A 52,431-nucleotide genomic window follows, 5' to 3' on the forward strand; every position below is an offset into this window, starting at 1 on the left:
ACTTTTCAAACCAATGAAGCAATCTATTCTTTCGAGATTGGAAGATTAGAACACCCTGCTTTTGAAACGATGGTGCATGTTCATCATATCCAAGGGGGGAATACGCCTTGGTACCATGACATCAAAAGGTACATTGAAAGCGGAGAATTCCCGGTTGAAATGCCTAAAAATGAACAAAAAGCAATACAACGTATGTCGGCGAGGTACTTTATCCTAGCAGGGGTATTATACAGGCGTGGATTTAGCACTAAATACTCTCGGTGCCTTGATGAAGATGAGGAAAAGGAAGTAATCGAAGAATCACATCGAAGAGATTGTGGGGGCCATATTGGTTACCAAACCCTTACCAAACAAATAATTCGAGCAGGGTATTATTGGCCTACCATGCAAAAAGATTGTCACCAATTTGTCAAAAGATGCAAAGAATACCAACTGCATGCTCCAGTGATACATGCCCCAGCCTCACTTGCATTCTGTGACATTTCCTTGGCCATTTTCAATGTGGGTCTTTGACGTAGTCGGACCGATATCCCCTGCAGCTTCTAACGGCCATAAGTATTTTCTTGCTGCAATGGATTATTTTACCAAGTGAGTAGAAGTCGTCACACTCAGAACAATGGAAGGACGTCATGTAGTGTCATTCATTCACAAAAATCTTCTTTGCAGATTTGAAGTCCCTCATGATATAGTATCTGACAACGGAACTCATTTCAAGAATGAAAAGATGAGGCAATTGTGCAGTAGGTACCACATCACGCACCATTTTTCAGCTCCTTATTAACCCAAGGCAATGGACAAGCAGAGGCTACAAACAAGGTCCTGATCTACATATTAGAACGAACAGTAGAAACTGGAAGAGATTGACATGAAAAGATGCATAACGCTCTATGGGCATATCGCACCACTATGAGAACTCCAACAAATGCCACTCCAACAGATCTAGTCTATGAAACAGAAGTGGTTCTACCATTACATGTGTTGAAACCTGCTTTGAAGTTCACTTCTCTCATAGAGCTCCTTCTTACTCAATATCAGCAGAAAAGGCTAATGCAACTCGATTTGCTAGATGAAAAGAGGCTAAAAGCGGCTGAACATGCTTAAGCTTATCGCCAAAGGGTAGCCAGACAATTTGCCAAGTCAGTTATCGAGAGACAGTTCAAAGTGAATGATTCGGTCCTACGATCTGCAGTGTATCTTAGAGGACGACCACGAGGCAAGTGGGCACCAAATTGGGAAGGCCCATATATCATTAAGGAAGCTTTGCCCCACAATTCATACCGACTAATTGATGCTGATGGGGTGGAACTTGCCGATCCTGTTAATGCCCTTCACATCAAGAAATTTTATGTCTAGTTCTCTTGTATTCATTTTCCAATCAATGTCAAATGATTGTGTTTCTACGTAGATTATTCTATCTTGATTCTTCCCAGTCGTAAAACATGACAATTTCACGGGAGCATTTTTTATTATTATTATTATTATCGCTCAGGGCTTGAGAGCAACCCGTGCAAGTAAAGGGTTAAACCTGCAATATGAGGGCAACCCATGCAGGCAAGAGGTTAAACCTGCAATGCTAGCCAAAGCAACCCATGCAGGCAAAAGGGTTAAACCTGTGCTACAAGCCAAAGCAATGCGCACAGTTAAAGAGTTCAACCTGTGATGCAAGTCAAGGCAACCCATTCAGGGGCGTTAAACCTGAATTTAAAATCGGCAAACCCATGCAGGTAAGGGGTTAAACATGTAATTTAAGCTCAAACAACCCATTCAGGTAAGGGGTAAAGCTTGAAACATCTCTATGAAAATGTCTTGTTTGAAAAATTTGTGGCGTTTATCTTTGTCACTAAGCACGGCTAACAACGGCTTATTAACAAAGAGGGGCATCTGTAATCACCCCAAATTTTGTTCTAAAAGATTATGATGTTTTATCCAAGCACGAAACTCACATTTAGATCCAAATTAAATCCAAAATACAACTTCCATATCCAAATTAGATCCAAAACCCAAGTTCATATCCAAATCGATCATTTAAGACTCATTTGCCCTTCCTTTTGACCAAAAAATCTTTTTTAGAGGGTAGTTTTAGTCTTTTTGGGTGGACAAGACCAATTTGTCTTTTCTTTTGACAAAAAAATCTCATTTTAGAGGGTGATTTTAGTCTTTTCGAGTGGACAAGACTCATTTGCCCCTCCTTTGACAAAAAAATCTCCTTTTAAAGGGTGATTTTAGTCTTTTTGGGTGGACAAGATCAATTTGCCCTTCTTTTTGATAAAAAATCTCCTTTTAGAGGGTGATTTTAGTCTTTTTGGGTGGACAAGACTCATTTGCCCTTCCTTTTGACCAAAAAATCTCCTTTTAGAGGGTGATTTTAGTCTTTTTGGGTGGACAAAACCAATTTGCCCTTCGTTTTGATAAAAAATCTCCTTTTAGAGGGTGATTTTAGTCTTTTTTGGGTGGACAAGACTCATTTGCCCTTTCTTTTGATAAAAAAACCTTCTTTTAGAGGGTAATTTTAGTCTTTTTGGGTAGACAAGACCCATTTGTCCTTCCTTTTGACCAAAAAACCTCTTTTTAGAGGGTAATTTTAGTCTTTTTGGGTGGACAAGACCCATTTGCTCTTCCTTCTGAGAAAAAAAATCTCCTTTTAGAGGGTGATTTTAGTCTTTTTAAGTCAAAAAATTCAAATTTAGGGTTTTGGCTCCAAAATCTTCTATAAATACCCCTCATTTTCCCCCCCTCTTAGGCAAGATTGGCCCTTGGGAGAAACTCTAGTGTATTCTCACTTGAAGACTTAGAGTTTCTCTTGAGCTCTCTCTCTCTCCCTCTTCCTCTCTCTATTTTCCTCTCCAACTTGGAGCAAGCTACAACCCTCTTGGAGCTTCACTCAAAAGGCATTTCAAGTGAAGGTGTTTATATCTTCCTTAAGTCATTTTTCATTAGAGGTATGTAATCATCATCCTTTTCATTTTTTTTTTTTTTTTTTTTCCATCTTCATCTCCCACATGGCCAAAGGAGATAGCACTCAACCTCTTTTTAGAGACAAGAGGCTATGCTCAAGTGCACCGAGAGCATGAGAAGATGAGATGATATTTTATTTTATGATTAAATCATGTTTTTTTAAGTATTCTTGTTGTTGTTATTTTTCATTAATATGTTGTTATTATTATGCTATTCCTTTTTCTTGAACATAGTCTAGTTGATTGTTTTCATTTTCTCTTCTCATCTTCATCTCCCCATGGCCAAAGGAGATAGCACTCAACATTTTTTTAGAGACAAGAGGCTATGCTCAAGTGCACTGGGAGCTTGAGAAGATGAGATGATATTTTATTTTATGATTAAATCATGCTCTTTCAAGTATTCTTGTTGTTGTTCTTTCCCTTCATGAATATATTCTTGTTGTTATTGTTATTTCCTTTCTTCAATATAGCATTGTTCTTGTTATTTTCTTTTCTCTCTTCCTCCTCTCCCCATGGCCAAATGAGATAGTACTCAGTCTCTTTTTAAAGACAAGAGACTATGCTCAAGTGCATTGAGAGCATGAAAGGATGAGATGATCTTTCATTTCATGATTGAATCATACTTTCTCTTTTATTAAATATGACATTATTTTTCTTTCTATATTTTCTCTTCATCTCCCTATGGCTAAAGGAGGTAGCACTCAATCTCTTTTTAGAGACGAGAGGCTATGCTCAAGTGCACCGCGGGCATGGAAAGATGAGATGATCTTTCATTTTAATCATGTTCTTTCTTTTCATTAATACATTCTTGTTGTTCTTTTGCTTCCTCTTATTTTTCTCTATTCCTTATTTCCCCATGGTCGAGATAACTCTCAATCTCTATTTTAGAGTCAAGAGGCTATACTCAAGTGCAACGGGAACAAGAGAAGATGATGTGACATATCATTTCATAGTTACATCATGTCCTCCCTCCTAATTAAACCTTGCACTTTCCGTCATCCTCTTTCTCTTTTTTCTTCTTTGAATGTTGTCTATATATTTTTCACGCATAGTTGCTTGGTTTTCTACTTATATGTGAATGTATGGTGGGAATGAGAGTGTGGTTTGGGGACTCTTTATTTTCATATTAATTTTTGAGATTGGGACTTGTCCAACCCGGGATAAACCCTCACGAAAATGTAAATGTTAATATGCATTTGCATGTCATTTTGTGCTAGTTTCCTTTTTTATCATCCCATTAGAAACCCTGACGAGTGTCTCGTTATGTTGCTTGTTTTCTTCCATACCCAACGGTGGAAAAAATATATCCCTTACAACAAACTAAATAATAACATTCTATGCTTATTTTCCAAAACATTTTCAAAAGGAACCTTCTAACATGGCCCTAGGGACTTAGCTTAGACTCTTGTATGAGTCCAAGCTAACATCCGGCCCACATTAAACTTGAAGTTGGTAATTTTAAGTTATTCCTTGATTTCTAATATTGTGAAGGTATGGACGTATACACATGTTATATACATTTATGCCAACATGATGACCCCGCATCTTTCTCTCTCTATGCTTTCACTTTCTATTTTATAAATTTTTATATGTGCATGAATACGTATGTACATGTGCTCCATTTCCTCTCTTTCAAATATTTATTTCTCTTTTCAAAACAAATATATTCTCTTATAAAATATATCAAACCCATATATACGTATGATATTTTTCTTTTTCTCTAAAATTTCTCTTTCTCTTCAAATCAATACATCTTTCTATCGTAAGCTTTCATATATGTGTATATGTGATGGTATGTACAAATGTACGCATGTCTTTCTCTATCTCTTTCTCTTTCTTTTCGTAAGAGTATTTTATCTCTTGTATTCTTTTTAACATTTTCCTCTCATGATATTTTTATCTACCAACTTCATTAAGACCACAAACCAAGTAATGTCTCAACATTGGAGTCATTCTTGATGGTCTACAATCTCAATCCCCTTTCAAAAATTTTCTCTTCTTATATACAACAAGAAAAACCTTAGATGTTTGTTGTGGTAGGAATGACTTTAGATGAATGTTGTGGTAGGAATGTTTTACATTCATATAGGATAAATGCATTCATGCATTCTCACCCTCTTTATTTCACTTATGATCACAAACATCTCTCCAAAAGAACTTAAGCAAGATGGGATGGAGCTCTAACTAGGTGGTAATCGAATTAGTGCAAAATCTCAAACCTACTTAAAGTTTTAAGAGAACACTAAAGTGATTTCAAGATGATTTCACAAGCTTTTCAAATGATACTTACTAATTCCACTTTTTCCTCAAAACATTTCACATTTTCAAGCAACCCTTCAAGAGTCTTTTCAAAAATTTGAAACATCAAACTTTCAATATTTTCTACACTTCATATAGAATCAAAAGGATGTTTAAGTTAAAATGAAATGCATCAATGATGAACATAGCCCTTGGATCGATTACCCCTGGTAAAGGCACCGGGAACGGTCAATCCTTGTACCGACGGGCGAGTCCGTTTTCTTTCTTATTTCAAAACAAAATTTAATTTTTTTGAAACACTCCAAAACCAATAAAATTTTGGGATGCAAATAGGCGGCGGCTAAATGCGTCGTCCGGTGGGCGGCGATATGGAAACCGAGCGTTCAGAGCTTGCGGGAGGAAGACGATCTCTCCCTCTGGTCCCGTTTTCTCTGGTTTTGGGTTGTTGAAGACGACGTAAGCTCCACCATCGGTCGAAACCAGAAGACGAGGAAGGAGCACCCGAGAAGAGAGAGAAAATCAGGCGAGGAAATGAGGAAAATCTTGGGCCGACCGATTTTATATCAGATTTGGAAATTTTAAAAAATAGTCCACCTTATTAGCAAAATTCTCAGAAAAGCTGTTATAATTTTTAGAAATCCATGCCACAACATTTTTGCTACAAACTTTTTCAGAAGAGGCTTGCGAAAGTTATTTTCAGTAAAAACCGGAGATTTCATACGAGATTTCGAAATAGTACCTCCTCAGTTTCTCAAATTGTCAAAAAGGGGGTTTTCATATAATTGTTTGCAATTTCAGTGGAAAAATGAAATGTTATGCATTATTGCTATGTGGTACCCTTGGTTTTATTTAACATTTCAAAAAAAGGGTTCTGAAATCTCTTTTTTCTATACGATGATTACAATATTATTATTTGACATTTCTGAACGTGATATGCTTTGGATTGTTGCATGTCTATTCGACTTTGTCTTGCTGCCATTAAATTATGTTAGAAAATGGCTTATTGCTTGTGTTTGGGAAATCCAGCCTGAGGGTGGTTTCTGTGAGAGGTAATAGACGATGTCTAGTGATGATAAACCATCACATTCGAATTTCGTAGATGAAACGTGAACTGTGCATTGGTATATACGAGTGCGAGCTTGTGTTTTGCCCAGTATTTGGTTTCGTTCCTGGAGGTAGTGGTGCGCGTGAGCTCACTGTTGTCGCACACTCCTCTATTTGCACTGGAGGGCCCACATGGTATTGGGCGGCACAAGGGCTCGGGACTTTGCTGTTTTTGTTGGAGAGCGAGGCGTCTCCTGGTCCCTCAACTCGGGTGCCTAGAGGGGCCTTGCTGCTGCAGCGGCGATCTATGATATCTCAGGACGCTTCACTGTAGATTACCCTCGATCTGTTGGATCACCTGGTGAAGATATGTTTTGTGTACTTGTGATTTGTGCCCACGGGGATTTCTGTTATTGCTTAGCACGATGACCATACCCATTGTAATGATAGGCTACGATTGGAAGTCTACGAATATTTTGAGGTTGTGCACACATCGTTTTTTATAATGAGACGTAATTATAATGTGTATTAAGATTTGTTGACTTATGGTTGTTGACCATAAAGTTTCCATATGAATTATGAATTTTTGTGACGAGGCCAATTAGTACTTTGTTGGGCCATGTCCATACACAACTGGATTTTTCCATACTCAGAGCAATTCTGACCCTTCTTTCTATCTCTACAAGTAGTTCTTGAGAGATTTTGGCTCATAGAGTGACATCCTCAGGCTTGTGATGGACGGGCAATGACAATCTGGACACTGCGTTGGTTTTGGGCATTGTGGTTATTTTAGTTGTTTGGGTCCAAATGTTTTATGGTTGACATAAATCAGAATATCTTTTAATAGAATGTATTTGATTTGGTTTTGGTCATGACTCAATGTCACTTCCGCTATTATACAAAAAAAAAATGTTGTCAAAAACTTGGGTCGTGACATGTTCCACCTACAACTATCGTAATGGCTGAGTATTGAAACAGCCTACAAATCTTTTCGTAAGATGCCTTTGAAATTAAAGTCTATTTTTGCCATTTACCTCCCTGCATTCCAGTGGCGGAATGTCAACATCCCTTGCAGGCTGGCTGGAAGAGAGACGAGTTGGAGACTACACAGGCTGGCTGAAAGGGGTGGTGCCGGAAATTTTGACTAAGCTAGTTATAAAATTTTAAATTTTTAGAGAATGAAAACATGTAAACGAGAAAAATTATTTTGAAGTATTAATATGAAAATAAACATTTTTTGTTGGTATGTACGAACAATTGCCCATGCAGAATCTACACCTGTCTCCACCCCTAATGGTTTGTCTAGTGAATGTTCCTATTCAACAAAAGATTGAAGCATCCCAACTACTCTGCACACTAGCGGATGGCAAAGACTACTTTGAAGTATCTCAATTGGAAAAAATTCATTCAGGAGACATCTATGCGTAGATGGAACATATCAAAATTTTCAGCATGTTGGTTTTGCATTTGTACAATGGAATACATACTCCAATATATATGTGTTTGTCTCTGTGTTCATTGAAAGGTACTTTCACTATCGAAAGTCACCCAGCTTATTCATAAGAGTCGTCAAACTTATCGTGATGGATTGTTGAGAAAAACAAAACAAAGAGAAGGTGTGAACTACAATTAGATAATAAAAATGTCTATCATCTTTTTCCTCTTGTTTTTCACTCAACTATCTCATCTATCAAAATGGATCCAAATGCAGGGAAAGGGGGTGCTTCAACTCTCGTTCTGGTGGTGGGATTAATCCTCCAGCTCATTCTTAAACCATCATAATTTCTCAATATCATATCGTTAGATCTACTAATGATCTTTTGTCTCCATCAATTGAGTTAGTTCCTTTGACGTTTCAAGATGATGTCCACCAATTCTTATGTCGAAATCATTGGTCTATCTATTTCAACTAGATACCAGAAGCTGTTTTAGGGGACTAATATAATTTATTCTTTGCATCATGCATTCATCTAGTTTCAAGTTCTGCATTGAGGGAATGCATGTGCCAATGCGAGATACCCACTCATGGCAACCCAATGCCATTCAGTCTATATCTAGAACCACATGCATATTTACGAAAAAGCTAACCTCAGTTTGCTTCCTTGCGCAGCCTTTATTTTATTTATTTTTCTCATTTTATTTCCTTTTGTAATATACCATGAAAAAACAAAAAAATAATGGAGATTTTCACCTTCTTACTTTAGCATTTAGCATATGTACTTTACTTTCGTATTTAGCATGTCCTTGTTTGTTCACGCATTCGCACCACACTATCTTTGATTTTTCACATTTGGATGCATGAAGACACACAAACTTCTTCTAGAGCTTAAGGAATGGAAATTATACCTACATCCTGGGTCACAATCCATGTGTAGAGAAGATGTAGGCCTCCTTAATGACTTTTAGAATGTCCGTTTGGAAAAGCATTCATGCTTTCTAAGTTCTTCAAAAAGCTTCTTTCAAAGTCTATCTTCAAAGCATATTTCGAACTTGATTTTCCGAATATTCTTCAATGTTCAAAATCATGCGTCATGTAAACTTAACATGCATCATGCATGCACCTCATGATGAGAGGGTCCTTTAAAACCTTAAAGGTCCAATTTGGGTTTTCTTCAAAACTAAGTTCACATGCATGATTCTTTCAAAAACTATCTCTTTCTCTCAAAGCCAAGTCATATTTGTTTCCCTTTCTTGAATGCAACTCATGTTTTGTGATAATACTTAAGCATTTAGGCAAAAGAGGGGTTAACTCAATCCTTGCTGTGGTTGCTCCATGCATTAGCGGTCCAACCTTGAACGAGTAGGCAGTCCAATCTGCCTAGTTTTTCCTTCTTCTTTAGTTATTGGTTTTGTACAAATAGCAATATTGAGAAAGTGTAGTTTCCTCCCCATTTTAAGTTGGTCAAGTGTCAAGGCAGTTTTATAGTACTGTTTTCTGGCTGAGATGCTTTCATCCTTACCACATCCTACTCCATGCTATCCCTGACTGAATCATACCATTATTACCTCTTAAGAGATTGGACGTCAAAATGAGAGGCGTTGAACCAGCAGTTGAATCTCGTGGACTAATCAATGTTGTTAGATGCGATCAGGCGAAGCGAAGCATTGAGCCTATGAAGCTACGCAAAGGGACATGAAGCGAGGCGAAGCTTAAGCTTCATGACCAAAATTATAAAGTATATAATATTTATAAAATAATGTCAAAAAAGAAAAACAACAACTAATATGCAACAAAAATATAAAAGAGCATATTCAACTCGTGTTGATCATTGTTCATAGCTTATAAACAGTTACTAAACTGTTACCTAACACACTATACAATAGAAAATCACTTGAAATCAATCAGGAGAACATATAAACAATCACAAATTAAATAAGAAGGTAAAAATTTCAAAGCATTACGACTTTCTTATAATGGAATACTTGACAATGGTACGCTACGATGAAAAATAGAATCGCATAAAGTAAGCTATGTCAAAAGCAAGAATATCAAGAAAGAAAACCAATCTATTTTACAATGAAAAAATAAAAAACAAATGTGAGAGCTGTTAGCTTGCAGCCGTTACTAGAACAAAGAAAGAAAGGGAAAGACTATCGGTTGTCCTCATTTGTAATAGATATGCCAAGGAATTGGTGGTCGTTGAAGACAAGAAGTTCTTCGGAGAGTAGAGACGCTACAATGCTTTGGGAAAGGCTTAGTCGGACTTAGTGTAGCTGGTCAGGCAGTTAGGTGGGTCAGAGTTAGGGTCCCATCCATAGTTCAATTTCTATAGGCATTTAACCAACCCACATTGGGCCCACACCAGGTATCAATACAACCTTGTGCCATGGGAGACAAGGGGAAGAAGGGGTGTCTGGCCCCTTATTCATGCCGTAGGTGCATCTTCCCGCTTACTCATAAACATTTTCTTTTCTCATTCCCATGAAGTATTTTGTATTCTTAATTGATTCATATCAATATTGAAAGCTTTTACTTCTCATTTACAAATCCGTTTTTGTCCTTCACGCTTCACCGATCAGAACTTTGTGACAAGTTCCATGCTTCTAGTAGCTTACCTTTAGCTTTTATTTCTCATTTGCAACTCCGTCTTTGTCCTTCACGCTTCACCTATCACAACCTTTGTGACAAGCTCCTTGCTTCTAGTAGTTTAACTTTAGCCTTAGAATAGACCCTTAACTGTTACCTTTCCACCAAAGCCTTCCACACAAGCATTGCCATGAACATCAGTGAAGATGCATTTGCGATGTCCAAGTTGCAAGGGAAAATGGTTAGATTGAATCGGCAGATAATGATGAGCTTGAACAATTTTTGTCACTTGTTTGACAGAAGGAAATCTGCCATCCAACGGCTGCCTGGTGTTTAGAATCACTTCAACGTTGCTGACTTCGCATTTTCAAGCATATAGCATGACAGTGAACACCATAAGGCGGTTCCAGGTTTTGCATCATCAGCATCTTTTTACGACATCTGACAAGGTATGTGCTAGATAATGCGATGGCAGCTAAGAAGAAGGTACTAATTTGTCAGATTGTTGACAATTAAACCAAAAATTGATATTCAGAAAACCATTCAGCTACATAATAAAACATTTCGTCCATGATCTACAGGAATTTGAACAGTAGAGGAACTCTCTCCATTCAAACGGTGTTATGAAATCCAAAGCAGGTTCAGTTTGGTGCAAAAACCATGCTTCTTTTATGTTATAATGAAGCTCATCAACTTTAGGTTCTTTCTGCACCTGCTTTTTAGCCACGCACATGCCTTAATTGGCAATATGTCATACGTCTAATTATTTTAAATAAGTTACAAATTAGCACCTAATTGTTCAAGAACTAAATTTCTGTAATATAATTAACCTCATGAATTTCAGGTTTTTTCCATGCCTGTTTATTAGCCACACATATATGCCACTGGCAATATGTTAAACGGCAGCACAACTAGCATCTAATGGTTAACAAGAACTGCTGGTCCTTCCTTTCACTGGCTAGATATATGAACACTGAGTTGTTGCTTTGCTGAAAAAGGAAAACAACGCTTTCAATTTGCTCCTGTAGCATTTTTACATTTTTTAATGTTAAAGAGATATGCAAGAACACATTCCGATAGATTGAAATGGAAAAGAAATTTAAAAAGGCCAAGTAGACATCGAGGAGACTGAATCTAACTAGCAGTCGTCAAGGTGATGTCCTCTAGAGGCTGTATGCTTCGTCTCTAGTGCTTGCTATCTCACAAACAATCAGAAATCAGGGGTCCTCAATATTAGCTGTCCAACAAGAGGGAAATGACCATGATGATGATGGTGATAAGTATCATAATTGAAGAGAATAATGGTGATTGCAGGGATGGAGAAGAAAATAAAACTATTCAAATGATTGCCATAGTATATACTAACAGGGTACAGCTTTTCTAGTACGAACAAATATGCTCAGAGGGTATGCATAAAGTGATAAAACTGAATAGGCAACTCAAGGTTGATCAGCTAAAATAATTCATAACATCAATCCTAATCATAGGTCATACTGAAAAGGATAAGATATCTAGCTCGTGAACAAAAATGTTTGGAGTGAACATGTATCCTAGCACCTCATTCTGAGACTAAGAATCCTACTCACCAGCATATTAGTCAGTAGAACTATGCCCGACCTTTCCCATGCCCAGAATTGGGCTCACTGTCTTCATTGTGAGGTTCCTCTCCTGTCTTAAAAATAAGCTTCTTTACAGAATGTTGAGCAGACTGTATCACATCCTTGATCTACAATGCATCAAAAGTTTCACTTAGGCAATCTCGTAATTGCACTGGAAATGCTATTCATGATAAACGGATGCCTGTCTAGAGCCTAGACATTGCAGAAAAATAGTCAATAAACAGAATAATCAAATTCGGCCACCAGTGAACGGATACAGACGGAGACGATGCTGCCAATTACTTCAAAGTAAGTATAGACTAAGAATTCATACCAACAAGTCACCTTCTCAATGCAGCCTAACATAACCAACATTGGACAACAAAAGCACTCCAGCAACTATCAGACAGCATTAAGTGTGCCTCAGTTTGACGAATATGCAGATAGCCAAGTCCAATAGCAATGAAGCAATATAAATAATCAGCTCAGTCAATCCAACTGGGAACTGGCAGACAGATTCAAGCTACTAGGCTCGGACCAATTACGGGTTCAAATGACACTTAGTTGGATAGTACATGCTATCAATGACATACGGTCTTGATTTTATCATGCAGAGTTAGTGTCCATCTTCAATATTTACATACATAAACGATAGAAACACAACTGCATGGAAAAAAGTAGCCAATTCCAAAACAACTGCTTCTAGTTAAACTTCGCAACAATAACTACCACCAATTTCCAGATATGATTCAATGGAAAGGGAACTACCAGTTTTAGCGATAGATGCAAAGACAGGGATGCACGAAAAGAGGCCGACTCGGTAATTGAAACAATCAGGTCATGGGGGAAAGAGTTGCTGATCTCCTGTCAGACCAAGTCTTTGCGGATTGCCAGAAAGACTGGGGAGCGAAGGTCGACCATGAACAAGGCCAAGGGACCCGGATGCTTATTTCTTCGAGTTGCTAGTCGCGTCCTATAGATGGAAAAGTAAGTCTTTTACCATCAATCATCTGAAGCCTGTTCAAGTGGCCAAGTCTCCGCCATGACCATCGAGCACAGACCAGGAAAATTCGTGCGTAGCTTCCTCAGTTTTCAAATTAAACGAGTTGACAATGAAGAATACAAGGCAATTCAAAACATCCATCAGAAAATGAAACAATTTGTGCCAAGTGAGGAAGCCAAGAGGCAGATTCAAATGCACACTCTGAACAATTCCAATAAAAAGAACACAGAAGGCACCAGTACAGGGTCGAGGGCGTTCGGATAAGGGCCATAGTCGGCGGTAAGAAGGAAATAAGTAGCCGTCGCAGTTCCAACCATCGTCAACCTCCTCACCAGCCTGTCCGTCTTCGGGTCCATCCTCAACCTTTTCCTTTGCTCCCGCGCACCCCCGTAACCAGCAACCACAGGTTATGTATTTGGGGACCAACAGCTAGCGGAAGCTTCTTCTACATAAATGTCCAAAACTGCAATCAAAATGCAATAATTGAAAAATGGCATTTGACAATTTGCTTCTGTCTCGCAAATTGTCTCGAACCTTGTGGAAGCCCAAACCCTCAAAATTGTCGCTAGTTTTTTCAGTGAAGGCACATTTTTGAATGAGCCAACAGAATTGTCCCAAAATGTACTTTCGAGATATCGTGTTTAGAAATTATAATATCAAAAACCAAACACAAACACTAGGTTCGGGTGTAGAATTGAAATTCCACAAACGTGTATCCACCTCCAGTGGGAGTGATAAAGTTTTCCAACTTCTCGATTGGGCACCTGTTTGAAGATTTTGGAAGTGGGATGTCAGGAAAAAGTTTTGATAAGCTTCAAACAAAAAGAAACAACTTCCATGGATTGCAGCCAAAAAAAGCACACCCCAAGTGTTTTAGTTTCTTAACTTTCTTTAATCTAAAAATTGGCATTCCATGAGTCACACTAAGTAAAATTCACCGGATGGGATTGGAGGCGGGGAGGGAGAGAGAGAGAGTGAGTGAGGGTCCTCACCAGAAATCCCTATTTGGACAAAGAAATTCACAATTTGCAAATAAATGGTTAATTGTACAAATCCAAGAGGCCAATCTAGGTTTAATGCCTATTTCTACATGTGCAAACCACCTTGGTTTAACCTCAAATTGACATATTTTGACATTTTTCCTAAATACCCTTGTCAATACATGTAATGACTATTTTACACAAATTATAGCAACTTAAGGGAAACTGTTATAAAATGTAAATGAGGTCAAATCATGTGTCAATACTTCATTTCTAACTGGAGAACTCGAGATTATGTGTAAAAACCATTTTTTTCATCCATTCCAAATTCGATTTTCCAAGTGGTATCTCAAAATTACCTTATTAGTTACAATATTTAACTACTAAGGTTTAGTTACAATAGCCATTTTCTCCACTCCCAATGACTGAAGCATGAATTTTTAAGGTTCCCCTTCCAAGAAACTTGGGATCAATATGTCCGAGATAATGTATCCTAATTAATAAATTGTTCCCCATATGTCCCAATTGGACACATATGGATTAAATTTGCAGCCTAAATATAGCTAAAATACATGAAATAGCAGCCAAATTGTGTGAATTAGGTAAGGGCAATTCTTGAATTCAAGATTACGAATATATGATATATTAACGCATAAAAAATGAATTTAGAACCTAAATTCACAAAATGGGATCATGTGTCGACCTTTCATGGTCAAACTTGTCCTAAAAACATTGCCTAATTTAGAAAGCATGCCATTCTCTTGAGAAGGATGCCATGGATGCCAAGTTACATTACAGACTCATCCACCACTGAAAATATTCCATGAAAGAAACTATGCACCACACCTATGAATTATATGCAATAAAATATGAGACCCTAGCTAATATATGCATATTTTTCTAAGATCTGGCCACATTCTATGGGATTTTGTTCATGAAAATCATCACGAACATGTTGATCAACACCCCTGGAGATTAGAGACGCCTTCATGAAGCTGGATACGTAACTCAACATGAAACTAAATGCAAGACTAGCTGGCAATGAAGGGTTTCAACCAGAAACACACAACACTCCTTAACCCCTAATTTTATATGAAAATCATGGATCAAGATGAGTTTCAGTTAGTTTCAACGTGTTGGATGAAACATCATAGGATTAGAACCCAAAACATGATTTAAAGCTTCTCTAATAAAAAAAAGGAAGAAATAGGAAAAAATGTAATGAAATGCATACTACACTTGGCTACACCTTGCCAATTTCAACAATTTAACACCATAAAATTCAATGATGTCTCAGTTACCCCAGCAAGGGAATCACGAATTTCCTTGCTTTTCTCATGTGAAGAACATGCCGAAGATGGCCTAGATAAAGATTTATTGACACATAATGTCAAAATTAATAAAACCATTCAAATGAATCATAAACATTAAAAAGGACTCTACTGATTACTCGGAACAACAGTCACCTCGTTGGTCAAAGGTTTTGATTTGCCGCCCTCAACATCAGTCACCTCGTTGGTTGGTTTCCCAGGAACAACACTTAACCATTGGAACTGGGGACGTGGAGAGAAGAACCCAAGGAAAAACAAAAGACCCAACCAAATGTTGAACAAGTGACAAACACCACAATCCTTCGATAACCAGTCCACAAACATGAAACCTTGGAAAATAAGCTAACGCTTTGTTGCTACCTTTCACAACTAGCAAGCCAAGTAATGAATAGACACAAGAAATATAGAATTGGAATATGAGAAAGTGAGAAAGGGAGAAAAGATTTCAAACACATATCAAATCTTGCTATCAAGCATCAACATGAAGATGGACATTGGGAAGATCAACACATGGCAGCAACTTCAACACCCTTGAGTGACCTCCCCTTTTGTTTCTCATAGATTTTAACCTTAGGAGTCGACGAGAACCTTTTAATAAAATCCACACACACTCAAAACATAGATTGAAGCTGCTCAAACAAGCTTGGCACCAATTTTAGGGGCAATCTTGGAACATCTTTCCATAAAACTTACATGGTTCATGGTTTTGGAATGTGAATCATGTCTTAATATGGTAGGTCAGTATCCAAATTCCCCACAAAAAATATCCAAATCATAAAAACATGCATAATTTGATTATTTCAACTCTTGTTTCAATGCAACTTATTGTCATTGTGACACCGAAAACCACCTAAACACGGGTTTCAAGCACTAAGTCCATGGATGAATGTGTAATTTGTAAGCTCAAAAAAATTATACATTTCATGCATCACCATACTCCCTCATGCTTAGATGTTGTTAGTCCTCAAGCAACACTACATAAAACTAAAATCAAGCAACTATCAAAAGCAACAAGTGCAAATTGATGCAAATGTATGATATACAACAATCTTGACCAGCTCAACTCAACTTTGTAGGAATTATTATTGCATTTAGTGCATGTAACAAGCTTTTGAACAACCGGTTTTCATCCTAATAAATGAATGAAGTCATTGAGGGTTTTCATTTATCATACCCACAAACATCTTTTTGTCATGAGCTTTTATGATACAAAGTAACCTTAGCATTAAATTTTTGAAATTGTAGTATTTGAGACTAAAATGTGAAAACTTTATCCTTTAGTAATGCATTTTCTTCTTTTAAAGCATGTATGATACCCGTGTTAGAGGACGAACCAAACTGAGAATGACTAACACAAGCCCTATCATTCATACCCTACCATGTCTCTCCTATCCCATCACCCGGGTGTAGACCTCATTACTTCTTAGTGTATCTTGTGTTCCTTCAGGCAACACTTAGAATTGTTCTTTTACCTGATCCTACAAAGCCTAATAAAACATATTGTGAATAATGTTATTATTCACAGCTACTAAGATGGAATAATATAATTGTTTGAGTGAGACTTATAATAACACTATTGGTTTTAGGATTTGAGTAGTTCAGTTCATACTAATCCTAGTACTCAATGGACAACTACTTAGCACGTGATGACTGCTCTGAACTTTCCCCAATATACATTGCAACACAAGTTAACTACTTAGCACGTGATGACTGCTCTGAACTTTCCCCAATATACATTGCAACACAAGTTATCAGTTAATATATTCCGTTATATCATACATGAACACACATAATATTTACCTCATTCTCCTTGAAATATGCAAAGCTTTGCATGCCTGTTATATGCAAATATTTTTGTTTGGCAAGTGCCAGTGCATTTCTTTTACTAATTTCCTAAAACACAAAAGCACATATATTTTGTAATGTTGTCTTTACCTATAAAACCTACTAATATACAATATATATATGCTCTTGACTTATCTTCGCAAAGTAGTTTACATCATGCCATTAATAAGAAGCTTCTTCACTAAGTTGGCTAAAAATGCCCACTAGTCCAATGGTCTCGCAGGCTTCCTTTGTTTACATCATCTCATTGTTGATGGTCTCCGATGATCCTTCACTTGAACAAGGTTACAGGAAAGCGAGGATCTTGATGGTTCAAGCATGGCCGGAGCTACAGTCATCATTCAATCAATCATGTATGACCTAAGCAGTAGTAGGGGTGGGATTGACTTGTGGCAGAATCGTCCTTAGTCACCCGAAAAGAGTAGACTCATCCTTCAAATTTTGCAGCTGGAGGTTCGGGGTTGTGGAGACCCACCAATCGACGGCACTTGGGTTGGAATAAAACAGGGAAGGAAGGCAATTGCAGTTCCCTATATGGAAGCGAAGCACTTGCGGACGCTAGTAGGCTAGTGGGGTCAGGTAGTCGGGAATGGTTGGTGCATGTAAAGCCGACAGGGAAAGCCGGGAATGGTTGGTGCATGCAAAGCCACTCGGGAAGAGAATATACTCGAGTTGTAGACAAGTCCCAGACTCACGGGCCATAAGATCTCTCTCACTCCCGTCGCAGCCACCAACGGATCAGAAAACCCTTCAATTTAAAACACACAGGCACACACTTGTTCCTCAAATCTGTCTCTCTCTTGTGCGCGCTTGCGCTTGCAGACCTCGCTCTGCAACTCGCTTACCGAGGTGCTCTCTCTCTCTCTCTGTTTCTCTCTCTTGCAGGCATTCGAACGCACATGGACCCCCGCACCCTCGGCCTCCTGCTCTCCCTTCCCAAAGTCCCCCACTCAAACACTTTCCACTCCAGCGTAGGACTTCCGTGCCACCACCGCCCACCCTTCTTCTTCAATCGCGCCATCATATGCTCCGGTGCAAACTCCAAGCCCCAGCCACCGCCGTCGCAACCAGTGCCACCTCTTCCTCCGCTGCCGGGACTGAGCTTGCTGTCCATCTCCGATTGGGCAGACTCCATCAAGGAGCGGGGGATGCAGCAACGGCGACAGCTTTATACTCACGAGAAGTGGGTGGAGCACCGCAGTTCCCGCCGCCACGTCCGTCATGTTGCTTCCTCCCTCTCCTCCCGCGTCATCGTCTCTCTCATTCCTCCTGTCCTTGTCTTCACCTCAGTCGCGGTCCTTGTCGCCGCCTACAACTCCGCCGTCTCTCTCCGCCTCCTCCCGGAGTTTCTTCCGCTCCTCCACGCTCCTGCCCTCCCTTACCAGCTCACCGCGCCAGCCCTCGCCCTCTTGCTCGTCTTCCGCACGGAAGCCTCCTATTCAAGGTTCGAGGAGGCCCGCCGAACGTGGGCAAAGGTCATCGCTGGCGCCCGTGACCTCGCCAGGGCAGCTGCTGCCTGGGTCAGTCTCCCCGAGGATGAACACCTCCGGGACGCCATCATCCAGTACGTCATGGCATTTCCCCTGGCTCTGAAGGTGAAGATAACCGTCCCATTTCTGTTTCTATTTTCCGCTTCTCCCTTGGCTTTCTTTTTGTGCAATTTCTGTCTGAACGTTCTTAAATACCTTGTCTGCAGTTATTTGTGTGCAATTGTTGAGACAATGCTGAATTAGTCGTAGAAATGGCAAATAGTTATTTCAACACCTCAGTTATGTATTGAAGACAACGCTGTTAAGTGCGATGAGGCAAAACAAAGCACTAAGCCTGTTAAGCATGTGAAGCTAGGCGCAGTGAAGCATAAGTTTCATGACAAAAAAATGTCAATTATGATAATATCCACAAAAACAATGTCAAAACTGCAATAGAGAAAGGTAGCTGCCATGTTGCCCAAGCAGTGCATGGTTAGCTTCCATATTGTCCAGGTGGTATTGTATCTTCCGACCTACTCAAGAAGTAGAAAACTGCAATTCTTAGGATTCATGGTAGGCTTGGTCACTCATAGAAATCTCAATTTGACTAGTAAACTAATTGGTTATTGAGAAACATACAATGACTAGGAAATAACACTAGCAGCCTGTTTGATGGCCACAGACAAAACTCCATGGAGAGAAATCCATGAATCTCAATCCATTGATGATAATCCAAAAGATAAAAATCCATGTCCTGATTTTTTACCTGTGTGGGATGGGCATAGACAAAAATCCACAAATAGATGTTCATTGTTTGATGACTAGATAAAATTTTAAAGGATAAAAAATTAAACCGTTGCTGGAAACATGTGCATTGTTTACAATATGTGAAACAATGCAATCTAAACACAACTATTTCTTGGTAAAATAAATAAGCAACTTGATAAAAAATCACACAAGCTGCTGAATGAGCAGAATTACTCACTCACTCGAACATAATGCATCACAAAGGAATGTCAGTATGCAAACTGATAAATAATCTCACAGGCTGATGATACATAAAATAACACAAACCCAAATTTGTTCACATGCATACATGTTCCTTAATGAGTAGAATAGCTTGTGTACCTAGCAATCAGCCACCTAGGATTCAGCTTCATGAAATTGATCCACTTATTAACAATTTGAAAAATATAATAAGCAAGAAGAAATGATTAAATGTGTCTGCCTTATAAGTTGAAGAAACCCCTCTTATCTGTGCATCGCCTGCTGATGAACATATTCTGGCAAATGTTAGACCATAAAAAGGAAGGAAGCTATTGCAGAATAAGAAGAAGAAAAATACGAGTGGGGAGAAGGCCATCAAAAGGGATGTGTTGATACTTGATAGGATGAAGCAGAGGACACATAGTTGAAGAAGAAAGGGGAAAAAAAGCCATGCGGAGGAAGAAGGAGATGAATGTTGACAAGAAGAAGAAGAAGGGGAAGAAGCAAATAACAATGCAAAAGAAGAACAAGGGGGAACGAGAGAGAAACTTGCTGGTGCTGGTTAGCTGCAGCGGCTGTGAGACGAGAGGGGGGACTACAGTGCGGTGAATGCCCTAATGGACAAAAATTTTTTACCAGAGGAAAAAGTAGGACCTCTTGATTAAGAGGAAGAAGAAAAAGAAAAAAAACCTCTTGATTAAGAGGAAAACAAGAAGAGCACCACACCTCTCCAGCAGTGCAGGAAACTAAGAGAAGCCTAGAACAGAATCAAGTGCAGGCTTATGATTACCACTAGCAGGAATCATATTTATCCTTCCGAAATAGAATGTATGTTCCTCCAAAAACAGAACTTGGTGTCCAAATGTTGGTCACAGTTCCATGATGCATCAGAGGTTCCATGATGCATCAGAGGCTGGACATCAAGGGTGGAGGACATACTGAAGGACTCGCCACACCTTCTACTAGCCTTGACTTGGATGTTCGAGTGTATGTGAAGGTCTGATAAGTTTTCCAATGGAATACCCTCCAGTCAGCTGGTCTTCAATAATCCCTTTCTATTCCTTTGCAAATATAGGGGATCTATTTATGGACTTCATAGAAGGGTACCAAAATCTAAAAATAAATCAGTGATTTGTATGGTCATGGACATACTATCCAATATTCACATTTCGCCACATTAGCCCAATGCCTTTTCAGCCAAGGAAGTAGCAAGAACTTTTCAGGAACACATCGGCAAAGTCCATGGAATGCCTAGGTCCACATTGAGTGTGACCCCTTATTTCCAAGTTGTATGGCAAAATTATTTTAAATTGTAGGGAACCACACTAAAAATGAGTACACCATACCATCACAAATGTATGGTTAAACAGAAGTGATTAATCAAGTTCTAGAAATGTGCGTTACCTGCGCTTTCGTGTCTCTCCGTGTGGTCAGCCAAGATTCTATTTTGAACTTCAGCCTCATAACTGGACGGAGTATCTACCATGGGCTGAATTTGTATATAAGACAGATTCTGACTCAGTCACCTGGTCTTTCTCCATTCAAACTGGTCTATGGGGGACCCCCTTTCTGTTTCACCCTTAGGCTAATCAGCTAGATGAAGTCAATGTTCAACTAATTAGTTGGGATAAGGTGTTTGAAGCCGTTAAGGGAATGTTGGCAGAGTCACGACATGTAAAAGGGCAAATGGATATGCAGTATCAATTGTATTATATCTCAGGAACCTCCCCCATCGAAAGGTGCCACACAAGGCAGCAAGAGTACATAATCTTTCAGCAAGATATGTGGATTGTGGGTCTTTCCAGATTGTGGAAACAATAGGAAACCTTTCTTACAACCTCCAGTTTCCTGATGTTTCCTCTTTCCACCCTGTATTTTATGTGTCTAGGCTGAAACCCTGCAATAAGCAGGCTCTTCCAACAGGTCTGCTCACTTCTCTTCCCTCCTCTTGTCAATAGACTATCTTTCCCTTTCAAATCCTGGAACAAAGATCAGTTAGGAGGTTGGGCCGCTCTTCCTTGCACTGGCTAGTGGAATGACAGTGAGAAGATGCTCCTAGTCCTACCCCAACTTGGGAGGATTCTTCCCTACTTTAGCAGCTATTCCAGACTTTCTTACCTTAAGGACAAGGTGTTGATTAAGGGGAGGGGGTTATTGATAGTGATAACATGACCTCATGACTCTTTTTGTAAATATTGAGATGCTAGGAGTTTGAGTATTGGAGTAATAAGTCGGGTTTAGGGTCAGTGATGGAGTCAGACCCATAATAGTGTATTCACCAATAAATTTGGTACTTGGTGAGCCCCTTCTTTACGAAAGGTATCTGAAGCTGACTGATTAACCATAGCTTAGAAGGGTTATTAAGATGTGTGAGTTGCTTTTCCCTTCTTGTAGGTCTCTAGTGTGACTGGCAGCCATAGCTGGCAAACCCGAGAGTCGGACTCTGACTGTTAGAAGACCGGGTCAGTGGGTCGTGAGTTGACTTGGTGACTCGGTCAGGTTAAGTCGTAAATTTTTATAGTATATTTTTAATCTAATCTTGTAGTGTAATCTATTGCCTTCCCACCCAACATAAAGCAACATGGTATTGGTTTTGATTTATCAGCAACTCTAACCATGAATGAGGTCATGAATCTAAGAACACTTGCTTAGGTTGTATTTATATATCTCTCTCTCTCTCTCTATATATATATATATATATATAATATCAACTACCTAATTCTCCATGGGCCCCTTAAAGTTTAGAAAATTGATTGTTAGGCTAGCATTCCTTTCATGTCCTTAATAAAAGCTTTTATGAGAGAAAAAAAAAACAAAAAATAGTTAAAACCTAAAAATCAAGATGAATTTTTACATTTTAAAACAGTTGAACCAAAGTCGGACGATTCCGGTCCGAGTCACCGATCCAGCAAAGTCAGCCGATTCTTGGCTGAATCACCCCAACTTTTGGTGCTGACTCACTTGGGCCCTAACTCGTGGCCCAATGAGAGGGTGATCCCGATCTGACTCCGGTGATTCTTGAGTCGACTCGCAGAGCTGGCCAACAATGCCGATAGGCACCACCTTGTCAAAGGGAGATTGATTTTGTGGAAGATAGATATCTGTTAATGGAGAAGTACTGTTGTCTAAACACTGTGATATTCAATGTTCTCGGAAGGATGCCATTAGAGCATATCCAGATTGGTGAGTCCTTTCTTCCATAATGAACTATTGGCACTAGACAGGGGAGGAGCCAAGGTAGGGTTTGCATCGGCCCTGGCCCCACCTCAATTTTTTTTTTTCTTAAACTTACATGTAAATTTTAAAAAATTTTACTTGTTCTATATAAAAATTTTGAGAAATGATATTTCGGCCCTAGTCAAAATTTAGAAACCTGAATTCCGCCCGTCTCATGAATAATTTCTGGCTTCGCCCCTGGCACCAGGCATACATTTTATCATTATGAACCAGGGATAAAAGGGTTGTCAGTGGGAATAGGGTTTTAACATCGAAAAACACAGCAGTTAACTAGGTAATCCATTATGGATTAGTATAGTTATTTTGGTTGATTATAGCCAGTTGTCATCAAGGATTTCTAAGCACATTTTTTTTTATAGATCCTTCTTATCTCTCTAGGTTTTGAGAACCTTGTTAATGAGATAAAAGATTGAAAAGAGGTCCTTCATTAAATGATGATGCTTCCATACCGAGCAAATGGCACAATAAACATCCCTTGCAACCTGCTTGAGTGTGGTTCTGTCCAGCCAAACTGTTGTGGGATCTTCACATTTGCTTCCATTGGTTTTAAATTTTCACTTTCGAACCATCATGTCGTAACACACACACACACACTATATATATATATATATATATATATATATATATATATACCTTGACATTTTTCCATGTTCATGAGATGCTTAGGTTTCAGACCCAAACAGCTCTACCTCTTTGCACTGTGCTCTTTAAGTCTTAATATATCCATGAAGGAGTTTTGAGAGACATTGCCTGCCTAAACAGCGAAAGAAACTATAATGTTTGTCACTGTATCATTGCTCGATTACCATCTCTAAGTAAAAAATCTACACTTGTTTCCAATTTGCATTCTCGAACAGTTCTAAAAATATTGCTAGGCATCGGAAAGGTTACTTTAGGTTCTAGTGCATATGCTTTTTTTCTTTTGTTTAGCATTTGTGATTGATGAAAGGCTGAGGCAAGTCAATGTATGAAAAAAATAGCTGGTCATGTCTGATAGTCTTATATTGAAACTGCTGAGAGATAACAGCTGCTTTGCTTTGGACCAGAACTGATCTCACAGAGGGATAACTGTAAGCAAACACAATAAAACAATGCATTATTGTGGACAAACAATTGGTCTCTTTGCAAACCTATTCTTCTATAAAAGTAATTTTCATCAAAATTTGAATAAATTAATCAGGATGGTGGGTAGAGTGCTGGCTTTCATGGGTAGTTTTGTTTTCTGAAGAGTTGAATAGAGTGTACTTGCGTATGGTTGGTTTTTATTTTTCAGATGGATTTGCCCTGAAACAAAAAAAATCCTGCATTTACATGCATCACCGAATTAGGTTGTATCAACTGTTGGTCCCTTTTGATTTACAACTGATGTTGAAATTGTTTTCTTTACTTGTGTTTCTTAAATGCACGTAAACCCACATGTGTAGGACAGAGCTGTTTATGCTAAATAAATCTCATGCAATTGACTTTTTCTTTCTTCAGATGTTTACTTGTCTTTTAGTTTTCTGCAAATCATATGGAAGTAACTAATTACAGATTTATGGTGGTAATTTGTTCTTTTCCTTGTAGTGCCATGTAATATATGGATCGAACTTTGAAAAAGATCTTGGGACTTTTCTGGATCAAGGTGATTTAGCTGTGGTTATGAGATCAAAGCATCGCCCTCGTTGTATCCTTGGATTTATATCTCAGTGCCTGCAGTTGGCTCACTTGGATGACTCCAAACGAAATTCCCTGGTAAATTTCTTATTCTTTATTAATTATATGAAACACTGAAGTTCTTTGATATGCATAGAACAACTTGGTGGAGAAAACATATTGTTTCAGCCATTTTGATTGCTTATGTGCTTTCCTGAGTATTTCCACAAGTACCATGTGTTTCTATGTGAAGATAAACTAAGGGGAATGTGCTGATCATTGAAATAGAAGAACCAACAAATTAGGGAACTTCTGGAAGGTCTTAGATACCATTATTTTGGAATTTTGTTTATGGATTATATAACCAGTTTATACTAACATTTGGACTATATAAAATGTCAGTTTGACATACCATTCATGCCATATCAGCATCTATATCAAGTTAAACTGGGAGTGCCATTTAGAGTACCTGGCTCATAATGTCCTTCCTCTTTTCTTTTTTCTGAGTGTTTGGCTGGTAATGTAGCTACTAGTTAGCCGAATATTCTCTTTTCACTTCTGTATCCCTGAATTCGTGCATTTTTTAAAGCACTCAACAATTATATGTTGGTAAATCTGGCAATTGATATATTTGAAGGTTATTTACACAGACCTTTTTTCCAGGAAGCCAAGATCTCTTGCTTTGATGAAGTTATTGGTGTCTGTGAAGAATTAATGGGCATACCAATCCCTCTTTCATACACGAGATTGACCTCGAGATTTCTTGTGCTCTGGCATCTAACACTTCCTGTTATACTTTGGGATGACTGCAACTGGATTGTTGTTCCTGCAACTTTTATGAGTGCTGCATCTCTTTATTGCATTGAAGAAGTAAGGATCCAAAAAACTTGTGTTTTATGTCAACTTGGGCTGTCTCTCTACCATGAACCTCCATGCCACCCCACTTGCGCATGCCCTGAATCCCATCTTTGATTATGGTTTCATTAAGCATATCCAACTTGTTTCTTTTGCATTTGAAAGTCATCCGGATTTTTCTTTTTACATTGCTATTGTACTTGAGCGACATTTGCAGTTTGTACATACTTTTCATTGTTTTAGGGAAGTTTTCAATCTGCTGCTTAGTTTCTCGTGGAAAAAATTATGGCCCATTTGATGTAGACTTACTGACATATGAGGCTTTCTACTTATCTATATTAAGACTGCTCCTGCTCTTCCATTGCTTCAACCATGTTAGTTTATTACTACGTTGAAAAGTAGCATGAATTATTTTCCCATTTCCACTACTTGTGTGGTCTCCTTGAATTTTGCTACTCGTGTTGAATGGTTGAGTGTTAACAGCCTTTGTATGATTTACATGCTCAATGTTATATTTTCTACTGAAGGGACATTATATTTGATCCAAATGTAATGTGAAATAACTGGTTGTGGTGATAAAAAATATATTGTGTGAGTGTGTTGAGTGGAATGCCCAATAACAATCAATCTTGAAATTAGAAATATATGTTAACTTAGTTAACAATGAATGCCATGACTTGATCTAATGTCAGCTGAAGGCAACTGGGTTATGTAACATATTTTCTAATTGAGATGCCAGAACCGAGTCAAGTTGAATTGGCTCTCTTTTTCTGCTTAATGCAGAGAAGTTTGTACCTAACCTGCATTCAAGGTCACAAGTTTTTGACACACGAATTCCTGGACACGCATTAGCAGGTTTCTTATCCTTGAGTTTCTGAATTGGAATGCGTCTTTCTTACTTATTTCAGTAAAACAGCTTTGTCATTGCAATTAGTGCTTTACCTTGTTAGGTTTATTTAAATTTATTTGCCAATGTTCAATTGCTGTGAGAGTTTCTCTGGATAAAATTGTATTTCTATCTCACTGTAGGTCGGCGTTCTCATCGAGGAGCCATTCCCAGTGCTTCCACTTGCTGAATTGTGTAACCTGGCTTGTGAAAGCATTCAGGAATCTCTTGCTACCGAGGAATCAATCCGAAGGCAACTTCAGGCCAAGAGGAAAATCGGGTCTGAAACTTCAACTGCATGCTCACCGAATGGTTGGCCCATGTCAGAGCGGGATCCCAGCTAACCATCCATCATTTTCTTGGTGAAATGAGGTCTAATATTTTGGAGAATGCTGTTTCGTCCTGTGGCTGCAGAGGAATAGTATTGGTGTGCTAGTACTTGATCAGATCATTACAAGAAGACATTGGTTCTGGCTTTGAGGCACAGCTTGGCGCTTATAAGGTGGTGCTTATTGTCTGGCCGTGGAATTGAGTGGTTCTCCCTTGTCTATCAATGGGATACATGAGATGGATGGTGTGGTCATATGGTAAGGGACCTAGCTTCAGGCTCTGAGGAGGGTTGTTCCAGCCAGTTGCAATATCCAACGGAGGAATCTTCATAACTGTGTCTCGCTGAATGTTAAATGGATCAGATCATACTTGAGACCAAGCACATCCCATATGCTGCATGGCTGTATCCTTCATAGAAGGCAATCATGTCGAAGTGTACCATGCAGGACCTTGGGCATGTAGTTGCAGTTACTTTTCATGGTCAGTGCAGGGAGATACTGACGTCAAGCATGATATTTACCTGGATCGGTTCCCTATTATAATGCAGCTATATGGTCTATGCAGTATAAAAGCAGTAGCTCATACCGTGCAACTAGTCCTTGTTCCTGCAAAAGAGCGAGAAAACAAATCTTTGATCAGTTTTTCTGGAAGCAGAGTTTAACTATGTTCTATTGGTTTTTAATACTGAAAATTGAAATTGTGAATAAAGGTTATAACATGTCCGGTTAGTTTCCCAAGCTTTTGTAAAATCAGCTGCAGTTGGTTGGCACCAATAATAGTGCCGTAATGTTGCCAACCTAAAAAAGAAGTAAAAGCCCTTGCTCTCTCTCTCTCTCTCTCTCTCTCTCTCTCTCTCTCTCTCTCTCTCTCTGAGTGTGTGTAATAAGATCGTCTGCAGCTCATTTGCTTCTTTCGGTTTCAGTTTTTATGTCGTGACACAGACCAGATATCAAAACTTTATTTTATTACATGCTGTGTTGTGAAAAATATGCTGCTCTGGTATGCTATCTACCAAATCGGTGCAAGTCTGTTGGCTGGCATTAACTAAATCACATGCACCTGCTATCTACGCCTTCAGTTGGCCCCATCCATTTATTCCCGAGGCAAGTGAGGGAAATAATATGGTTAAAATCGGCTCTCTGTTCAAAGAAAATTTTAAAAAATTCAATCAAGCAAACTAAATTAAGGTGAAAAAGACTTTACCTCGTTAAAAGAACATTTAACAATCTGAAGAGCATTTACGGGGTGGGTGTAAACGCCGTTTTGGAGGTAAAATATTGTTTTTGCAATGCTTGGGTGACATCAGAACCTAACTTTTTAAATTCATTAAAAAACTCACAAAAACTAGTTTCAACAAATTAGATTTTCAGGGTGTCATCCCAATGCACTTCTATTTTTTGTGAAAACCACTTGTGAAAATTTAGTTTTTTAATCAGTTTGTACAATTTGGTTCATGTATTTGAATGATATGACAAAAAATTAAGATTTCACTTTCTAAGACCTGGTTTTTGTTTGGATGACAGAAATAAGTTTTTGAAACTTGGATGACAGTTTTACTGCAGTCGAAGGTTAATTCAACACCACCGGACGTAGTCTAAAAGATAAAACACCACAACTAATAATGGTCATATGTTTTAATTTACAGTCTCTTGTTGCTTAATATATGACTCTTATATGCTGTTTGCCATAGTCAAAGTGACAAGAAAAATGAACTTCCATTAAAGTTGTTAATGTCAAACTATAGCACGTGGGTTGGTGGTAAGAAAAATATGTAAAAAATGTAAATGCTCCCCAGGTACCAACCTTTATCTTGACTGATAAACAATGTTTTGCTGGCGAACACAGTTTCTCAGGAAATTTGTCTGGTCCGCTAAACTAATATATTGGTCCAAAAAAAGCCTGCTTCAGATATACATTCCAAACTTAGCAGATTAAGGTGAAAGTTCAAAGTCCAATGAAAATGTAGAAGGGGAAATTCTCTTTCTTTTTTGGTGAGAATTTTGATATCATATCCATCCTTACATGTTCGATTGAAAAGTTATGCATGTAAAGTAAGTATGGCGCACGAGGTTTTGTCAATCTAAAAAGAATAAATGAGTATTATCAAATTATAACATGTGTAATTTATGTAACAAACATTTAAAATGTTGCTACCAGAACTGATGCAGTAACTATACTGTTTTTCCATTCATTTGATCCCAAAAAGCTGATTCAAATTGGTCCCGATCAGATTCTGTCAAAGCTGAATGCCGAAGAACGCTGTCAAAGCTGAATGGAGAAAATAAATGAATATAGAAAATGCCATTAATGGTTAAACCTATTCTCCATGAAAATGTATAGTGAGGATTTTAGACAAGTTTAGAATGTGATTTAATAGTTAGTCTAACTCTGTCGATGTTGTACATAATGTATGAGGTGCTTAAGGGAAATGTAAAGTGCAATTATTGATGGAGCAGATTATTTGTTCGGGCCATAAGTGCATGTTTGTGAGCATCACTCCATTTGATAGTTAAAAGGAAAATATGGCATTTTGCATCTTGTAGGGGCCGTTTGGTAACAATAACACATTATTACTATCTCATGAATCTGCCTCAAACAATGAAGTAGATTCATGAAACACACACTTGTTACAGTATTCATAAATTTGGCACATTTTTAGGGTAGGCTCATGATATAGCAAGCAACAGAGTGTTAATATTACCAAACAACCCCTTAAATTTCCAAGTTGTACTCACTCACGTTTACAATTTGTCCTCTTACTCCAAATACCCCCATCTCCCTCCTTATTTTGCACTCTTTTATTTTCTATTTATTTTTTGACCGTCCCTTTATCTTCAAAGAAGTATTGGTTGACTTGGATTGTAAACTACCATCACTGACACATGGTGCTCTTCATGGGTTTAAAGAATGTTTTTTTGTTCTTTACGTATTCGGTTTATTGAATGTTGACATATTCGAAATTTTGTTTACTATCTTTTTCTCAATCAGGTTTCAAGTTGGAACCCTAAAAGGAAATTATACATCATATCAAAGAAAACAAGAAATTTGACAATTTCATCCAAATCTATCATTTTAATTACATCCTTCCCAAACTAAAAAAGAGGGCTTTTAACTTTCAACCAATGGTGAGCTTTTCCTTCCAATCACCCAATTCAAGTCAAAGGTGAAGATCAAAGTCATCCTCAACTTTTATTTAATTTTTTTTAAAAAACCTATTTCATGGTGGGTGGTGGGGTTCACTGACGAAATCTTGTTCAAGTTTTTTTTTGCTATTGTAGCACTGGGCTTCTTCACTTTCCACATGACTTCCAGTGGGAACATTACTAGCAATAGCTTCGACGACCTCCGGAAGCAAGATTTCTGTCAACTGCTACACCATGATCCCACACAATGTTACACTACACGACATCCAATAACTGCTATACAGTAGTCTGACAACTATTCTCATCCAGTGATACCTCCTGTATGGTGGCAACTCCTCCATTGACACATCTGACAAGGTCAATCTTACTCAAACAATAAAATCTTACACAAGTCTAAAGCTTTTTAAATTTTCTTGTTTATTCCCTAAAAATTTAGGGCTTTACTATAAATCGTGGTTGCATAATCTAATTTCTTATCAATCTGTTTCATAATTTATCAATTGGTGTTATTCTTATCAATTTCTTGTATTAGATGATCTATGTTTGTTTCACCATATTGTTTATGCCCTGGTTTCGTTGATTGTGTTATGTGTAACCAGGCCTATTGTTCTTTTTATTCTCCTAAGTAAATATACAATTTGCAGTTTAATTAGTGTTTATTTTTGTAATGTAATAAAATTGTATATCATGTATTGCTAGTAGTCATGATTTCAGTTTTCAGTGAATTTATGTGACTCTTGAATCTCTGGGTTTTAAGTATTAACATGCAATTATATCATCGTGTGATACTGTGGTTATACCGAAATCATCATTAGTGTTGCTAATTACTGTAGTCTATATCTTTGTAATTGTATTATCATGTATGAATAACAACGATGAGTCTATGCCCATGAGACTCTTCAATCTTCATTTGTTGTGGAGTGTGGAGACTATACAACATACAATGTTTTTTTCACATAGTGATGTGTTATAAAATTTATGATTAGTGTTGTTATAATGTACAATTAGTGTATAATATTTAAATGTCAAAGTTTTTTTAATACATTTTACGTTCTTTATCTATTGTAATGTTGTTAAATTTGAATTTTCAATTTTGAAATTTGAAGGTAAAAAGATACCTAGTAAGGGAAAAGAAAAAAACATTGCTTCAAAATGTCCAATAACAAGATCTTTTTAATCTACTGTGAATAATATTACAAATACACAATCAAATATAAGGTCATGTTCACAACCAAGTGTAGTATATGCAAATAAAAAACAACCATTGTGGAATGAAATTCAAGTTATCATAAAAGATGCAAAAATGTACGCGTTGTATGTGAATATTGTCAGGATTCAACTGTTGGATAAGGATGGAGGCACATCTTCTGAAGTTATCAAATTTTTGAATTTGAGCATGACATACAGTTCCTCCAAAAAATTATAGGGAGTTCAAGAAGTTGCAAGTGTGATGTGACACAATTCAATGCAAGAAATCAAGTTCTAGTGGAAAAAATACTTTCATGTCTCTTAAGGGCGTGATAAGAACAAAAAGACATGTAAGAATACTTTGGAGACATGTTTTAAGTCATATAAAAAAACATAATTAGATATATTGGTTAGCAAATTTTTCTTTTTCAACTACATTTCTTTCAACTTAACTAGAAATCCTTATTAAAAAAAGTTTGCACTTGCGGTTGTAAATAGCAAATTGGCTGGGTATCTACCTCCAAGCTCTAGTAAATTGATTGGTATCTACCTTCAAGCCCAAAAAGATTGTGAACATCAATTCTTAAAAATGCAAAGAATGAAGTCTAACAAAATTTAGCTAGTACAATGTTTAAATGGAATTCAACTAGTGTATCCATCATTTCTAATGGATGGATAGACATTTAAAGGCAACCACTAATTAATTTTTATTATTAGAGTTAGTGTTTTTTCATATAGTTGATTCATTTGAGGAGTATAAAAATACTAAATATTTAAAATAATGTTTTGTAGAAGTCATCAATGTAGTTGGCTGGCCCTGATAAGCTAATATACAGATCATAATAGATAATGCTATTGTCCACAAGAGTGCAAGATTAAGTTTGAGAAGTTTTTCTCATGCATTTTGGACTTCATGCATTGGATATACTTTAAATCTAACAAGGAAGGACATATGCAGTCTACCAAATGAAGAAGAACATACTTGAGGGCATAAATTATTTTTCATGGATTGAAGATTTAAAAAGAGATGCAAAAAATATCAAGAATTTCATTCTTCCAACATGCATTGTCACTTTTCAGTAGTTTTTCAAACTTGAGATCATTGAAGGTTGTTGACACAAGATTTGCTTTCAACATTATTAAGTTGAAAAGTTTCTATATGTAAGGCAAACATTAGTTCATATAGTGGCTCACAATGGTTGGAGCTTCTATTATGCTGAAAATGAGATTAGAGCTCAAGTAGTTAAGAACATTATTTTGTATTATAAACGGTGGAATAGATTGACATACTTTTTAGAGTTCACAAAAAAATTTTGGTATATGATTGAACAAATTCAGTTTATAGTTTTGAAACATGAAAAAAAATGTATTGCACTTGTTAATTCAAAGTTATTTTATTTTATTTTATAATTCAATATTAGTAGAAAACGAGGATAAAAGTAATACTTCTTTGCATTGCGTGACTCACTTTTTAAATCCTAAATATTGTAGTAGAAAATAGTTGCAAGGAACTCCTGAACGTGTCGCTCCAAATCAGGATCATGAAATATCAAAAAGTAAAATATCTTGCATGGAGAGATTTTATCCAGATCATCCCTATATTACAAAAGAAATATAAATATTAAAAGTTCAATTCTAAATGATTTGATATAAAGGTAGCAAGAAAAAATGAAAATCTAAGTCCTTTCAATTGGTCGTCAGCACATGGATTGGAAATGCCAACACTCCAAAATTTGCAATGAAATTATTAAGTCTATTACATCATATTACATCATCATGTTATAAAAAAAATTGAAGCATATATTCTTATATACATAATATTAAAATCAACAAACTCACTAGCAAGTGTGTGTAATCCTTAGTTTATGTGCATTCCAATTTGCATCTACTTTCAAGAAAAGAAAGGAGTATATGTATTGCACATTTGATATTTTTTAATGTTATTTTTTCATTCAATGTTTCAAATTTAAATTTTTCTTCTTATAACAAATGCAGTTATTGATCGTCTCAATATTGAGATGTCGACCCAGAAGAATTCGATTTTGAAGGAGAGCAATTGCATAATGCTGGCATGTGTTTAATTGATCATGTTATTCCATCAAATGACTTTGGTGATGATATGGATTTCAAATGAAAGTATTGAAGATAATCAAAATATCAATGAATTGTGATGAAAGCATGAAGTTTTTTTTTTTTTGCCAGTTGTTGAATGAACAATTTTTAGGACAAAGATTTTTGGTTTTTAACTGTTATTCTATCAAGCTAGTGAATTTGATGGAACAACCCTTATGAGTTATGAATCTAGTCCTTGTTAATTTCTAATTGTTATTTTTTAATTATTATTTATTTTCTTGTTGAATAATATATAATATATAGCTGCACCAGGCAGTTTTTTGCACCTACATTGGCAACTGCACTTTGCATCCATGTGAAAGGTAGTAGCTATGAAGTTGTCATCCACTGAACAAAAGATACAATCAGTTGAGGCAATGATGCAGCCGGTTGAGTAGACCCCTTTGGAAAGGCATAATCCAACAAATTGCTAGTAGCCAAGCATGTGATATACGCAACTGACGTTGTAATGTAGCCAAAGGAGCAGAGACCCTCCTCATTGTCAATGGTTAGTTTGACTTCATCCACTCATCATCAGATGCAAACCAGTGTAGTTAACAAAAGGTACTTGTTGTTGGAAGGGGTTATCAAGTATCCACCCATTAAATTTTAGGAGAAGGGCATGTCTGACCCAACATAGATGGAAAAATTGGAGTCACTGCAAAGGCATCCTGCTGGTAACAGAAAGCAACGGATCACTTTCGAGGAATTACCATTGCAAAAATTTTCATTTAGCTAGGGAATAAGCCAAGAGAGCAAAACATGTCCAAGAATGCTAATTTTAAGGAGAAAATGAAAAATAAATTTAAAAGTTGAGGAAGAAAAGAGAACCAAATAAGAAGAGAACGGAAAACCATGTTATGTACATGGATCATGAGGGGATGCCTATAAGGAAGATAAGGAAGACAAAGACAAAAATTTAGAGGATAAAAATGATTTAGTCAAGGTTTTGAGAGAGTAGAGGAGGAAAAGCCATGCGTCAAAAGGGGTTCCATGGAGAGGGTGATAGCAAATGGGGAGACATTGGATAACAAGAATCCTAATGACATCTGCATTTGGTGAGAGTTATTTGTTTTTGTCCTTTGATGTTGCTTTGCTTGTTCTAAGCAGTGTTAAAATCAAGAGGAATCAGTTTTAATCAACATGTAGAGCCAAGTTGACCCTTGATTTATTTGCTTCAAAGGCCAACTTGTGAGCTGTTTAAATCGAATGGTTTTTGCATGAATCACTTAAATTGGAATGAAATGGGTGATTCAACTCATGATGAGCAAGAGGTTAACAACCCTCAACTCGAAAAAAGGTCCAAAAGTTCCCCCATTCCTCATGCCCCCAGGGTCCTGTGATGCATCGGCATCAGTCATGGCAGCAGTATACCCTTTAACTTAAGCACCGTGTTCCACCACTTAAGACATAAAAGTATATTACCCATGTGAATGGAACATGATGCCTACTTTTTCGCAGGCTCTCAGCCCCACCAGCTATGCTGTGCTTTTGAGGCAGTAGGGTGATTTCAACTCAGAATCACCTAATTTTGCTGGAGATAATTAGAAAATGACACAATGTCCTTTCATTGTATTTTCATCATTTGACTCCCCTTTCCAGTTTCAACATTCACTCGAGCAGCCTCTTGTGTTTGTAGCAGAAGAGCAATAGCAGCTGCCTTCGGCCTTCCATTTTGGCATCAATTGGCGTTAGACAACCCCGATGTCTTTATGTACTCCTTGAAAAATCAGTTTCCCATCCCCAAGGTTGTGAATCATGTTCTTCTTCTCCATTACTAGAAATCTATTTTCCCATCCCATGTTTACGAATCGTGATAGTTATGCCTTGTCCTCTCATCCACCACTAGAAAATCTATTTTTCCCTCCAGCTAATGTTGTCCCTATGTTTCATCTCTCTTCATGTTCACTGTGGGCTTCATGGTGCCGACTCTATAATGCTCATGAGCTTACAAATTTATGAAAATTCTTACGATCGAGCAAAGAATGTGGGTTCATTTTTCTGTTTACTGTATTGTTTCAAAGGATGAACCTCAAATTTACGGAACTATTACAAGACTGGAAAAGGTACTGAGGTTAATAAACCAAGAAATATGAGAATTAAATAGCCAATTCGATGGATGAAACCTAACTTGAAGATACATATATTTTAGGCAATTGGGCTTATTTAACTTAGATCAGGTTTAAAACAGCTAAAGTTAAATTTTGGAAAAGAAAATATTTTGCTCAAGTATATTTTCCACATTGAAACTTTAGTCTTTTAAGCATATTTTTGAAAATTTCATTTTAAGATTAATATTTTATATAATTTAGTTCGTTTTTTTTTCCAAATGTATGAGCATCATTTTTATTATAGTAAGTGTGTATAGTAGTCTCTTTTAAAGGGTAGGAAGATAACTATCTATAATACTGTTTGAGGCATACTTTTTTTTTTTTCCTATGGGCATGCATCAAAATTTAACTGCATATTAGTCCCTTTTAAAAGGGAGGAAATTCCTACAATAGCGTGTGGAAGCGCTAGATTTTGTGACTATGCTTTGGCATGTTTCAAAACTTAACTTTGATGTTTCGAATGACAAATAAGAACTTCGTCTTGACTTTTGTAAATCACGCTAGGTCGTGAAAAATAGATGCGGTTCACAGATCTTCTTTAACCCAAATTGGATATTTCTTAACATAACCTAGAATGTCACTCAAACAATTTTGAAGCTGCATTATGATTTCACAACTCTAAAAAACATTGGAAGGTGAGTGTTTTCCAGAAAGTATTTCAAAGTGATCAACTTCACTTTTTCTTAGAAGGGATTATATGTGAATTTTCTTCATGTTATGGGGAACTGCCATTCTTGGTGTGGCATAGTTTGCTTGTTTCCTTATGATTCTATGCCAAATTTTTACTATTTTGTTATTTTTGCAATATTCTTTATTTATTATTATTGTTATTACTAATGATTAATTTTTGATTTATTTCTTAAGTTGAAAATTTGTATTTTTAGTTAATCTGATTCACTATCAATTTTGATCCTAAATTCACTGAATCGCTTAGCTTTCCAATTCGATTTAGAATTTGATTTTGATGTCGGTTCTAATTTGTTGGCATTGGAATGGCAATTGTTTGTGAATTTTGCAGCTGATATTAAAAATATTGCAGGCATTAGAACGAAATTTTGTTGCTGATAATAATGCTTAGTTGATGTAATTAGAATGACACTCTAATCACTACAACAGTTCCCTCAATTGCTGACGGATCTGGGCAGTGGCGGAGCCACATGATGGCTAGCGTGGGCAGTTGCCCACACCAGCTTCACATTGTTTACTTATTTTTATGTTAATAATTTCATATATTTAGTTGTTTATACATATGGGTGCCCCTTAAAACTTAAGGTTATTGAACTAGTGCCTCCACCACCCAAAATTTCTGGCTCCGCAAGTGGCTTTGGCCGTCGGCAAATGATAAGCTGACAGCTACTTTGGTGTTGGAAATTATCAAAATTGTAGTTCTTGTGGATGTGTATTGTATCTTGAGTCCAAACAAACCAAACCATTCAACTAATCTTGGTCGTAAGTGTTAATCTCAAGGATGAATTTTAGTGACTTTTTATTAGTAATGTAAAAATTGGTTCGTAAATCCATTTTTGAGTCCACCGACAATCGGCCATGGAATCAAATTGGTCTGCCTTCAATGCAATTCAAATCGGCCAATTCATCCTAACTTGTAAGATAGATCCAATCACTTAGCTTCTTGGTGACACGCAAAACTTGAAATGAGTTCTGTCATTACATTTTTAAGTGAAGAACTAGAAAATAAAATTTTGTTGACCTAAAAATTAAATTTATGTATCTAGAACTCTGTTCCACATTTTACATTTCTTGAAAGACATTTTTGTCTCCTTAATTCCTTTTGGCAAACTTAAATTTTAGGGGTAAGGGGCCATAGGTCTGTGCAGTGGCGGAGCCAGACATATTTGGCCGAGGGCCACTCACTATATATTTGAATTTGAAGGGCATTTTGTATGTAAACATACAAAAATTTAAAGTTAACGAATTGCAAATAAGGGATTTTTATTGGACTGTATGGGCAATTGCCCACACACTCCCACATGTGACCGAGGCCCCTCGCCTTTACATTTTTTTCTTTGTGGAGTGCCCATGATCTTCATCCTCTTTCTTCCATTTCCATGTTTCTGACTTTATTTACATCCTCTTTGTCACCTTGCTGTGGGTTGACAACTCCCTAGCCCTTGACAAATGAGTTTGCGGATGTTGATTAATCTATAACAAGATTTATTGATTAATTTATAAACATAAGATTTATTTTTGATGAAGTTGATTGTACATGTAATCAACTTGCTTTTTGTTTCTTTAATTTTTCTAAACGAGATCTATAGAGTTGGAGAGACGCAGCTACCTAACGGCCTAGATCTGTTCCAAAAACAACTCGTGGCCCAAAAGTTTCAAAAATATCTCTCCTCAGAATGCCAATCGCGATATATATATATATATATACATATATATATATATATATATATATATATAACCAACGGGCCAACATCTATGGCCAGATGGTCATTTTTATATTTTATAATGGTAAAAGTAGTCCCAAAAAATGCATTCCATTTGATTGGGCACGGTTTTTAGCTACTAAATAAATCATTTACGTCAATTTTTAATTCTCGTACAATATAAAGTTATCCGGCCATTAGCCAAGTGATTTAGTGTGTGTCTATATATATAAAGTGGAACTCCATCGAATCCGCATCTCAGGCATGACTTCTCTCTCTTGAAATGATCAGATTCCATTCTAGACACGCTTAGAAATTAAATCAGGGAAAGAAATCTTGATTTTAAGCTTAAAATATATGATTTTTAGATTGAAAGGGGCTGCCGTGGAAAAGCATGGACCGTCCATCATTTTTGTTCTCGTTTTCTGCTAGATTCCGCCGAGGTCCAGCCTTCTCCATCCAAATTATGAGAGAGAGAGAGAGATCAAGAATAACTCCCGGAGAAGACAAGATTCGGGTCGATTCTTGCTGCTGCTTCTTCTTTCTTTTTTTTTTTTCTTTTTTTTTTTCAAGGTTAAAACGGGCACTTTGCTTCCATCTGCCCATTACAAACATTGAAAATGATCCGAGCCGTCCATTCAACTCAAATCGAATGGCCAGAATGGGTCCACTTTTGTTATATATATATATATATATATATATATATATATATATATATATACACTACTCTAAATATCCCACGTCACGTTGGCAGGTCTGTACACTCTTTTTTTCATATAAAGAAGTACGTAAAGGTGTTAGAATCGATTGTAAAGTTAGTAGCTTGAACGTACTAATATAAATTTAAATGTTAGGTGTATTTAGGCAATTTAAAAGTAAAGAGGATGTAATTTTTTTTTTGCTAAAAGGCTACATTTTTTAGAATTTCAGACATTTCTTAGCTGGTAAATATTCCAAAATAAATGAATTCGTTTTTTGTTTATTTAAATTCAACAAATTGCTATATATAATATCTTTTGGCATAAAGCAACCTTCACGGGTTAATCATGATTTATTATTTTGCTATTTTACGAGGACCTTCATTCAAGTAATTCATTCAAGTAATCAGCTCAACCCTTCATCCCTTTATAGTATAGGGTAGGCTTTTGGTAGTGTGGTGTGTTGTCCTCACCCTACTTCAACTTGTACATGAATGCTCCACGACTCTTTCTTTGCAATATAAAAAGTTGATGATTGGATGATCAAGATTTTGTCCATATATAAATCCTGCATAAAAACTGAGCACAAGTTTGGCTGGTTAAGCTTAAAATTATAATCATTAGCTCCCCTTAACAGGAAATTTTTTGGCTGGGGGTCTATTTACACTACTTTATATTGCATCAGGTCATTTATTCACTCTTTATATTTTTGTCTTCTTCGTCAGGCCCATACCCCGGACAGGGCATAGGGTTGCCAGCTGCCAACACTGCATCCGTCTACAGTGGATAGTCAGCATCTTGAAGGTTATACCAGTCAATGGTCATGCTTAGGGGTGGGCCAGGTAGCGGTCCATCGGGCTTTTATGCCCCTGGCTCGGGTCCGACTGGGCCCAGGCCATGAAAATGGCTTCCAGCAGACCCGCGGTAGTGAAAAAATTGGGCCGGACCAGATATTTTTTAATATATATATATATATATATATATAATATTTTTTAATTTTTTTAAAAGTAACCCTTGCCGGAGCTAAACTGGGCCAGGCCGAACCTGGCCTGCCAAAATGAGCTGGGTCTGGCCCAATGCTCGCCCTTCGTCATGCTCCTATTAATTGTCACTTTTGCCGATATTGTCACTTTGGCCGGTATTAGGGTTTTTGAGGGCCTGACCCACTTTTGCCGGTATTAAGTTTTTTGAAGGCTTGAAATGAACGGTCTCTAACTTTTGCCGGTATTATGTTTTTGGAGGGCCTGGAATGAACGGTCTCTCACTTTTGCCGGTATTAGGTTTGAGAGGGCCTGAAATGAACGGTCTCAATATGGCACGCAGTCCCATCGCTGTGCATCTCATAAAAAGAAGGCTGTTCATTTCACATCGTTTCCTGAAAATCATAACATGAAAGCACTACAAAAAAAAAAAAAAACAAAGTATTTTAGAAATGGCTTAAAAGTGCCAGTAAGAAGGAAAGAACATCAGTAAATATTTTTACCGATATTTCTATTGGACGTAGACAACCAAAATGTCAGTAAAAATTATTAGTAACATTCCAACTGCACGCATCGGTGTAGATTTTTTCACCGACACGTAGCAAATGTAGTTAAATGAACTATTACCACATTTGCCACACATGGGTAATACTTTAGAGAAAAGTAATCTAACTTCATGGTAATTTTGACAGATGTTCAATGAGTGAAAATTTTGATCGACGTTTGCTCTAACGTTGGTAATAATCTTTATCGATGCGCATCCATGCATTATTCTTCTATGATAGGCATTACATCGTCACTACATGTGTCAAATCGAATCATAAAAATCCTTTTGATTGGTACGTCCGGTGGAAGCAAATTAACCTGAAATTTTAGATTTATTTTCTTGTAAGAGCTCGAGATTGGTCGTAATATTCATAACATGACACACTTTTGTAGATATGCAAACTCAAGCTTTTTGAATGGAACTGTTGATTGGACTCTTACATTTGATATATGCAAACTCAAACTTTGTGCATTTGTATGAGTTGATGATGTTCATCAACTCTTAAATGAAACTGTCGATTGGACTCTTGCAGTTCATCAGTCCAACCAACTATGGGCAAAGTGTTTATCAACTCTTGCTCAAAAGATACAATATTGTTTTGCCATCACCCAGTAAGGCGTATTTTGGAAGGGCGCACCCAAAAAAATCTATCTAGATGTGCCCCGATTGTTTTTCCAAACGTTGATGAGGGCCTAAATTAAATTAAAGAAACAAAACATTGTGCATGAATTTTGAACTCTTCTTTGACAAACAGGCGACAGTCTGATCATCAGTTCCATTTAAGAGTAGATAAACACTTCTCACAACTCATAGTGGGCATCCTTTTTAACACTAGGATTCACTTATGTATGTAAGTTTCTAACATGCAATCTGCCTCATCGGGCTGGCCGGACCGGCCCTCTGCCCAGCCTGACTTCATTATTTTATAAAAGTTAGAGGCTATTATTGTCAAGGCCCTCAATAATTGAGAAGGTCACAGTGTCAGACTAAATGGCTCGGACATTTAGTTTTTATGCCGTTTGTACTTTTTTCGTATTTATTATGTTGTTTTTCTCTCTCTAAAATTGTTTCCCTGCCATGGCCATTTTTGAAAAGTTGAATTTTTTCAGTTGCCAGTCTGACCGGAAAATTCAGAACTGTTTCTGTAACGTTGCAATAAAAATAGCGTATAAATGTGATATCACCCAGATGTTATATTGTTTTACCGTTGAAGAGGAAAGACATTTGTAGAGTAGGGCTGTAGAAGGGAGCTCAACTCAAAGTGAAGCTCGATTTTAGCTCAACTTCTTTGCTGCAAGTTGTCTCTTTAATTTAGTTTCTTTATTTTTTTTTTGTAATTTTCAAACTTAAAATGAAGGGAATATATGACGTCAAATAAGGTGTTGGTAAATGGGTTTAAACGACCTCGCTGCAACTCGGCCAATTGAGTTGAGGTCAAGCTGACCTCGCACAACTCAACTCAAGCTCAAGCAGCTCAAACCAAGCAAAATATGAACCAAATCGAGCTCGAGCTGACCGAGCTACTCAGTAGCCCCTAACTTATTTTCGATCATTTGAAGATGTCTCATTCCACCGTGTTAAAGACGTGCAATAATTCTTTGGCCTGTTCACTATATATATATATATATATATATATATATATATATATATATATATATTACCAATAAATTAAACGTGGTTGACATTGGAAAATTTTTCCCTCGTGAAGAAACATCTGAAAGCAAGATCCGTGCGATGCCTCTTACGTAGGAAGCAAACTACACGTATTAAAGCGTTCATGCTTTTATTGGATTATTTCTATGAATTTCCCGCTTAAATTCACGTAATACTGTAAACAGTTACAGTCGACTCATAACAGACCTTAGGAACTAAGAACCTAATGAATCAGAAATTTTGGGTCATACATTCACAATCAATTTGATGGCTCCATGGTGAATCCAGACTATCCAGTGTCCTTGGTAAATTTTTGATTTCCATGGATATACATTTGTCTCATGCTACACAGTAACATGTTATCCCAAAACTTCCACCCTCCGCCTATCTCGCAAGTGTCATGCCTGCTTTCGATGCTTGAAGCTAATGCCCTAGATATACTTCGCCGTCTTTTTGCAATAGAACGAGTTGATGCCATGGGAGGTTAAAAAGATGACTGTTCACCTACCAGCCCTTTGCTTCGTGAACTGTGCCAACCCCATCAAGGATCTGGTCATTACCAACTAAAAAGATGCTTGAAGAACGGTCTTTTGCAAAGCAAGCATAGATGAACATGTTCATCTGCTTCCATTTTTTCTTAATTTCTTTTTTATTGCTTTTCATTGCAAACAGTCATCGCAAGGTCCTTTTCTGTCTTTAATAGTTTAGTATACTGTTACCAAATTTTGAGATTGAGGAGTCTTGTCGTCTGATTGAACGTTCATAATTATAACGGTATGGTCCTATAATTATTCATTGTTATGCTTGATTCATAATTGCAGAAGAAACAACAGCTGAGGTGATTGCAAGAAAAGTTATATGTGAATCAGAATCCAAAATCTGATTTCATAATCCAAATCTGATTTTTACATTCATGCATGAATCCAAATCCGATTATATATATATATATATATGTCTGAATCCAATCAGATGTCATTTTTTAAATCTGAATATGATCTGATTTCTTAATCAAACATTAATTTCTTTTTTATATCCAATTTTTTAAGAATAGTTTGGTGGTTGAGATCAGATATATGAATATCCCTACATCCACGGCCCGCCCTTGGAGAGACTCCAATTCCTTGAGTAGGGGCAGTAGTGGAGCCACATGTATGTTGATGTTGGCCATTTCCCACACCAGCCCATAGACATTGTCTTATTTGCATATTGGTATCTGATCAATTTTTGTTTATTGATATATGAATGCTCCTTTCAAGATTAAAGTTTGTAATTCTAAAGCCTCTTAGTTAAAAAAAATCATAGTTGGGCCAGTCAGTAGGGCTGAAGAGATTTATCGTAAAAACAGGGGATCATTATGAATGGGAGTTTTGTAAAGGGCGGAGGGGATTATCATTAATATGATTTGGACAAGCAACTTTATTGGACGAGCGAATTTCATTTGGACAATAAGTGCAAGTGAGCTCATTTGGCTAATTCCACGACTTGTATATTAACATATGAGCGACGTTAGGTTGCATAAAGAGGCAATTATTGCACCTTCAAGTGATTTTCGATTGCATAAGCGAGTGGTTATTTCATGCTCAAGCTTGGGGCTTACTCTTTGACAAGATTAATAGCTTCACGAAGGACTGGTAGACTGCCAATCTCCATTTCAAGTGTCAAGATGTAAATTTATTGTGTTGCAAAAAAGGATGTCATTGATATGCAAGTTGAAGTGTAGCAGAGATGAACAAAAGTGATTATTGATGAGGTAGCATTTGCGTGGTTGTTCAACACGTTGGATGTGTTCATTAGTTCATCTCATTGAATGTTTACAGCAGGTCTTAACTCGTTAAATATGAGATCCAATGCTTAAATCTAAGCAATCATGTTATTAGTTAATTTAATTGAATGATTTATAAGCCAATAAATGAAAGCTTACATTTCATTTTAAATGGTTGTGCATGTGATTAGATTTTGTGAAATTCGGCTATGCATGTGATTGCGTTAAATGTAAATAAATCTTCTAAAAGTAATCTCTCTCAGATAGAATTGGCTCGGTTGGAATTGTGTATAGCACCCAATGTTTAGGATTCAACCACAAACTATGATAACAAATCTGGATGCAGTTGCTCCTTTGAAATGCAAGTGGTTTATTGTAAATGACAACCAACTAATTTTTCTTGTATCTTGTTTTTCTAAAGAGTGGGAACCCCATCCTTGGTAAAGCTTTTATTTTATTAAAAAAAACATCCTCATTAGTTTACATAAATTTTAAATTTTTAAAGGGCACTTGCATGTAAACAAAAAAAAATAATTACCATGAAGTTTTGATATAAAATAAACATTTTTTGTGGGTTCGTGTGGGCAATTGCCGGCACCTGCGTCTGCTGTGTAGACATTAGTTTCATTAAAGCGCCTCCTTAACGCAGTACCTTTCACTTTATGAGTTTTGCAGGTTACCCTCCAATTCCTATAAGTTTGAAGATCTTTGGGGGATTCATTAATATGACAGACATCTAAACAAAAAGATCTTCAAAAGGGATTGGCACGATGGGATCGGGTAGGGGTTGGCATGACATTAGTCATCGTTTCGAATCCTTGGAGTGCCAACTCACTATCCTACAAACGAGGGGCTACTGATACGCAAGTTGAAGTGCAGTAGGAATTCAATTCCAAACACCAAATCATGTCCTATATTCTAGGGAATGAAGGATTGAGTAGGGGCTTCCGCCTTCTTTTAAGCCGTGGATCAAACCCCGCTCACCAGAAGATGGGCTCACCTGAAATTGGGACAAAGTAAAGTATAGTTTGTGATTTCTCAATGCCTTGCATGGTAAAATGAAAAAGTCCTAGAGCTTCTCACTATAGGTTAAGTGCTTAAGTAAGCATGATTTTTAATTAAGCAGCATGACAAAACAAACAGTTTTTTTTTTTTTTTTACTTTTCTTTTATGATTGGCCAACATATAATCAAATCAAACGTGCCCTCAAATCAATCAATAAAAGTCGAGTACCTGATGGCGCTATTGATGATGTCTCTGTATGGACAACATTGAGTAATCACAGGCCCTCCCTGTGCAGCCTTCACTACAAAAAGAGAATGATGAACAAGAAAGCAAATATATGGGAAAAACAAAGATGGCATGCATTGTTCCATCAGATGACCGTATTGTGCAGCCTAGTCATTTTTGCCAAGCTCCAGCTTTGTTGTAGGCTTCAATGGCTTCCATCAAACTCTCCCAACAAATTAGGACTGGGCATCGGACCTAGCTAACTCGGCCTCATAACAAGTTAGCTTGGACCAGGCCAGAACCCATGCTTGGCCTGACTGCCTAAAACCCAGGCTTGAGGCTTTGTCCGGACTGTAATTATAGTATATATATATGTATAAAAATAAATATTAAAAAAATAAGTTATCAGACCGACCTGATCTGACCCAACACTTATCCAACAAGCTCAGCATTGCCCAGATGCCCACCCAACATATTCATCATGTTCAAGAAATTAATATCTAAAACATATTAAAACTCTCTTTTTCCTTTCCTCTCGCTTCCTCTCTCTCTCTCTCTCTCTCTCTCTCTCTCTCTCTCTGTTATATATATATAATCTGACCCAACACTTATCTGGTGAGCTCAACACTGCCCAGCCCGATGCCCAGCCAACATATTCATCATGTTCCAGAAATTAGTATCTAAATCAAATTAAAACTCTCTTTTTCCTTCTTCTCTCTCTCTCTCTCTCTATATATATATATATATATATATATATATATATATATATATATATGTATACAGGCAGGCGGAGTCGAGAGCAACTATATATGAAGGATAAGTAGGAATTGGAATGAGTACATCCAAAAATGTCGAAATTTTCATATTTGATTCGACGGGTATAGGGGACCGTCACCATGGTTGCAGCCAAGCATAGACCCGAACAAACAGTTACGTCCAAATATCTGAGTGAAACTTCATTGTTTAATCGCGAGTTCAGTGTTCTTAAGCGGCCTTAGAATACGTGGACTCTATTAGGTAAGAAACAGCGGTACTTGCATACGAACAAAGCATGCCCTCCCGCCTGTCAGCAATTTAAAACGCGGCTTTGAGCTCAGCTCGAGCCCAGAGCCTGGTTGACCGCGTGCAGCAGCTCCCTCACACAACCCTAGTCAATTTGACTTAGTTTAAACAAGTACGCGCATGTATCTATATATATATATATATATATAGTGTAACATTGGCCGCATAATAATCAGATTTTGTTTCACTGGTAGTAAAATACAGTATATTATAGACTAGCAAGTCGTACGGCAATGAAATGTAAAAATTAAGTTCTCTCGCTCTTCTCATAGCGGAGGCACTTAAGTATCTTACAATCTATACGGCGAATATAAAAGGCTTTTATTTCATGGGCGACCATTTAGTTACAACCTCAGAAACCGGCTTCATATTTCCGAATTTCTCATTGGTCCTTATTTTTCGTTGACAAGCATGGTTCCAAAGTTGAACCCCGACAACTAAAATAACTTGACTTTCTACATGCCAAGTTAACAAGTTTTTTCCAGTTCATAGAAAAGGAAGGTAACGATATCATCTGGTTTCCTCTGAGTTCTTAATCTAAACCAACAATAATAACAAATCTGATTCTCTATTAGAAAGATATCCGTAAAACAGAGGCCACTTTCTATGTTATGCCTTTAGCAAGAGATGATATATTTCCACATTATATCATATGGGTATTTTGGTAATTTTATTTAACTATCAAGGGCATTCTGATTATTTTCATCTTTTAACATGTGGTCGTTTGTTAAGGGTTATAACATATAACTTTGGTACTTAAAGATGTACAACAAGTTGAGTCAACTCGGGATCAGTTCTAAGCTTGACTTGTTTAATAAGTGAGTTAAGTTTGAGCTTGAGTTAAAACTTAAGTTATAAAGGAGTTGAGTTCGAGTTGCACAAGGTCGACTTGCTTAGAAGCGACTCAACTCATGTCTTTCATGTTTATCAATGTTTAGAGATAATGTTTTTTTTTCTTTTGATAAATTTTACACCTTTTGTGGTTATCATTTCATTTACAAAAAAAAATATATGAATCAAATGCGATGAACTTAAACAAATCGAGCTTGAGTTTACCTCACAAAGTTCGACCCGAGCAACGTGTGACTTGTGATCTTGGCTTGCTTATTGTACATTCATTCTTGTATTGAAAAACTTAAAAGTAGAAAGCAGTTTTTCGAAATTATAACAAAAAGCGATTCTTAAACGAAAATTTTCCCTTATTCAATTCCCTTGTGAGGCTTGATTCGAGGGAGCAAACTTTCTAACGTACGGTCCAAATGATACGCAGTCAACAGTCAACACTGTAGTAAACTAAACCCTAAGCAGATACTTGTGAAAAGTTTTCTGGGCAGCCAGGGCAATTTCGTAAAGATCCTCTCGAGGAAGAAAACAACGGCACAGTAAAGAGGAAGGTGCAGAAGACGTTGGACCAAGACTCTGAGAACTCGCAGATGTACATGTAACTCCGAGGGGGAGGGCCCCATCACCACCCCCATGTGAGGATACATCTGAGTTTTAACCCCGCAGGCCGCATGGTTATTCTTATTAAAATTCACCCCCTCCTGCAGCTAATTACTAAAGAAAAGGAAGCCTTTTTCTTTAGTTAGTAGCGAATCCCGACGCCAAAGATACCCGTTTCCTCCCATGGCCTTTTTCCTTGGCACACCGTCTAGAACGCCCCTTCTGCTCCTCTTGCTTTGCTTTCCTCCACATGATGCTCACATGATCGCAGGTTGGTCCTCCTCTCTTCTTCTTCTTTCCGGCCATTGCTGTTTGGTGGCATTGCCTTTTCTCTTTTTGGTTGGTAATCTGTGACAATGCTTTGGTGATTCCTGCATGCATAGTTGTGGTTGTTGTTTTGCTTTTCTTTTCTTTTTCTCTCGTTTTAAACGGTTCAGAATGGTGGTCTGTCCTTTCTGTGTGTTTCCCGTCACGGGCATCTCTTTTTCTGTTGCTAGATTTTGATGGGAATGTTGGGTTTGTTGGTATGAGGAGGACTATGTATTTAATTGAAATAGAGGCGCAGTTATTGGTGTATTTATTGTTGTTTCGTTGAAGTAAAATTAGCTGTCTTGGTCGTATGTTTTTCTTTGAATTAGCACTTGGATACCGAGATCTTGGAGGAAGAGTTGAGCAGCTTTTGTGACAATGACCTTGTTGAGTGGTGAGACGTTTGGGGTTTGGACAACTGGGGAGCTGTACTTTGTTTTCTAGCTGCTTAATGGGGAGTTTGAAGTTGGGCATAGTGGGACATGGAATCGAGAGTTTGGTGGATCTGTGGGTTCTGATGGTGTGAAATGGTGAAAGTGTGAGTGCAGTGTTCGTGGTGTCTTGTGTTCTCTCCGACTTTCGTGATGAGAGTGCCCTTTCTCCTAACTCTTGTACAATTTTAATGAGAGTTCAAACGGGAGAAAGAAAGGAATATCAGATGGTTTATGTCTACTCGCGGGTCTGTCTTTTCTTCTTGTCTGCTTGTTGCCATAATATTGGTTTAAGGAAGGGCACAGTCTATCACTAGTCACTTTATTTTTTCCTTATAGCACATTATCTATTCGCTTTATTCTGCATTTTTTTCTGCATAGATGTATTGTTCTAGATGGCCTAGTTTGTGACAAATTCTTTATATGCTGTTGCCATTATAGGTTTTAAAATTTCAACCTTTTATGTGTATTGGCGCAATCTTGAGAACTAATACATCTACAACTCATTGATGGTCAGATTGATCACATTTTTCCTGTCATCCTTTAGTGAAAACTGAAACTGGTTAACTTGAGGTATTTGCTCTGCCGGGAGCTTTATACCCACTTGTGAGATACGACGCATATTTAGTTAGTCTGATTAACTCAATGGTGGTCTTGGCCAAAATATGTTCCAGAGGTTATCTCACTAGCAAATAGACAGCCATAATGAAGGGCTATGAAATGAAATCAAATTCCAGTATTTGGTTTTCTCAGTTTAGTTAATCCCTTTCTTCATTCTTATGGGACTTGCCTAGAGCTCGGTGTACCATTCAATTTGCTTTAACTTTTTTCTCATTGGAAAAGTCAAAGACAAGTTGATGAGAAAATGGTACATCGACAACCCCAGTCAAACAACGGCCACCTTTTTATTCCACAATTGTTCAGCGATTTATATGATTAACTGTGTTAAGACAAGTACTCTCACTCTCTTGATTTAAGATTACAACACTACTAAGGGTCTTAGGTTGATTAGGTGGGGCAATGATGGTGATCTAATTGCTTTGATATTTAAACCAATTTTTGGGTGGCTCCATGAGGTATCTAAACTGTCCTCGTGGTACACGACTATCACTCTCCAACTTGGAGTTGTACACTATGATTGCCTGGTATTGCTTCCATGAATCCACGATCAAATTGCTACTTAACAAATAGTCACTTATCTGACATCTTAGGAGAAGTCTGATTGTACAATACTGTTCATAAGCAAGTGTTCTTTTACATAGAAATAATGCATACCAATTGTTAACTGTTAGTGAGCAGGCTTTTAATTTGATGGCATGCTGCCAGTGCTATCAACTTCAAATCAATATTTATGGTCTCTATTGTATTTAGTATAACATCACGACCTGACATCATAATTGAAGATGGCTTTTTTGGTTAAGAAAGTGTATTACTGACATTGAGCATAAAAGCTTGAATTTATTTTTTGGAAGACTTAGGTATCCGAACAAGTCATTCAGCAGTGAATGAGTGAAACTTCCATGGTGTTGCTAATTGAAAAAAGGGCTAGGCCAATGTTAATTGATGTAACACCATTACACCGTATAGACACTTCATTTTGATGTTTGTGGTCCATTTTTAGCAGGAAGCTTAATTCATGTAACCATGACCTTAGATGGATCAGCAAGGAAAAAGATCTTGGAAAAACAATTGATTACAGAGAATTCACATTGAGAGCTGTATTGTGGACTTAACATTTTGCTTTTGTTGGGGAATTGTTTACTGGAGACTATTTGGTTTGGAAGGTCATTTTTCCTGCTTCAAGAAGGCAGCCTTTAGGATTTTGTTGCAAGCATTAGTATTATTACTGTTCCTTCATTTTAGAGTTTCTGCAATAAAATGCATGTCTGCTGCTCAGGAACTATGCAGTTGTGGCTGTCTATGTTCTGCTTTGTAGGATATGACATCACTTCCATATCAACCATCTTCTAAGAGGTCTTAATTTTTCATTTTTCTCCAGGCTGTACCAGAGCGAAACCATGAATCCATGGGTAGCTAATGAATGTGATGTCAACAACAAAAGGGGATATTCTCTAAATACCATGAAGCCTTTTCCTCACCGTCGCGAAACCTTTGGTGCTGAAGAGATGAGGAGAAAAGCAAAGCTTTCAAGCAGAAGCTACCACTTCAAAAGTAATGATCCCAACTTCACAGAGTTATGCTTCAGTAACCCACGTGCCTCTCTCCAAAGTGTGCCTTCTGAGAGTGTTGGAACAAGCTATGGTGGAGAGCTAAAGAGAGGATCTATATACCAAAGCTCAAATTCTGTAAGGAAAATGAAGAACCAGGGGATTCTTGAGAACAGACAGGTGATGTGGCCAGAATTCATCAAGCAGAGCACCAATCCTACTGCATTGCAGAGAAGGGGCCTCCATAGTTCTTCTAGTAGCCAGCGAAAGGCAACACATGTCAGCAGGTTGAACCCCACTGCATATTCCAGAGGTTCCCAAGATTTCAATGAAAATGTTGCGACCTGCAATAAGGATTTAGCTTCCCCTGTTAATAAGCCTAGTTCACCAGAGAGATTCTTGGAGGTTTGTTTTCATCCTGATGAAACAGAGCACTGGCATAGTGTGACGAAACATCGGCATGGCACAGGAAGAAGCTTGAAGAAGGTGGAACCTTTGAAAAGAGTTGATAATTCTACTTTAAAAACTGGGATGCATGCACTGCCGGATGTTCCTGAAGCCATTCTTTCATCCAGTTTTTCTTTAGAGAAGCCCACGGTGGCTAATCTGCTCCTTGATCTGGATGCATGTAAACCAAAAGAAATTACAAAATCTCAGGTCAGCCCATTTCAGAGAATGCTGGATCCGTTCATGTCTTCCAAATCTTCAAATGTTCCATCAACTTCTTCAACAAAATTGAGTCAGATAAGAGGCTCTAATCCTGTAATTGTCAATAAAAATGAATTGCTTAAGAAATCCTTGTTAAAGGAGTTCTCCAAAACAGATGACAGGTTATTCAGTCAGCCAGAAATGCATGATCATTCTACAGGTTCTGTTCAAGTATTAGATGCCTCACCTGCTCACCTACATGGCCGTCTTAAAATGACGTATAAGCATGGTGCTCCATGTTTTCAGTTCACTCTAAAGGACCATGAAAATGTTTTGGCAGCCAAAACGCATAAAACAGACAACCCTCTTAACTGGTTGTACACATTTCTCTCATCTACTGATAAAAAGAGAAGTAGTGGCAGCTGGGGAAGAAAGGACGGATATAGGGAGTCTTTTGTTATTGGGCAAATGAAGGTCTCCTGTCATTTGTGCTCCAAGATGAGAAACCAAGGGCCTGATGATGCCTACGCCATAACAGAGTTTGTTCTGTTTGATTCTTCTAGCCAAAGGAAAAGTCTAGCACTACCTGAGGGAGGAAGTAGTTCTTCTCCAAGCAGGCAGTGTCATGAGACCCCAGAAAGAACCACCATTGAAAATATGGTGGTAAGATCTCCTTCTTGTGGACATGATAAACCTAGTAGAATAGAACCTTTGGATGATGATAATAATGTTACTGCACCGACTTCTTCACAGATCCCTCTGCATTCTCTACCACACCTTCAGATTGCAGCAATGGTTATTGAGGTGCCTTTGGGGAAAAGGGAATGTCTGAAAGGCAATCTTAAAGATGACATTATGAATTGCCACAGAAGTCAGCACTTGTCAAGCTCCTCTACCATCAATCATAACACTGTGATCCTTGATGCAGATAACACTGCAAATATTACTCTTGTTATTCCTAGTGGTATCCATGGGCTACCAACTAGTGAGGCAACTTGCCCATCACCCTTGCTCAATCGTTGGAAATCTGGTGGAGGCTGTGATTGTGGTGGATGGGACATGGCTTGTCCACTGATGGTTTTTGACAATTACGGTTCTCACAATTTCAATGTTTTTCCTTTTGAAAGGAATAATCAGCATCTAGAACTTTTTGCTCAGGTATATTTAGTTACTGATAAAGGAGCTTACCGTTATTGATGCTTATACTTTATAAAAGAAGCTTATATTACAATCTGCTTTTCATAGTATGGGATTGGATTCTCCTTTCTTTTTACATGGCACCTTAGCCATAATTAAGGATTGTAGAAGTTAATGCATGCACATAATTCCTAAAATCTAGAGTTTGATCTCTGAGTGTTACTGGTTAAGATCTACTTTGTCTGTTGAATTAATAGGCCTTTCTGTTGTTAAAATGTTTTTGAAGTTCTTAATGAGGGATTGTTACTGCTGTTATTTTGGCATGATATATCTGTCTTAGAGACTAAACGTGCTGCACGTGCAGTTCTATTGCTTCATTTTGCTGTTGATAAATTTTCCTTTTTTGTTTCCTTCTCTGTTAATTTCCCACTAGACCATGTCTTTGCCTTTGGGTCGCTTTAGTCCTTATGCTGTTTCTAACTGGTACAATCTTTCTTTTCGTTGTGTAGGGATGCAAAGAGAAGGTTCCTACATTGACTATAGACATCATTGACAAATGGCTATATTCTGTAACTTTTCATGCAAAACTATCATCACTGCAGGCGTTTGCAATATGTGTTGCTGTCTTACACAGCTCTGAGATATCCATGCCTGCTGGAAAAGAAAATATCCATCAGAGGTCGGTTAGTAATTCATTGAAGGCTCTTCTTGAAGAGGATGTGAAGTGTTTGATTGGGATGGACCTTAAGGATGGGAAAAGGAAAACCTCAAAGAGATTGGATCTTCAGACAAATTTTATGCTTGATCCACCAATTTCTCCAATTGGCAGAGTTTAGACATAATGCTATGTACAGTGTGGCATCCATCACCTCCCAATGAAGGCAGCAAAAGTAGGGTATGCTATCTAAATGCAATATCAGGCTGTAGTGGCCCTCCATAACCAACCATGTTACTGTAAATCTGCTGACCCTTGATCATG

The 52,431-nt window shown here is 37.5% G+C and overlaps 3 protein-coding genes across 6 annotated transcripts in view; 2 read left to right on the top strand and 1 right to left on the bottom strand.

The window, feature by feature from the left end:
* Positions 1–11,312: 11,312 nt before the first annotated feature.
* LOC116265446 (uncharacterized) lies at positions 11,313–13,477 on the bottom strand. 2 transcript variants are annotated; one of them, XM_031646039.2, is made up of 3 exons: positions 13,128–13,448; positions 11,871–12,010; positions 11,313–11,521 (listed from the first exon to the last, which is right to left on the bottom strand). In XM_031646039.2, the coding sequence occupies exons 1-2, from the start codon at positions 13,239–13,241 to the stop codon at positions 11,891–11,893; spliced, it is 234 nt and encodes a 77-aa protein (XP_031501899.1). In that variant the 5' UTR covers positions 13,242–13,448; the 3' UTR covers positions 11,313–11,521; positions 11,871–11,890. The 2 variants fall into 2 exon arrangements, with proteins under 2 accessions (XP_031501899.1, XP_031501898.1); XM_031646038.2 differs by lacking the exon at positions 11,313–11,521 and having other exon boundaries at positions 11,602–12,010; positions 13,122–13,477.
* Positions 13,478–17,727: 4,250 nt separating this feature from the next.
* On the top strand, positions 17,728–27,266 carry LOC116265172 (UPF0187 protein At3g61320, chloroplastic-like). Of its 2 annotated transcripts, XM_031645715.2 has the most exons (4): positions 17,729–18,636; positions 24,301–24,468; positions 25,033–25,239; positions 26,254–27,266. In XM_031645715.2, exons 1-4 carry the CDS (start codon positions 17,941–17,943, stop codon positions 26,452–26,454), a joined length of 1,272 nt encoding a protein of 423 aa, XP_031501575.1. In that variant the 5' UTR covers positions 17,729–17,940; the 3' UTR covers positions 26,455–27,266. The 2 variants fall into 2 exon arrangements, with proteins under 2 accessions (XP_031501576.1, XP_031501575.1); XM_031645716.2 differs by lacking the exon at positions 25,033–25,239 and having other exon boundaries at positions 17,728–18,636.
* A 19,561-nt stretch (positions 27,267–46,827) lies between these two features.
* The window catches only part of LOC116266469 (uncharacterized), a 6,716-nt gene continuing 1,112 nt past the window's right edge, over positions 46,828–52,431 (top strand). For both annotated transcript variants that reach the window (XR_004175370.2, XM_031647710.2), the window contains exons 1-3: positions 46,828–47,030; positions 49,499–51,473; positions 51,962–52,431. The exon at positions 51,962–52,431 is cut by the window's right edge. Coding sequence is in view for 1 of the 2 variants with exons in the window: in XM_031647710.2 (XP_031503570.1) it covers positions 49,518–51,473; positions 51,962–52,288 (2,283 nt within the window). In the remaining variant the exon portion in view is untranslated. The remainder of the gene's footprint in view (positions 47,031–49,498; positions 51,474–51,961) is intronic.

The sequence above is a fragment of the Nymphaea colorata genome, chromosome 12 (assembly GCF_008831285.2).
Source record: "Nymphaea colorata isolate Beijing-Zhang1983 chromosome 12, ASM883128v2, whole genome shotgun sequence".
NCBI lineage: Eukaryota > Viridiplantae > Streptophyta > Magnoliopsida > Nymphaeales > Nymphaeaceae > Nymphaea > Nymphaea colorata.

What these genes read in the sequence shown, in the direction of transcription:
- LOC116265172 (XM_031645715.2), top strand. Translation starts at nt 17,941, where the DNA reads ATGGACCCCCGCACCCTCGGCCTCCTGCTCTCCCTTCCCAAAGTCCCC. An exon ending in CATTTCCCCTGGCTCTGAAG is followed by an intron (nt 18,637 to 24,300) that starts GTGAAGATAACC and finishes TTTTCCTTGTAG; the next exon opens with TGCCATGTAATATATGGATC. An exon ending in ACTCCAAACGAAATTCCCTG is followed by an intron (nt 24,469 to 25,032) that starts GTAAATTTCTTA and finishes CCTTTTTTCCAG; the next exon opens with GAAGCCAAGATCTCTTGCTT.
- LOC116265446 (XM_031646038.2), bottom strand. Translation starts at nt 13,241, where the DNA reads ATGGACCCGAAGACGGACAGGCTGGTGAGGAGGTTGACGATGGTTGGA. An exon ending in ACGCCCTCGACCCTGTACTG is followed by an intron (nt 12,011 to 13,121) that starts GTGCCTTCTGTG and finishes GATGCATTGTAG; the next exon opens with ATCAAGGATGTGATACAGTC.